Raw genomic sequence first — 72,089 nt, 5'->3', positions numbered from 1 at the left:
GACAGCAGAAAAACACCACTGAAAATGAATTTACAAAGGAGAGCAAACCTGGGAAATGCTCTGGAGGCTGGTGCAAAAGTATATACTGTGTAGCCAAAAGCTGATGCTTTCGCTCTGCTTAGGAATATTCATCTAAGACGATCCTTGGTGATTTAAAAGTCCAACAAATATGTCAAAATTATATGAATAACACAAAGTTTACCACCTTTCTTTGCTTTCAATTGGGTTTTAACCGGGTAGGAGAGTTTGAACTAGAACTTTAGGCGGACTGCCTTGCTTCATTGTTATATATGAACATTGTATTTGAGAAATGCAATGCCTAGGGAAGAGTTTACAAGCAACTGTGCAGTGATACTTCTCAGAATTGCACTCCAAGCTTCTTGTGGGATTTCCTCTTTTAGAAGTGCCATGTTTCGGTTTACTAGACCTTTTGAGTTTCTTTTCCATAAATTTCTCTAGATGCTTTTTGAACCCACATAGATTCTTGGCAGTCTCCCAGTGAAAGGAGTTCCTCACCTTAGCTATGCACTGTATAACAAGAATGCTCTATTTTTCTTTTAACTTGACATTTACAAGTTTTATCTGATAGTCCCTCAACTTTTCTAGAGGGTGAATAATCATTCCTCATATATCCTGACCACACCATTCTTATGATGGAACTTTACTAGGTCTCCATTAATCATTAAAGTAAATTTTTTTTTTTCCCATTTCAAGTCTGCCTGAGTTTGGTGGCTGTTACTGAGTTCTGTTTATATTTGTCATCCTTCTCCAAACCTTTCCCCATTCTGTTGTAGCTATTTGACCAGCTACATTGGTGTAAGTGTAGCTACTTTCATTTCAATAATTTATAAGTTTGGATTCCAGTCTCACAGTGAGAACGAAATGGACTGACCCTCATTCAGCTGAACTGAGCTTGTGTGGATCTATTGCAAACATCCAATAATACTGAAACTGAAGACAGGACCAGAACTAGGTGTTCTCCTTCCTGATGCGTGTGGGTAGTTTGGACTGAACTTTTCTCACTGGTCTGCTCAGAAGCACTTTTCTCTGCAGTGATGGTCATTTCGTTGTTTTCTATTATCAAAAGCAATCTTTAAAATAAATAAATAAATAAATAAATAAATAAATAAATAAATAAATAAATCCAAGGGCAAGATTTAGATCTAATGACCTGGAGTTTTGAGAAACCATAAGGTGAAAAATAGTAGTCAGCTGGAAATGACCACCCAAAAGAGTGATTAACAGGAAAGGCAGGAATTTAAATAATACTGGAGCAGCACTCTGCAGATGCTCACAATTTCAGCAGAATGGCTTACAGCAAGGGAAGTTCAGCATGTTCATGAGCCTTTGCAGGATTTGGGCTACATGGAGGATGCGTTTTCTCTTTCCCCAGAGCTATATAAATGATACATCTTGGATAAAATTCATCCCTGATGTACAAGTTAAAAATAGAGACTAGAAACAATTCTTCTAAGATCTAAACATTTGCATGGGATAAGGACTATTGAATATTAAAAATCTGTGAAGTAACATAAACCAGAGCTGGACAGACATTCTCAGAGGGCTCTGTAAAAACTTACAGAAACCTGAGGTTACAATCAGGCTAGGAATGGTTTTTAAAAATAACTTTCCCTGACTTCTTCAGGGTCCAGCAATTTTTAAGTATTAAAAAAATAGTGTCTGAATGGGCTCTCAAGCCATTAGAAAGAGAATTTCTCTCTAATTTTTGGTGTGAAAAGGATCCTCTCCTAAAATACTGTATTTGCATACAAAGTTTATTTTGCACGAGTTTGTTTATTTCTTCTGTCCTCGGGCTGCAGAGGGTGAATTCTGCTCCATGCTAATCTGCCTGGATGGCTAATGCCCAGTTGGTGTGTTAAGTGCTTAGGTTTATGGTGTTGTATAAAGTGCTAAATATGAATGAAATAAAACCATCACTACTACAGTTTGCATCAGGTTTATAGTGTTGTGTTCTCAAGATGTGCAACCAGTTTGTGTGTAGCAATTGAAGGTTATACACTTTAGATTAGAAGAAGTTCAAGCATGTGGTACAGGAAGAAACATCAAAGGTTAGACTGTTATTATTAGGACACTTCAAAGAAAGGAATTTCTGAAGGCTTTAAGTTTTATGGCAGGTGCATGAAGAGGTGCCAGGTCATCTCAGGGTGGTCAAGAGTAGACTACATTCAAACTAGATTGCATAGGACTCCTTTTATCTGTCAAAGACAGTTGGGATTCCGACTTAGAAAGAGTTTTAACAGTAATTTTGAATACTGGACATCAAGCCTCTCTAATTTCAGCTGCTCTCAGCATGGAAGCTTGCAGTCATGGTCTCTACCAGTGGGCACATCTGGGTAACAGAAGAGTGGTCCTCCTGGTCATGTCCCAGCCACAGAGCCTCTGGTGTGGTCTGCGGCCGTCGCCAGGTCAGGCAGGCTGAACGCTCGACAAAGCACTTTAGGTTTTGAAGCAGATATTTGCTTCAATGATTCTGGCAGTGTGGGGGAATGACCTCTGGCTCCTATTCGATGTCTATAATCAATTTGAAGACAAAAGTGTCACTCTGGTATTTCTTATTTAGGAAAAGTGTAAAACCAGATTAATTATATTTGTAGTTTAAATCAGCTAGGACAATAAATCCAACACCTTCTGATTAAAGCACGATCATATTCCCCTAATGGGATATTACATGAAGCTATATGGAGAATAATATTTTTACAATCAAATTAAGTGACAGTGATGGTTAATTTTAGCTTATTAGAGCAATATATGTTTAGAGCTTGGAAAGAAAACGTTTATTTTCTTAGCTTGTATGGACTTCTCTGTTCTGGAGACTTGTGTCCCAGCCCCACCTGCGCTCTGTTGTAACTCGTCAATTTAATACTGCTTAACAAGTATATTCTTCTTTGGAGCATCATCAGCCAAAATAATGACTTGTCTTAATAAATTGAAAGAAACCAAAATGAATTATATATAGCCAACAAAATAATACTCCCTGCAAACGAATGAAACAGGGTTTCTTTCTGCTAATGAATTAATACATTAAATAATAATAGTTAAAAACCATTTTACATTGCTTTGATCGCTCACTTACATGTCATTAGGTAGACTGAACATTTTAGTGTGAAAAGGCTGTGTTTACAAATTAGTCCAGAGAACGTTTCACACTGAAGATCAGCCCATATATTGTGTTTTATTTCAGCTGCACATGACACAACCTTAATATTAGAGCCAGATGATTAAAAGAACATTACCTGAGCCTTGAGAGTCACTGAATGAGCTATGCTAAATTGGTTGTTTTCTATTTTGTGATTAATTGTGCTTCTAAACCATATTTTAGTGTGCTTTGTTTTTCTGTCCCCAGTCATCCCGTATTATTAAAGAGAAATTCTGCATATCTCTCCTGGAGTCCAATTAAGGATTTGCATCATGACTAGATTTTTCACTTTAATTACTGTATATAAAGTAGGTTTTGACTTATTTCCATATTTATCAAACTATGCAGAAGCAGCAAAATTCATCAAATAAACAGATATCTGTGGCTATAATTGCAGCCTGCATTGAGCATGTAGGAAGAAAATATGAGGGTCCAAATTTCATTATGTTGAACATAATAAACATCTGAATAATTAAACTGTGTGTAAATCACACACTTGGCAGTAGTGAGAATAGAATACACTTTATTTCGATCAGAAAAAATACCATTTTTCTAAATATAGTAAAAAAATGTATGCTAAACATAATTCAATCAGCAGTGAGTAGAAAAACATGAATCAAAGCCTTAAATTTGAGGCTTGTTATCAGGTTAGTGAGGATTCCACATATATTTAGAAACATTTTTTCCTTAATAGTAAAATATGTTTGGCTCTCCCTTTTGCATGTGTATTGAGAACATTGCAAGCAAGCTAGGGGATGCAAACTCTCATATTGAAATGGCAAGTTCATTTAAGACATGCAGCCCACTTTGATAAAGTGTCTTAAATCAAATATTTGAAAATAGTATAATTGCTAAAGTAAAAGCTTTATCAAAATTAACTGTGAGGGTTAATTTTTTTTGCTAAAAGATCTTCTCTTAGGTCCCACTTAAAAGGAATAGTGAAACATTTCTTTAAAAAATATTTTCTAATTAGAAGCTTTTATTAATTTTCTCCATTTGCTATGAACTAGTACTGCAATTTACTTCCATTACACACATATTGAAGTACGGTATTTTTAGTTCCAGAAAAATGTAAAGGTAATTACATTTCATCTAGAATTTGTAAATTTGTTCCAAGCCAAAAATAAAATTTTGAGGACGACTCAAATTCAGTGTAACATTTGACTGATGTTAAAGTAAAAGATAGGAACATATAGAACATTCATGGTGATTTGCACTTAAAATAAAAATCAGTCCATAACCCAAGCCTGTTGTTCACCTCCTCTTGTAAACTGATGCAGTGTATATTGCACTCAAGAAAGCTTACATCTACTTACCTCAGAACAAAGCTGGATTTTTAATTGCTACTTTGATTATAATTTTTAGGTACATAAAATCTTATTAATTTGCTGGAAAACTTGTTGAAAAAGCATTTTGATATTTAGATTTTTTTTTTTTTAATGCTATTTATGGGAAGTGAAGAGCTATTCTGCTATAATTGCATCTTTTCGTAAACACTACACTTGTTTCTTGGAAACAAGAACTTGTTTTTTTTAAAATTTATTTGGTCTGCCCTACTGAGTATACAAATAGTAAGCAAGGAGGACAATGATGGCAACTCAGATAAAGAAGAGATACAGGACCTAAACAGTGTTTTAACAAGCAACAACAAATTAGATTTAAGCCTGTGCAAGCAAGAGAAAGCTAATAGAAAATAGATGCACATAAAGAATATGTATTGAATTTCATGCTAAATTTTAATCTACACCCATCAGCCAGTCCTATTTATGTGTGCTGTAAGATAAGCAGTAGATGAGCTGATTAAGCAAAGCATATCTATTCCTGAGTAGGGAAGATTGGAAACATGTGCCTCGGTGCAATTCCTAATTTGAGACCTATCTAACAACCTCCCTATACAACCACCATTCAGCAGGAAAGTCAAAAAGGACCTTGGGTGATGCTGAAATTCTAGATAAAAGCAAACGTAGTGCTCATTCTTAAATAAAGGAGGAATAATCATGCAATGAGTATCCATTAGCTTTAACATCACTTTCAAGTAAGGTACAGCAAAACCTTTCACAAGATGTAACATTACCATGAGCGGCTTAGGTGTGGTTAAGCTTAGTTTACTGAATTAGGGACCATTATCTGCTATTACATCTGTAGCTTACTGCTTGTGTGTGGCACTTAGCAAACAGCTGACATGACAGACTCTGGGGCAGGTGAGGGTGACAAGGAACGCAGGAAAGTCGGAATGATGAGGCCAGAACCTAAGGCATGCTCTTGAATTAAGGCTACTGCACCTATCTGTCAGGGTAGTAACTTCCTACAAGGTAGGTAAGTAGGATGACAAGCGAGTAAAGGATAAATATTGCTCCAGCATGATTTCCCATGGGATTACTTGTGTGTGTTCTAATCCTCCCTGGTTAGTCTTCTCTCCTAGGGTAGAAAGGCACTGGTTGGAGGTACCAATACAAATTCATTTTCTGGCTGGGAGGATTTCAAATAAACAATGGATTCTTTTACGTACAAAATTAAGAGGAAGAATGGAGGTGAGACGTCTGTTCATTACTAGGTGTATCTTTTCTGTTTAAGATTGAAGAATACCAAAAGCAATCAAGGGAGAAGTTTGCACTACTGCTTGATGTGTTTAACTCACCATACAGATGAATGAATGGATAAAAATGGGGGAAAAGAGAAAAAGAGGAAGGAAAGCAAGGATTTCAAAGTTGCAATAACCAATAATCATAAACACAGTGTCAGACTTTCAGGAAGCTGCTATCAACCTACTGCTATAAAAATATTAAGCCACCATAAAAGTTCCATGATATACAGCATAATAAAGTTGTGTCTTAACATTGTTGGGGACTGATGATCAATTATAAAGTCTCTTCCTAAATGTCAAATTGTTTTCTCTCTTACTGTAAGTTCAGGTTTCAATCAATAATCGAAGTCACTGAAAAGAGAACTGGTACTGGGCAGAGGTGAGAAAAGCCAGCTGCCCTGTATTGTTCACAGACATCACCAGTCAAAATATCTTGTGCTCACAGTTTTTGGGCTGAGACTGGCAATCTCAAGGGAATGTGGAAAGCGTGGTGTTTATGCCTGGGAATAAGAGAAGAATAAAGGAGTAGAGAGAGCAGAAAGAGCTCAGATAATACATCTGGGCTCAGCAAAGAAGGCAAACAGAAGAAAGGACAACATCCTCTTGCTTGAAGAGAAGCACATTATCTAGAAATGCATTCAGGTTTACAGGCTCTCTTTCATCTGTTTCAAGTCTCTTCTCCCACCACTATCCTCCCCAAGGGCTCACTTATGCACGGAAAGTATTGCATCGATGGCTGCGATACAGAGGAAATGGAGATCTAGGTCTCATATTTCTGAGACCTGGTTACAATTTGGTTCCAATGCACAAAGTGGCCAACTGTGTAGTGGAGTTTATTAGACTATCCAGGTGTTTCCTGTACTTCCAGAGAAGGATCAAAGTTTGTAGTTACAAGGGTGTATAGACTATCAGAGTGTATGAAATATATCACAAATGTATTCATTGAAACTCTGTCAGAGCTACTGTTGGAACTGTACTATTAGCCTTAGAGACTTCAACATCCATATGAGCATCAAACCAGATGAGGCAACATCTGTTTTCCTGGTAAGGCTGAGCTCCCTAGATTTTACCCAGCCACTTGACAAGAATTCACAGGGCAAGAAAAAGTATTTGATTTTCATTTGCATATGGTCTAGTTATCAGAAATACAAAGGGACCCTTTTTGTTTTGTTTGATCAATTTCAACTAAGTTTCAATGTGAGAACTATTCTTCCCTGCCTAATCTAAGCAGTATCTTCAAGGTCAGCTAGGAGTTATTATTGCTACTTTTCTTTTTTCCCTTCAGAGAAGTATAAACTTTATCTTCCTGGCTTACTGTTAGTGAAGACAACGAAATTCTCTGGGTTGTGGATAATATGGCAATCAATTGTATGCTGTTCTCTGTCCTTGAATATCAGCCTGTTCAGTGGTTGAAGTTCACAATCTCTGGCTTGGGAAAGTTAGCTGGCATTTTTTGACCTTTATATTTTTATTACTAGATGGCAAATACTGACTGATACTGGAAATGTTTTTTCCAGTTATGATGCAAGTAATTTTCAATCATTCCTGTACTAGGAAGATTCCTGAAAATGCAACTGTTTTTCAGAGTTAGGTGTTTAGGCACTAATGATATTTCAAATAGATTCCATCCACCTGCCCTTTCAGTAGACACCTATTTGTTTTTCTATTGTCAATTGTGATTTGAAGATGTTGTTTATGTTTTCTTACTGTAATGCTGCATTCTTATTGTATTTTAGGGTGTATTAAACAGCTCAGTTAGCTGATATGCTCAGATAAAGAACTGTTTGCATTATTAATTGCTATTCCTGATCGGCTTACATAATGTCATTTATTTCCAGCTATTCAAATATTTCAGTTGTGCTTCATACTACATCTATTTCTATTAAGAACTCAGCCTTTCAAAATGTGGCTTCTGATATTCACGATACTGTTGACCTTTTCTCCCCAGCAGTGGATTCTTTGGATTTTTAATCTGAAAATCACTTCATAAGTCAGGTAAACACTCATAGGTCAATACCTGACTTTTGCTGTCTTTGCCAGATAGTTCCTGTTCTAGTGACTTTGAACTTGATGGTTTTGAGACCCAGTGAACTGTAGCACATAGAAACAAAGCACTGACAGAATATAATGCCAATATCACTAGTGACTGAGGCTTAACAAAGAGTGCTTTTGATGGTAAAAAGCGCATATATTAATAAAATATTTTTTGCACAAAAATTACAGCCATTTATAATCTCTCACTCTTAGTGCACTACATTTTGATATTAATCATTATTCTGCTTGAGGCAATGAGACATGAAGCAAAATAAAGTGAACTGGACAGTACTGAAGAGCTGCTCTTGCTTTGCATAGAGTGATGCAAGGTACATTTAATGCTGTTTACACACAGAGCTGGTTTTTGCCTAGCATGGCTCAATCTTTGAATAGCATAAACCAAACAGGCTCCTCCAGGACTTTTGGTTTAAAAGCTGCAGTGAGGCAGGAGGGAGCCCTGTGGATGCAGCAGCACTCTGGCTGTGTTGGTGAAGGGCTGCTTTGTCCCTCAAAGCAGGGCTCTGCAGGGTTCTTCTCATTCACAGGATGTGGTACCTCAGAAACAACAGTACAGAAACTTGTGCTGCAGCTCTCCAAGTGCACACAGTCCTATCTGACTCTCAATTTTAGTTTGTTTGGTGGCTTTCCATGTGCTAACTTCTGATTATGCTCTTCATGTGTGACACATAAAATAAGACTGCCCACAGTTGCTGTACATTTACATGACTGCTTCTTGAGAACTTCCTCAGATTTTTGGTGGGAAAAGAGGCACAAACACATTAATGACTTTCCTATCAAGGGTGTCAGCCAAAGTTTCACTTCTCTCTGTAGCTTAATCTTTTATAGTACAGCACAGCAAGACTTTTTGGAAAGCTGGTGCTACACTCACTGTGTTAGCATTTTAGTGGAGAGAGACAAGGAGGTTTCTCCCAGTCAAGAGAACTGTAAGTCAGATAAACCTCTAAGTGGTTACTTTTGAAGACCATTGTCATGTCTTATGGCTCCATATTTCAAACTTGAATTAGTAATTTCCAAATCTTCATAGCAGTAAGTACATCTACATCTATCCACGTCCTGAGGCCCTTTCATAGCTTTGGTTACACTAAGGCTGTAGAAAAATGGACATTGCTGGAAATACATTTTCTTTAGGCTGAAATCCTTGCTAATGCTACCTTTTGTAATTCAGCTGGTATTTACATAAAATACATTATATTAATTATATTAATTCCTACAAAATGTAGTTAATAAACACATGCCACTTGCAAGTTTTTCCCTGGAGCTACTTACAGAAGACTTAAGCTGTTAGGAGTGAAGCAACGGGAATTGGGAAATTCTAAATGGAAACTCAGCCTTCCTTCTCTGGAGAATGGGGATAACATTGTGTTGACATTACTTATTTGAATATATGAAAGGTGCTTTGGGTATCTAAAGGCTTTTATAAACATTACAGTAAGGTTCTCATTACCTCTATTTATACAGTACCATGCTACAGGCAAATACTGTCACCACTTGATGTTAATTTCTTAATGGCATCAACTGTGTGATACCAGCTAGTAAACTAGCTAGTGAACTGTTACTTCCTCTGGCTTACAGTGATATAGGACATGGCAAAACAATTTAAAAAATGGTTGTACTATCAAAGACTGTCTCCTGAAATGCTGCAGGTCTTCTTTGATGTGAGTTCCTGAATGCAATGCTCTGAACACATAGGATTTTTTTTTTTTTTTCTGCATTCTTATGCTTAGATGTTGCTTCCCCTTGGCAGCTTGAATACACTGACATAGCTACGTAGCCAGTACTTACACATCTGCATTTTTCCTTGCACCACAGTATTTTTAATGCAAAGTTTTATCCCCAAGATATAATACCTTAGTGCTAGTAAATGCTAGATTACTGCCTAGGCACTAAGTGCCTTCTCTGATGTCCATCACTTCACTTGAACATGGATGATGACAGACTCAAAATTCTCCAGTGGTTTGCATTCCAGTCCTCTCTACCTGCCTTTTAAGTTCACCCTGGATAGCTCTATTACAGATAATAATGAACTGCATATTTCAATGATTAAGTTAATCTATTAAAGGTAATCTTGAATTCTGAGCTTTCCACTCCTGTTTGCCACGATAATCCTGCAAGCCTTGCACTTCCAAATGAACGACAGTGTACCTTGAAGTCACAGTGTTATAATATAAAAGCAACAGTTTTACAGCCACAACCTACAGCGGTATAAACAAAATGAGATTTGTCATCCTTCTGTGAGTTAGAACATACTATAAATAGAAAGTGTTCAAAAGGTGTTATTTAGTAGTTTGCATTATGCAGCTGTCTATTTAAATAATTTAATTTTGGCATCTAATCTAACTCCCAGTCTCCATCAGAGACAAATAAGAAACCATATGCGAAAGCATCTGTGAAAATCTTTCTTTTATTTATGACAACATTAAAAAGAGGCTCTGATGTCAGTTACTTAACAATAATAGAAGCTTCTTTGCACCTATAGTGCTGGATTACTTGGGCATATCCCTCTGTGGTATCTTATGCCTACTGCTGTTTGCTTCATTATATACAGATGCACAGCAGTGAAGACAGTAATAGTCTTTCTTAATTAAATAAAGCTAAATGTTAATTAGTCAGAAAAATTGATTTATTTTCAGCACATGAAAGTTTTCATTGTGTGCCTCTTCTTTTTAAAGAACAGGTTGGATATTCATTTAGGACTTAGCATTTTTTCCTTTATTTCTGCACTGTATTTGGACTCTTGTGGTGGGATCTAATCGTCATAGAAAAATTATAGGTCTACAGATGTTTTCAAGATGTTACTCTGTCAGTAGCAGATTATCCCCTGTAGCAAAATCTCATTAAAGTGCAATTTACAGAGCTCTGCTGATGTTGCCATCAACCAAAATTAAAGGCATTAATTTTTCAAAGTTCACAGAAGTCCTTACATAAATGATGTAGCAGTTTGCAAGAACAATTTACAGAAGTGTTATTTGCAGAATTAACCTACATTAACAGAACAAATGTTGTAAGGGTATCAGAAAGAATTGGGCAGTGAAATTGCAGCTGTTCGTGGTTTGTATTAGGTAGTGGGTACAAAGAACTGTTGAAACATAACAGCTCTTCTTCCATAATACAAAGTTGGGTAGGTAAGATGCAATCTGAACTCTGCCTGTGAAGAGTTAAGCTTATAATAGAGTGATCACCAGTTGGGCACACCCAGGGAGACCTTAAATTCTACTTTGAAACATCTGTACTTGATATCTCTTAAAATATTCCCATTTAGAGAATGAGTTTATGTAGCTCATGTTGTGAGTATGCCTCTTCAATACAGCACCAAATGCTTATCCAGGTATTTATTGTCATAGAAGGTTTATATTTTAACTGAACCTGAAACTTCCATGTTGAATAAACCAGGAAATTTCAGGCTATTAGCGTTTTATGGACTGGTATCTAAATAAACCTCAGCTAAATCAGTGGCAGGAGATAAATGACTCATTTTCAACACTTAGAGCATACATACATAAGGACCATATTTAGTAAGCAATCACCTGCCTTTTGCAGCCATCCCAAAATGCTGGCTAACACAGTTGGCACCAGGAAGCATCCACAGCCACAGTTATCTCATCCACTTTTGTACGTGCTATATTTCAGTATTCTGAAATTAACATTCAGCCCATGAGTAATCCCTTCCCTTCACCACAGAGCAATCGAGCATGTGCTTAGAGTTAAAAGTCACCATCTCTCCAGAACTGGAAGCCAACAGAAACATTTTAACTTCAGTACTTACAAGAAACACACTCCCCACTCACACATTGTTCTGGGTATTCATAGAAGTTTTTATACCACCAGAACAGGCTAATATAATTAAATCAACATTTTTACTATTTTTTATTTATTTTTATTTTTTATTTTTTTCTATTGCAAACAGATAGATGTTTAGACATGAGCCACTTAAGCTGGGACTGTATTAGGATGCTTTCAAGGGAAAGGCCAGTGATTGCCCTGTCCTATATTTACTTCTCTTTAGTATTCTGGGGAAATATTTGTCTTGAATGTTAATTTGGTTAAAGATTTAACAGAAATTTTGCCCAAAAGACATCTCTTTATCTGTCACTTGTTTCTGAAATTCTCCCATTTTGCCTTAATGAAAGATTCAGACCTTTCAGAGGCTGCTGTTTTGTCTTGAGCAGCCAGGTAATTCAGACTTCACCCCACATATTACCCAGGGCTTTGTCAGCTGTGAAATGTCAGACCTATCCCAATAGGCAGACATGAAAAACATAGTACCCTCCATCATCATATGGTTGATCTGTCTTCATTCTTCTCATCTGGTCAGATTTTCCAAGGTGCTTCACGCTTCTGTCGGGATTTTAAGTCTTCAATGATCTATATTTTCAGAAGGTATGTTGGATGCTGCTTGTTTTTCAGTATCTGACTACTGAATTTTAGAGCTTAAAATGGTAGACAAGTGCTCTTGGAAGATCTTGGCAAGTACTGAGAAGGCCCCCACGTTGTGCTGGCACTGCTGTGTTTGTGGCTCTGTCATGAATGAGATCTGGACTGGTGGAAAGAAACAAGAGTGGACATGGGAGCTGGGGGCACAGCATCAGCTCACTGAAGTAGCACCATTGCCAAATAGAAAACCACAACCCAGCAGATTGCTCATGAGTCTCACTTAGCCTTGGCAATTAAACAACATGGATATTTAAACTATCTTTAGCTGTGTCGCAGAGCACTTGTGTGTCTCCCCTGCTTGGTGCTGGGGGCTGTTATTCTACCTGTTAACCTCTCTGCAGCTGGTAGAAGAACTGATGAGCCCACCTTTGTTGGGTTAAACTTGCTGCAGCTGTGACTGATTTCTGGTCTTACCCCCTGCTGGGCTGTGGAATGGTCAACAGACACAGTGGCACCTGGTTTTGGTTGGCAAATTAGGGGTTGCTGGGGTGGGACCCTCTGTTAACGAACAGGGTCCCCAGCCAATGGAGTGACTTGGCCGAGGTAGATGAACAAATGAATGACCACAGGTCAGCTTTGACTTAGTCCCTAAAAATGGAGTTCCTGGAGCAAAGTCCTCAGTTAGGTTTTCATGTGGAGTAGAGGGTCTATGAGGAAGCCTACCTCCAAGGCTGGGATGCTGCCTAAGGAGACTTCTCACAATTGGGTGACCTGATCTTTGGTGAGTGACAATTCTAAATATATATACTTGAGTGAGCCTTGTCCCTACTGGTCAAGTGATTCCAGGTACCTGAGAGGAGAGACTTTCCCTTTATCTGAGTCAATGTGCACATGTGGGTTTATTATTGTTAAGACTAGTAAAAAAAAAAGCTTAGGAATCCTAAAGTACTTGTGTTGTAGTGTATTTCTGACTGACATCTGAATCTATGATGTTATTTTTTATTTTTTTTGGAGTGCTCAGTAGTGTTGATTGGAATAAATATTCATTCCTAGTAAACCCCTGTGTTTGTGGGTGCCTCTGTTACAAGCTGCTAGAGACAAAATAGGAAGGGCTAGATGGGCTTAAAACCTGAAAAGATATTGGCCGTCACTGTGCCTGTGGTGCAGCGGAGAGCTCAGCCTTGGGGACCAAGGCTGATGCAGGAGTCTTCACCACCTTTAGGTCCCAATAGGTCAGTGCAGTCAGAGCAAAGAGAGATATTATCTTGGCACAAATGTGGGGGAGAATTATATTTTGTTTAGGAGTCATGTATTTGTATCTTTTAGACCTGAGTTGCATGGCAGAAAGTTCCTGAGTTTGCAGCAGCTGTAAACTGGACATGCAGCTGGTTGGCATCTGCCATTGTGCTAAGGAGTACAGAACATGTCCTCAGAGGGCTTGAAGTCAGGGGACCTTGAGTTTTATGGCTACAAATGCATTGAACCAAATGAAGATGCAACAGTAGAAGTTAAATTGAACTATCTATTGCTATTTTGTACATGTTGTCTTATTTGTTGAAGCTACTAAAGAAATTTATTATCAAAAATGATTGCTATCACTATACCATGATGCAGGTACATAAATTACACTTGAGATATAGATTACTGCTTGTTTCTGTAGTATTGATTGATTCTACAATTAGAAGGGTGTTGTTTGATAATACAGGCCAGAAAACTCACCTACAACAATGCCTTTAAGTTTTTTATTTAATCAGAGTATATAATTTAAAAAAAAAAAAGAGTAGAATTGATCATGATCATTAGTAATCTGTTCTGGTGTTTGAATGCAACAGTAATGGTGTATTATAAGATTCTAAGTATCAGTAACTGCAGCTGAACATAGTTAAATAGTCCCAGCCATGCAAACAAGCAAATACTAAGCTATGCTTTGTTTCTTTTTGTAGTTTTAATGATGTAGTTACTGAAGGAAAGAATGCAATCCCTGATTTAAAATTTTTGTATACCTTTTCCCAAGAGCTGCTGTCTCAATTTCTGTTTGTGTCCATAAATTTAGTGTAATCTTGTTCAAACAAATGCGACAAGTTTTCTTCATATTCCAGCTGCCTCTGAGGGATTAGTATAAATCGTATTTGTTTTCAATAGGGATATTTTCACATAATTTGTAAAATTATGCAATGGAAGAATAGTTTGAAAGGGAATAATATTGTGAAACCCCATCTCTTTAGCATGTATTTGTGTTCTGCAAAACATTTCACCATCTAGTTCTGTTGCATAGAAAATGTATGATAAGTATTGGTTGTCATCGTTGTCTGCTCTCTTTCACATATATGACAATGTTTAGGCCTTAAAGAGTTAATACACAACTTCATTTTAACAACTAGCAAACAAGTGTTCCTGATTTGCAGAGAATAAAAAGTTTTTTCCATTCCTGTAAGCTGTTCCCCACGAAGCCTTACCTTTATGCTGCTTCTGCAGAATGGTGCTGTTCAGCTGACGTTCCGATACGCAAACCGCTTCTATTCTCTAAAGAGAAGCCACCTGGCAGCCTCCCAGGCGCTGCTTCCCCAGCAGCTGGCCCCTACTTCCATGGGCTCCCAACCTTGTGTGTGGCCAGCCTGAGCCTGGCTCCAAACCCAGGAGGGAGGGTGTGCAAAGGAGGCTGTACGAGATGCTCCCACAGGCAGGGGCCTCTAGCGCATTCAGCTCCTGCCCCCTGCGGCAGCACCCGTGGGAGGGCTGCCCTGGCTGGGGAGCAGAGGGATGCTGTGCCTGCAGCCTGCGTCGGCCCCGCTCCCACAGCTGCTCCGAGGCCTCCTCTGCTCCCTGTGGCATGGCCAAGAGGGTAGCCCTGCCTCCTTCCCACTATTGTCCCATGGTGGGAAACCTCCCCAGGGCTGGGCTTTGGCTGGCACGGTGACCTGGCTGGGTGCAGGAGCACATGGGAGGAATGCTCCCTGCTTTTGGTGCTCCAGTTAGCTGGACCCCTACAAAGCTGAAAGATGGCATTTAAAAGTAGTTGGAGATAATGTAGCTATCGCTGTCAAACTGCACAATACTTTCTGTTATGCTTCTGTAGAAAATGAACAGGAACCAATATAAATGTGTTCTATTAATATTTAATACACGTTTGGCAATGTAACCCTAGAATGTGTTTTTAAAAAAGATGGCACAGTGAGAAAAAGCGTGAATGTTTTCAAAAAAAACAGTACTCCTTGCGGCTTTGGGTAAATGCTTAAACTTAACTTCTGCATGACTTCTCAGTAAATGTGAGAACCATATGAATGTTTGTGCCTTATGGAAAGTCATGAAATCTAAAAGCATGAACCGCTGTTCACTATTAACAAGTAAAACTCCATTCTTTTTCTCTATAAGGTCCTGATTAATGGACAAAAACCTTCCTCCTTGTTTTTTCACATTCTCTTTGCAGTTCCTTAAATGTAAGACAGACAATAAATTATTTGCACAGGACCTACTACATACCATTCCTATTTGGAGCTTGACTGAGAGACAGAAACAAATATGGGTATTGTGAAAACCACATTGGGTACAGAGGCTGCACACGGATTGCCACTTATAGTCAACAGCTGGGAGTCATATGGGTCTTTATTAATCTGAATATTAACCGTTGCCATTTTGTTTCGTTTTTATGGGTTTGACAAAATGGTGGGAGAAAAGACACGAGGGATTCCTTGCTGATAAGTGCATAAGTAATTCCTTGCTGTTAAGGTGCGCTTTGTGCCTGTTTGCTTTCCCAGTTATAAAATGGTGTGCTACTTTCATTTTCTTTTTAACAGTCTGCCACTCAGGTAATTAGAGAGAGTTGAATTTAAAGCTGTACCAAAAATGGCAGTCCTAATGTGCAGTGCATTAGGAAAGGAGACAATAGGATGAAGCAGGCAAGAGAGTGGAGACAAGAGCTTCGTGCCTGGGCATTCCCTAATGAGAGGAAAATTCCTTGGGATTTTGAAGTAAGCACCACAGAAGAACAGTAATACCAGTGTTCACCTGTGCAAACCTTCCCACACATCAATCTTTAAATTATAACTGTGTCTTGTTATGGGAGGACATGGACAGTGCTGTGAGCAAGGATGGGACTGTGGTTAAAGTGAGTACTGGATGCAGAAAACTTGACCTCTAATTCCACCTTTGCCAGTTTCAATCAGTGATAACTCTCTTTTGGTGTGCCTCAGTTTCCCTCCTTGTAGAAAAATGTTGATTGTATGGCTAGGCACAGGGGACAGCTGAGATACACATTCCAGTAGCTAAAGCCTTATACATATTTTAAATAAGGTATAATCTGAGTGCATCATGTTATTACTAGGTTGAAGTCTTTGCTGGTGACTTAAACAAAATTCTCTGTGACCTCCCTGAGAAGAGCTGCAAAGGTCAAGGCTATTAGATTTGGACCATTATTACTCTCTAGGTCCGGGAATAAGGAAATAAATCACAGATAATGGGGAAAAAGTTTCACAGAGGTTTTTTTTACAAATGGAGAAGAAACTAAAAGTGGAGCACTTTCTTGTTACAAGGACACTTTACTGTTTGCAGCTGTTACTGAAAAGATGTGAATGCTGCAGAACCCTCCAAGTCACTGTTTTAAATGTGGTTGTTTTTTGTGACTATAGGCTCAGACATGATCTGCAAGTTTTAAATCCAAACAAAAGGTGATGAAAATAAAGAGGTGAAAGTGTTTTTTGGTTTCTATCATCTAGCTCTCTTGCCCTTCTTTTTATGTCATTGTTTAATAATTCAGCTAAATTGCTGGGAAAACAGACAGTGTTTAAATCAATGTAACAGCCTAGTGTGGACACAAGTGTGTTAGCTATGAAGATATTTATTTCAGGATAGCTTTAATGAAAACAGGCAGCAGTAGTATAAATAAACTCTATACCAACAATATTCTGCTTGTGATACAAGGTGGCAATGATTTTAACAGAACCATTTTTCTGATTGATTTACTTTGGTGCAGAGACTGTATAGAGACAAGGCCTGGGGGGCAGAATTTGACATGAGCAAAAAACATGTATTAGTATGTATCTTGACTGATTTTGCCAGCTTGATTCCAAAAGAATTGGGGAGAATGTTAAACAAGGAAGATATTTACCTTTTTAGACAAGTATGAAAGTTACTCAAGTTTATTTTTTAAAATATGTAATATGAAGTAATGTTTTGGTTAGTAGTGGTTCTGTGCTTTAAATTTCTGGTATGGAAATACTTTTTTTTTCCACTGTGAAAAGATTACAGGATTGGTTTTCCAAGTAGCTAACTTAGAAATATACTATTGTATTTATTCAATGGCCTATGTTGGAAGAAAAAATATTTTCAGTTTTGGGGGAGAAAGATTGGTAAGAATAAAATATTTTGCATAAAATAGTATTTAAGCTGGCTGGCTTGCTTGCTTGCTAAAGTTTGAGAACTTGTGTCACATATGTAGAATATAGTGCATTTCTCTTCTTATGCTTCTGGTTCCTGATTAGATTTTCAGTTTATCATATCAGAAGAATCTGAGAGTAAGGTTGTAAGTGAGGAATAAGAAACATTGCATTTCTTATTATGGATAAAATCCTGCCTCATCTATAATAAGGCAAAGGTTGGAATATACTATTACCATACACTACAGTTACTTGAGTTTTCCTTTCAAAGGGCATAAATACACCACAGTTTTTGCTGCTCAGTATTTTAAATTATATTACTAATGAAGTGAATACACAATAGTAAGCCACAGTTTAATGCAAACATACCAAATGACAGAATTAAGGTTGAATGTGTGTTGTTAACTCTGCCTGTCCTCATTTTTATATGCTTAACTCTGCAGCTTTAATGTTGCATTAACTTGTTCTTTACAGAGAACGTTTTACCCCAAGTATAAGAAAAACATTGATCTTTTATGTTGTCAGCCAGGGCAGATGCAAAGCCTTCCACTTCTTACTGAAAAATTAACCATTTCCCTCTGGAACACAAATGCCAGTATTACTGGCATAGTTTTATTTTTAAGGCTATGGCTTGTGGTCACCTGATTGAATTGTATATGTTTATTCAAATCTGACTGCTTACGTACCTTATTTCATAATGCCTTTGAAAATGTTCCAAGATGAATACAAGTTATACATTAAAAAATCTGTTGGTGTAGCTCAGAAAATGTGGATTCAATTACTACTAGAATTAAGAAAACCAGGAGCCTTTTCAATTAAAAAATATTTTTATTGCGTTTGTAGTAGTAAGATCATGTTACAGTGCAACAAATTCCTTTCCATTAGAACACGGAACTAAACCAGTAACTCTTGAAGTGATAGTGAGTGTTCCAATTAACATTATGTTAATTTAGTTTACTATCTGCATGTATTTACTAACCCAGTACATCTCAGAGGGCCTGTCCTAAAATAAGTGTTTAATCAGTTGAAAACAAACCTGAAGATCCTGTTTCATTTTCATGCCACCAGGATATGTTAGAGAAAGTTCCATGTGTTGATGGATCATTTGGGTTTTATTTATGGAAACGGTATTTGTGTGAGAGATAACAGGCTAAGAATAACCATTACCTCACCTCGTTTTTGTCTCCTTAAGGCTTCTAAAAATGTATCTGGGGTTGGAAAGCAGGCACACAGGCAATGTAAGGAGTCCACCCACTGATACAGTCTGTGTTAGTTACTAGTAATCCAATCCCTTGAGATCAGATGCTCCAGACACCAGCTCTTCTGTAGACAGGGGTTGTCTTAGAAGAGACAGATACAGGGACACGTGGCAGGCATATAATAGATATGTAATACCTTTAACAATATTAGATACTAGTTAATAATAATAAAATAATAGCTACATAAAGTGTGCCAGGAAAATGTCATGAAACAGAACAGGTCAACAAGTAAACCTAACAGCAGTTGCATTTTAACCATATCCAAGTAAGCCAATTATTCTTTTTTCTCATTGAGCACTGGGTTGTGTGTTTTTTTTTTTTTCATTGATGTGTCACTGCTTGTCTGGTATTTCCAGCCTGGCCCTGTGGACTGACTGGATGCACAAAAGCCAGTGTAGGAACATGACCACAAGCAGTGGATTGTGCAATTCCCAGTAATTGGAGGGATGGCAGACGTGGGGCGACTGTTTTGGGAACTGGTTGGGGTAAGGGAGTGGGTGGGAGGGAGAAGGGGGGAAGTGATGGGCATTTGATGAGTAGGGAAAGGAAAATCTGTATATCTGCCCAAACATTACAGCAGTTGACCCCCTTGCATAAGACCTATTTAGCATTTATAAGGACCTTGAAATCCTCCTCTTAGTGGGCATCCTACATTTCCCTGTAAACAAACGAAACACTGCTAGAGGAAAAGATGTTTTCATATCTTAATTCCTGCTTTTTCCCTCATGAACATCACTCTACTTCCACACTCAGGTTTTGAATTCCCCTGAAACACCCAAGATCTTAGCAGCACCCTGGACATGCTTGGGGCCAAAAAGAAGTCTTGCCTGCTGCAATGCCTCTGTTCAGGGAAAAATAAAAAGCAAACTTTCCTCAGGAATGCTGATGGAAACTTTAAAAATTGCTGAAGGTTTAGGAAGAAGTCTGCCTTTTTCCTGTTATATTTTTTTTTACTCCAAAACAAAGCCTGCTTAATTAGTAGTTCTTGTGTTTTTAATCAGAAAATTAAAAAGATTTGTAAGGAAGCAAACAGCTTGTGTTGAGTTTTTGTAGTTGAGCACATTAAACACTTAGGCAGCTTTATACAAATAGTCTGTATGGCAAGTCTGACTCTAGAGGGCAAGAAAGCAGAACTTGCAGATTATCTATCTCAGTCCTCTAGTTATTTATTAAATATAGGAAGATTTTTGTTTTCTGGAGACCTGTATTGCCAATTACACTGACCAGGTGCTAACAATGCTGTGGAGGGATGCAATATTTAGGCTTGCTCAAAACACACCTGCTTCATCTGCGCTTCAGACGTTCGTGCATCGCTTCAGGGAGTCTTTTATGTGTGAGAGAGGTAAAGACCAAACTGTGTAGCAGGCCAAGCATGGGCATAGGAAGGCCATTAAACCACATGGATTTCCTTTATGGAATCATTTCTCTCCCTTGAAGGGAAGGTTGGATGTTAACAGCTTCTGTTACCATTTCATAGGCAGCTGAAAGGTGATTTCCAGCCATCCTAGATAGAGGCAGAGGTGTTGAAGGTAATACAAATGTGGTGGTGAATATGTGTGCCAGTGTATGGGCACAAACAGGATCTAAATATTCCTTCGTATATAAATGTTTCCTAGTATGTATAGTGAAGACACATAAAGAGAAACTGAGACTTTCTCTGGGAGGGGAGTAGCATTCAAAAAGACAGGAATGATTGACTGATCTACTAACTAGTAAGAACTTTAGAAGCTGCTATAAATTATTAATATTTTTGTAACTATATGTGTGCATTACCTGGAAAAGATGGCTGGTTGAAGGATTTAATTTTTACCTATCTGCACAATTTTCTTGGTTTGTGGTCTCTGCCAGTAGTAACACTTCCACAGCTGCATTTGGCCTTGCTTTGACCAACATGAGCAAAAGCTCCACTGACTCCAACCAAAGAGATGTGAACTGTGCCCTTGCCTGTGTATGGCTTCTTATTTAGGAAAACACTTGATTAAAATCAGATTTATGCAAAGGGTTTCCCTGAGCTGGTACTGAAGAACTGAAGCCCAGACTTGATTTGCAGGACTAGGATGCAAGTGTACTGCTTTGAATTTATGAAACGTATGAATGTGAATCTCTAGTATTTTGGTAATCTCTTAGCCTGTGCCTGTAGTTTGGTCTTAATGTGCTTGTAAGATCTTCAGAACTTAGTAGATATAAATCTGAGGTGCTTTTTTGAGCCAAAAAAACTTTCTGATGAAGTGCTAGGGTAGAGCTCAGCTTCTGCTAAATTCAAAGGGAATTTTGCTAGTGTCTTACCTAAATCAGACATAGTACTTTAGGATAAAGATTTCACTCTTACCTTTTTTTAGATGTTATAATTAATATACATCTATATAGAGATGTCAAATAATTTAAAGGTCTCTTAAAAGAGAGAATAAACAAGGATAAATCCTCAGTGCAGTCACCCTTAGCAAGGTCCAATAGAAGAAAAGTGGTATAAAACATTGTTTGAAGGACTCTTCCAAGATCACTCTACACAGCATGTGCTTTTAGCCACCCAGTAAACTAAGACTAGGAGAGATGGGGGGGGAAAAAAGCGCCCTGGACTAGTATGGTTGAACATTTGAAGATCGGGAGATAACAGCCTGTGCATTTTAATTCAGTGAGTGATGACAAATTACATACTCCTGTGTAACTTTGCATGAAGCAGGATGGCTGCCTCACCCAGCCCCTGGGATGGGGGGTGTCTGGTGAAGTGCTGGTGGGGGGTTTCTCCCTGCGCTGCTCAGGGCATGTGCATGCTGTATGCCATTCAAAACCACCTCAGAGGACACAGTTCAATGCTTAATGGTCTCATAAGGAGAGTTGTTGAGCAGTTTTAATGACTTATACTGGCTCATAATGGTTTCTTCTGAAACAGCAAACAACTTATATTAACTTACTTCGAAAGTATTGAATCAGAACCAGAGGAAAAATATTAAGTTAAACCACCAGAACACATGTGCAATGTCAAAAGCTGGGCATACTGTTTTTATTTGCCTCTTTTTCATTTACTTAACTTTTTGGAAATGCTCTTTTGTTGCACCTTTACCACACACTTACATGGGTGTGTAAACAAGAACACCTTCCTAAACAAGAGAGCTCATTAAAAGTGAACAGTGTGTGTCTCTGGTGCTGCTTCAAAACAGGAGAATTGTCTTACTCAGGTTTTGAGGGTGTTAGCACAGCAAACCCTTTCCAGGGCATCATTAACATACCCTAAACTGTTATCCAAAACAGCATTCCCTACAGTGGCTCCCTGGGTCAGGGCCTAGAGGTATGCCCCTCCACATGAGCACTTCAAGAGACGTAGTCCCCTAGCTGGAGATCAAACAATGTTTTCCTCACATGGAGAATTAAATCAACACATGAGGGTGCCTTTATCAAACTGTGTTTGATAATGAAGGCTTCAAAAAGCAAAGTGGGTCAAAGTGTCAGTGTCTATCTTTTGGTCGGTTCAGGTTCTGTATTGCTATACAAATTATAGAGAGAGAGGCTCAGAATGAGAGATGTCTGTTATTTCCCTTGGGAACTATTTCATTATTGGCAAGAATTTCTGTATAGTTCCTTTCCCCCTCCTCCTGATTTCTTGTAATTTTTCCAAGTCATGTAACCTGAAACAGTTCTTGTTTTTCTATCTCTTTTTACACCAGTGTTTTCATTCTCTTCCCATAAACTGGTAGCAACAGATCTGTGGGCAACTCCTAAAAGAAAGTAGTATCTCTGATATTGATTTTTTTTTTTTTAATTAATAGAAAAAATGAATACAACTCTTCCAAACATTCTCTCACCATAAAGCTAATTGGGTCAAGTCTTACCATGATTTGAGTGTGTGTGCAATAAAAATAATAACATGAATGCCTGTTGCTGATTCAAAGTGACTTATGCAAACAATGGTGTTCATTATGCAAAAACTGGTGTCCATTATTGCATGGTACTGGATAGACCATGAAGCTGCTCTACAGAATGTAAAAAGGCATGTAAACAATCAGAAAAGGGAAACTGGAAATGAAGGGAAGTGAGCAAAGAATACCAGCTGATGAATAAAACATTCCCCAAAGTTCAGAAAAGTCAGCTGCTCTATGTTAAAGTGGTTGCCAGGCAACTCATCTTTTTAAAACAACTACTTCTGTAGCAGATAACTCATAAAAACATGAAATGGCAAAATTAACTGCTCTTGAACAATTTCTTCGATACATTAGGTACAAACAGGCTTTCATTCATCACCAGGCGTGCGTATCTTCTTGTTATAACTTTCTTCCTTGAACAAATACATGTGCTTTGTCCAAAGCGCTGAAATTTTAACTCTTTCTTTTCATCTTACTCCCCATGAGGGAACAGCTAGGAATCTCTGCCTTAAACCTGGGCATTGCTATAAATCTAATTTGGATGAAACGGGGGAGCTCATTCTCTATGCTGAAGAACAGGCACTCTTGTTTGGTGGGATCAGAGTGCTTGTGTGTAAAAGGAAGCTTGGTTGTAGTCCACCAAATGTTTTCTGTGAGACGGAGGCTACAGACAGAGGGAGAGGGTCCAGTAATAGAGCATCAAAAGAACTTCAGGAAAAAAGCAGGCAGGTCCTGGTGGTTCTTGCTGTGGAGAGAAGGATAAAGCAGGAACTGGAGGGGAAAACTGATCATGTGGAATAATTTATTTGGCTTTTTTCCTTGCCAATTTTTAACTGAACAAAGTTGCATTTTTTTACTATTGTGTTTGTTACTCATGATTGCTCAATGAGCACTTTAGTGAAATGCTGAACACAAAGGATGTTTGCAAGCTGATCATGATGTCTGCATTTTTCAGCACTTTGCTTCTTGCTATCTATCATTTGTAATTGATCACCCTACATAGTAAGATACTCTTTCTGCTTCTAGTTTTACAGATGAGAAAAGGAGAACTGAAAAAGTTTCCAAGGGCTTTCATAAGATTATTGTTTTCTGTTGAATGCAACAAAAAAACATCTTCACCAAACTAGAAAACAAATAATGAAACATCTGTTAACTACTTCTAAATCAAATCTGTGGTGTTTCAAAACCTGTTTGGCAATGCTCATAAATTTGTTTCTGGACTGTCAGCTCAGTTCTGCCTCTTGGAATGTGGCTGGGATAACCCACCTCTCTAACAGAACAAGCACAGGGTCATGGCTTCTTTCCTGGCTATGTGCTTACTGCCAGCAATGCCACAACAAGCAAAGGAAAAATCTTCAGCCTTTGAATTTGCCTTTGTCCTCCTGAGTTGCCTTCTAGTGGCAATTCACCCATAACCATTTTCCTCTGGACAAATTTGGTAAAATAACAGCAAAAAAATTAACCAAATGATGGAGGAAAAGAAAATTTTAGTAAAAGCTACTAACATATGAAACAAAAGAATGCTTTTTCAGATAAAAATTAACACTGTGTTGGGGCTTTGTGTTGGCAGCCCACAGCCAGTCCTTTTAAGTGCTGCTGTGGGGACATGTGGCTGAAATTAGGAGCACACCTTTCACTTTGCAGCTGGTGGCATGGCCAGGATGCCACACACCCAGTGCAGCACCTGTGGCACCAGCAGGAGCCCCTCAGCAGCAAGCCAGCCCCTGGCTTTCCATCAGAATGTATCTTTGTTATTCTACCTTGTTTACAGAGTACTTTTACTATAAATAAATTAGGAAAAGAGATCAGCATGAAAACTTGGTAATGTAATAATATATTTTTCATGCTGGTGTTAAAAATGTGATTTTCAAGGTCTGCTGGCCTTAGCCAGTCATACCATCCCATTGAATTAATGAAGGCACAGACAAATTTAAGCCCCACTTAGATCAGACTTTGTTAAACAAGCACTTCTCACTAGATTTTGTTTACTTCTTATCTGACTCTCTGAGCTTTATTTCCACTTCTGTGATCAAAATATCCTCCTGGGCTCTGCAGTCACACGAGGTGAAAGCTGTGACATTGTGACATTGGCACTCACCTCTGCCTAACTCCTGCCCGTAGCGCCACGGAGAGTGCCTGAGTGCCTTGTTGCTGGCACAAAGGCTACAGCTGCTTCTCCAAAAATTAGCACTTTGCAGCCACCATTTCCTTCTTCCTGTGTATTATAAATATGTATCTACCTGTATAACTAATGTACATAATCACTTAGATTGCCTGGTACAGATACTTATTTTTGTTTGTCGTAAATATGTTCCAAGGCTTCAAAATACAAATAGTTAATGAGTCTATTTAGGTATTTAAAATAGACAAGGTCTGAAACTTTGGAGTAGGAGGTGGTGTTGTGGGAGCTGCAGCCCATTACCCAATTCCTTGGGTCAGGCCAATAGCAGCTGTAAAAATCAATAAGGCTTACAAAGATGAAATAAACTTTAAAAAAGAAACATTGACAGATGATATTCCACAAAGCCACTTTTGATGAGGCTGAGCCTGCTCGTACCGAAGCTGGTGGAAGTTTTATTGTCTAACAGCCTTGGTCCAGCATCAGGAATTTGCAGGATTCTTGGGGCAAAGTTTTCCAAAGTCTAGACTCCTGGTGAGACCAAAATGAGTCCAGGTACCACAGTGCTGAAGCACACTGAGACAGTGTGTCTGACTCTCACTCCATCCTGCACTTCATTGATGGTTTTGATGACGCAGAGACCAGGGATTTTTTTTTTAAATTATTTTTTTTTTTTAGGACTTTTCAGGGTATTAAACTAAACACAAACCTTGCTGGCCTTGCAAGATGTGCAGGTTTTAATATCACAGACCTGAGGGATCATTATATAACCATGATGGGTTAAACTTTTAATATACATAGAAAACAATCTAAATAGTATTCTAAATGCTGGGAATTACCTAAGTCTTGTGATACCCTCACAAATCTTCTTTCTTTTTTCTTTTTCTGTATTCTATTCTTTCTTATTCTGTATTCTATAACTATCTGATTAAGTCATATCATATTTAGCTGCAAAGATAGATGTAATCTGTGCTTTTTTGAGGCCCAAAGGAACGATTCACTATAAAACATTTAGTATTGGAAGACGTATTAGTGTAGAAAGAATCAGAACCAATGTAGCAGGAAAAGTTTGGGGAAAAGGAAAAAGTAGTGTACTTAAATCTGGTTAAGCATGATTTTTTTCTTTGAGTAAATGACTTTGTACAAGTCTGCTGACTTTTAAGATTTTCTTTCATATATTAAAAATGGTTGAGTACTCTTGCCAAGCCCAAGTGTTCAAGAATGTGTCAAGCTCCTGAACAAAGATGAGCATAATAAATAAAAAGAGAATCTGAGAAAATATTTTTCAGACTTTTCTAATGCACTGTCTCCTTTAATCTGCTTTAATTTTCCTGCTTACTGGATTTTTCTCTGCAGTCAGAAGGTTTAGGAATTGAGAAACTGAGTCTTTGCATAATCATGTGATTCCAAGAGGAGCACATTTAGGAAAAATGACCAAATATCATGGGCAGTTGACAAGCATGCCAAGACTGACAGGCACAAGAGTGTGCTGTCAGTTTCTGGGTATGGACTTCCAGTTCTGGTCAAAGATATGAACATAAATACACTGTTCTGTTATTATGGAGTAGTATTTAGAATCACAGAATTTATCTCATTCCCTTGAAGAAATATTATACTCAACTTACACCTTGGAAGTGTCTTCAAACCATTTGCTGTCATACAGTTTGCAACATCTTTTATTGCCTCTGTAATTTACAGCAAAGTCATTTAAAATATATACCTTGATTAGATCTACATTAGACTTGTATTTTTTACGTCAAATTATGTTAAAATGGAAATAATGATTAATTTTGCTATGGGAAATTTCATCAAGTTATAATAATTTCAGTCTTATCTCTTTGAGCTGCATGTTTCTCCTATTGCTTTAAAACTAATTTAGGCCACATTATATACAAAATTAAATCTTACTTTTATAGCTACACCCTTGGGGTTCAATGAAAAGGCTTTATGAGCTAGAAATTAAAAGTACTGGTTGAAAATACTATTACATTATACAGGCTATTATTAAGGCAATTTACAAAGTTGGTATTAAAACTATGCACATTTTTCATTGTTAGCACCCATATATTCAGCAAGCCCATGGGACTATTTGGTATATAATCTGGCAAATAAAATCAGCTGAAAGGTAAAGAGTAAGTCCACAGCATTTCTTGATAGGGAAAATTGCACTATAACATTTACAAAGCTGATTTAGCCCAAGATTGCTATGAATTTAGGAGATACACACCACATTTGTTACACATAAAAATAGATTTGAAACTCCATATTCCACACATATTGGAAGTCACAAAGAAATATGATTTTTTTTTTTCTTGTAAAGAAAAATATTCCATAAAATCCAATTTGGCATAAGTGTCATTTTGCGTCTTAACTGCCTAATTTCTCTTCAGAGTTGATTTTTGGCTCCTATGTATGTATTTCCACAACTTGGAGGCTAGATAATTGTTTCTTTCCACTTGGACCCTAGGTAACATAATGCATGGTTCAGTAGTGTGATACTTCTGAACAGGGATGTAAAAAAATATAACATGATTATGGGAAGTATAAGAAAATAAATGCTTGTTTAACTTCAAGGACACTAAAAGAACAGAGACCACTAAGAAGCAGGGTAAAATACTAAACATTTGCCCTAGATGACAATGCTGAGCATGAACCAAATAAGCATGAGGTTGGTCTTTAACATTACACATTTACACATGATACATTAGAGCATCCTAGCTCTTCTGTCAGGATGGGACATGCTTGCCTGTATTTAAAACAGAAAGGGGGAAAGTATCTTTTCCCCTTCTCCAGGGGTAAATGATTACAACAGCAGAAATTTTTTGTCAGGAAAGATGCTACCAGGACTGTCTCATTGCAATGGGAGCATTGGGAAGGGAGGGAAGGAGAGACTCTGCTGCCTTGCTTGCTGCTCTGTGGCTGCAGGAGCCATGCTGGAAAGGCCAGACTGGTGTAGCTGGGATTCAGTTTTCCCATCTACTTCCACTCCAATTTTCCAGCAAGCTGCATAGCATTGTCACACTGCTAGTGAAATCAGAGGACAAGAAAGTATGTTCTTCCCTGGGGTTCCAGGACTAGGCTCTAGCTAGCATCTGAAAGCAACTTGAGGTGACCAGGCCTTCTGGGGTTTAATTATTTTGCCACAAGGTTTATGCTTGTGATTTATTTGGAGCATTGTTTCATGCAGGGGAATCTAAGAAAACAAAGGACTTTTCACAAGGGCTGATCCTTGAGGTGGCAGCTTTTAACCAGGCATAGGAAAAGGTCAGGATGCTCATGTTGGCACTGCAGGTTCAGTGAGTGGGCAGCTGGGATAATAATTAGAAAGTGCTCCATAGTCTGGGAAAGCAGCAAAAATCTTCTTGCCCTTATCTCTTTTTGGAAAGCTTGTGGCTCAAGAGCTGTCTGGGGAGGAAGAGCTCATGTAAATAAGCTGCCTGGTCATGGGCATGCAGCTTTCAGGGGATGCTGTGAGAATGCTAGAAGACAGTGATCCTTTCTTTGGACACGCACCAGCCAGCCTCTGCAGCAAAATTATGGATTAGGTGTCAAAGGCAACTGGCACACTGTACAATCGAGCCAATAATCTGTGGTGTGTTACCAAACAAAGGAAATTTTGGCCGTTGCTTTTGTGTTGGGACAGAGAATTCTATGTGGGAGTGCTGCTGAGCTGGTGTGTGTCACAGGTCTGCACTGAGGGGTTGTAGGTACACTTGAAAATGTCTGATTACGTGAGTGATAAAGAGCCCTTTAAATTAAACAACCCAAGTTTTAGCAAGTTCATGTTTTCGTCATGTTACAGGAACCACTTGTCAAGGAATGTAATTTTAGTTGCCTAACCAAAACTCTTTTAGTCCCCCAGCTTAATTTAAGTTGCAGACTACAAGGATATGATTTACAGAAATTAAAGCAGCCCAATAAAAAAGGAATAAGTGTGATACTGTATTTAATTTAAGTCTCCCTTATTCTCTCACTGTCCCTTAAAGAAGGTTCTTTAACTCTGACAGCAGAATGCAAACATTACTATTAGATATTTATATTTTATGGCCTTGGAAATGGTGATATATAATTAACTTGATTATGGATAAAGTAATTCAATTTTATATTGCTTACACTAGTTTATTAAATACTGTAAAAAAGAATAGATTGAGTGCAAAGGCAAATGGAAGCAATTATTTGTACTAGGAAAACTATCAAGCATGTTTAATGTGTTAGTATAGAGAAAGCAAAAAAAAACCCCACATGTAATACATCAACACACAGATTACATATAAAAGCCTTTTTATACTGAACAAATGGAGCTTGATTTTTTTTTTAGTATTTTAGAAGTATTCAAACTTAAAATACTATAAATTTATAAATAATGCATTTTATTTTTGTTGTTATTGTTGTTATGGCCTGAAAATCAAATGCCTACATTAGACATCTGAATGAAATATAACCTCCTTCAAGAATGGGTAATTAAAAAAAAATTAAATCTTTATAAACAGTGGAATTTTTTTTTTTTAATGTTTAAAAAGAAGAAAACAAGTTTAGGGAGGATAAGAGAATTTACAGGACACATCCAACCACAGTACAATCCTGGAAACCCTTATACACATGTAACTTCCCCTGGGAGTTCACTCAAATGGGGTTCCTTGCTCAAGCAATGTCCCTAGACACTGATGACAGGAATTTGTTTTACTTAAAACTGATGTAGTAGCTGTTGTACAAATAAAGTACGGACTTGATCTTACTTGATTTCTTACTAAATGATACTTTCTCAGAAAGACTGATGGAAGTTCATGTGGAAAGATGCAGGGATCTCTTTGTGGATGCTTCTGAATGATAAGAGATCTACTAATCTAATTTTTCTCTTATCAAATAGTCTCTCATAGCCTTATATGGAACTAAATCTTTAATCACTTTCCCACTGATTGTTAGCAAAAATACGTCAAGTCCTTAAATCTTTCAGAATTTTGCAGAAATACAAAATATTATATGTGCCAACTAAAACTGTATTGGATGGGTTTAGGTTTTGATGTTTTTCAGTGAAGTTTCTATGTTCTGTCCCTCCCTACTTCCTTTAACTTTTTTTATTTTATGCTAAGGAAACCAATATGATGAATCATGATAGTCAGAAGTTACCCTCATAATTGCACCTACTCAATTACAGGTTGAATTTTTATTCACAATAATGAACACAGTATTTATAGAATTTTGTACGGAACATAGAGAGGACACCATTATCAGTTTGAAAAAGCTAAGGGCAAAAATTTCTGCAATCCTCAGGAGTTACTTCCTGATGTCTTTCAAAGGTGAATTGAGCTGCTAAACGCTGAGATTTTCCTATGTGAAAGAATGATAAAAATATAGAAAAAAGTATTTCAAACAAATGTTCTGCAGTATCTGTTGCAAAGTTCTTGTTAAAACAAGATGCTCCTTGCTGGAATATCACCCAGTTCCAAATGAAGATTCATTTCAAAGACACCATTTTTGTCAGTATGTTTTATTGCCATAGTATACTACATTTGACATCCATAAACATCAAACTGAGACGCTTCGGCCAAGACATGTAACCTTTCTCCTTTTTCAAAGCCTCAGTCTTAAAATTCTGAATTTTGCTGAACTGATTTGTTACCGTTGAAGCTTGTCTGACACTCGCCTCTTGAATTGATGGGAATACTATTAACATTGAACCATTTCCTGGGGTGCAGGCATGTATTTTGGAAATTTAATTGCAGCGAGCTGTTTACAAGAAACAATACCTACTTACTGCTTACATCTTACCAAGCAGATATAAAGAACAGAACCTTAAGTGCCCATGTTAATTCCATACACAAAAGCAAGAACAGTTTAACTTTCTCTTACCGTGTTTCATAACAGTTTTGCTTATACAAATGTGATTTAAATTGATTACTGCAATAAAAGCACTCCTTTGCCATTAAAATCCTCTAATTAATAATGCATTTGGTAATGATTACTTTTGTAGTTATTATTTAATGCAAGCAAAAAATGAACGTAATTTTCAAACATGGCCAAGTAGAATTTCTGAAGTCCTTGTTATTTATGATTCTGTTTTCTGAAGGTCAGATGACTTTTTTAATTCACTTTAATAATTCACAAGGTGTGCTAAATGTTTACTTCATGTCTGAATGGCAACCAATCTTTTCTTAATTAAATATTCCTCCTGACATTGTTTTAACATATCGGTGAATTCAAATCAGATAGTAAAATGTTAAGGAAATCAAATTTGTAGTCACTCTCTACTTTGAATATCCACTTCTCTAGTTTCTTCCCACCTGCTGTCATGTGTTAATTTTTTTAAAGCATCATCTATTTGCAAAAAAAAAGAAATTGGTATTGTCTTATGTTGTTTCATCCTTAAAGTGAAACCATTTGCAAGAAAATTATGGGTCCCTAGTGCTGAACTTCTTTGCATATTAATTTTGTTAGCCTTACCTCCTGTGGTCTTTAGTTCTGGAAGGCCTATTAGATAATACACAAGATAAATTTTCCCTTGTATCTTGCAGCTAGTCAGGGGGAAAAAAACATCCTTTTTTCTTAAAACTTAAAAATTGGAATATTAGCCATGCATATTTTCCCTCTATTTTATTAGTAAAGATTAATTTAATGAAGCACAATAACCTAGTCAATACTGGTTATATTTGTTTCCAGTTCTTGAGAATTTTAAGTTTATGCTAATATGTGGGTCTCAGAAGGTAATCTAAGAAATGGATCCTGTGCAAATTCTGTCAAATGATGGTGTCAGAATGGACATTGGTGGAAATTGTGTGTTATGTTTTATCTGAAACTTAGAAGCCAAGAGTGGTGGAAAGGGAAGAGTTAGACACAAGTGTCAGGTACTTTGTAGGGCTGCAAAGCAGATTCACATGGATATGGTTTGTCTTCAGTTAGATCAGATGACTGCAGACACTTAGAACAACAGAAAGGTGCCTGGGGCTCACATAAGAGTTTGAGCACACAAGACTCCTACTTTCAGCCTGTGGCAGTGAGTATTTTGGTACCTGCAACTGGAGCTCCCAAATTCCTTTGGAAATCTACATCAGCATTAAGAATACATAGCAGCTGACTTTCAGCATGTTTCTCTGTGACTGATGAATGAACTTGTGGTTTCTGAAAAGAAGGGCCTGGTGGTGTTCTCTGCAACTTAGAAATACCTGAATTACAGGTCAAATTTCTTCAGCTACTTGAACTTGTTTGCTGTTTATATCCAAGTATCATCAGCTTCTTCTCATAACAAAAGAAATGTGTGGAAAGCCCTTGCTTCTTGACAGACAACTTTTTTTTGTTAGGATTTCCCCCAAACACCCTCTGCTTTTAGAACAATAGAAATTGTTAACATTTCTCAAAACTTTATAGCTGATCAGAGACCAGTCAATTTGTTCCAAGCTTTCCAGCTCATACTCTGAAAACAAAGTAAGACCATCTTTAGCCTAAATGACATAATTATTTATTGACACTCTCTATTGTTTAAAATGGTACACCAAGACACAATCCTAAACAAAACCATAGTAACCTTTTAGACTTTAAAAATGTAGTGGGGAAAAAAAGGCATTTTCCTAATTATTGACATCACTAATTTACAACTGCATTGGTATTTAATTATCAAACATTTCCTTGCTGTTATCAGACATTTCTAAATATTTATTTTGTAATGAAAATCCTTAAGACATTCTAAAGGCATTTTTTCTTTTGGGTTTTGTTTCATTAAAAAGTTTTTAAATCACAAACCTTGTGAGGACATTCTGTGCTCCTGAGAACTGGTAAGCTGTTATTGCTGATTCTTGCATTACCTGGGAGGCTTTCTGGGGGGGGGTGTGTGGAAAAAATCCACTTTGTTTTTTCCCCTAGATCAGACAGGCAGGGAGAGACAGCACCCCTCACAGTGTGTCAAAAGTGAGAATCCACACCAAAACCACCAAACTTGTCTTGGTGATTTTCTTCAAAGAAAAGAAACTAAAAAAAGTAAAAACTTACCCTCTTTGTTATGAGTTTGTTAGCTTTGAGACAAATGGAGTGATTTAGACAGTGTGGTACCTGCCAGTGTCAAAATACAATGGATGTTTTTAATTTAAAGATGAGATTATCAGTATTAGCCAATTAGATATGCAGAACCATTTAAGATGCTCCAGACAATAGTCTGAAAGCATGCGCAAGGATTTTTTTCCCCTCTGTTACTACTTGGTCATGGGATAAGTAATGAAAATAAATACACAAGCCATCAATAAGTAATCACAGATGAGATCTACTGTTTCCTCAGGCAAATCTTTTGACCTTTCAATATTTCTGTTGTCCTACTCCTTGCATATTTGTTCTGTTTAGACTGTGGGGTGTCTGGAGAAAGACTAGTTTACCATGTCTGCGGAGGACCCAAAGCAGTTCTGAGATCTCAGTTTTGTATGAAGCCCCTAGGCACCACCAGGCTGCTGATACAACCACTGATATTTCAGCCTACTGAAATGTCTGCTTTATTGCTAGAAACAGGATCTATCAGTACAAAAGTGTTCTTGGCCTTTGTGTTATGAAAGTGTTTGCCTCCCATGTGCAGAGACCTGATCATTGCAGGGGTCGTTTGCCATATCTTCCAATTTCTGCTACTGCTTTCACATATGGTTTGTAGGAAGCAAGGAGGAGAAGATGGATTTTACTGCAGAGTCTGTTAGAGGAGAAGTGACATCATCAAGAGATGGAAAGGCGAGAGCAATGAGGTTCCCTGCAGGGCCAGAAAGAGTAAAGAGAATGGCATGGTAGTATATTTGGGGAAGCAGGATGCAAAGAAGAATGAACAGAAGGAGAGAGTAATAGAGACAACAGGAAGAAGAGTAAAGAATGAGCAATGAGACAATATGATTAGAGCTTTTTTCCACCAGGGAGAAACATTTGCAATGAAAACAATTAAAATCTGTTAGACTCTCCTAATAATGTTTTTCTGCGCACGTAATCGTGGCGGCTGCCAAAGGGATGGGGAAGAAACAGCAGGTGGGATGTTTCTGGGTGTAAACCAAGAAGTGGGACTTGAGGTTTGCAAATGAGTCTGGATGTTTGTTATCTTCTGATTGGACAGAAGTAATTAGCATGCAATGGCAGAAAAGGTGGTCTGAATGGATGGCAGAGGATGGAAAATATTCAGTGACCTAATATAAACTGTTCCTACTGAGTAACAGTTTTCATCCATGCTGAATTTACAGATACTTGCTTCTATACTGAGAGACAATGTATTCAACGCATATAGAGTCAAAATACTGCTCTCCACTAACTGCAAGCCTACTACAATTTCTCACTTAAAAGAGGAAAATACAAGGAAATTCTGTGAAACTTCAAGTAGAATAAACTATCTGGTAAATGCTGGTGTTTAAATATGATGATAATTTCTGTTCAATTTTCATCACAGTCTTCTGAAATGCACTGTAAATGTGGTGTGACAGTGGTCTTGTGAAAAGTTATCACACTGTACTCTGAGCATGTGAAGGACTTAATGCCATCTGATTGTGATTGCACCATGATTAAAACCCAACACCACCCAGTGTCTTTTACTGGTTCCACCCTGACCAGTCCGTGCTGATGAGCCAGAAAGTGACTTCAGTGCTCTTGCTGATGAAATTGCAATGCCAAATGGTCTCCATGTAAACATAGCCTTGTAACACATTTGTTTGAATAAGGGCAGGTAGAGATGCTGAATATGCCTTCATGAATGGAGCACACAATCATTAATGTTCCATTTTTGTGAGGCTACCAAGGCAGTGCTTAAAGTCTTTGAGTGCTTTTATTTGTTGGAAAAAAAAGTCCTGAACTTGAAGAAATGATGTAGAAGATTTCAGTTGTATTCCACTTCTTTCCTTTTCATATTTGGTAGTTTCAAATTTCATACTAGAGAAGTGTGTGCTTTTTTTAATACTGCTTTATGTTCCGTCTTCCAGCAATTAGTTTCTAGGTTTTATTTTTCCATTTTATACAAGCTCTTGTTACTGCTTTACATTTTCATCTATCAGCACTATTATCTGTTTCTGTGAAAACTTTAAGTTCTTCAGTGATGATTTTTTCAGGTCATAAATAAAGAAATAGTCTTCCAAAAAGAGGTTGTGATTCTTCACTCAACTTTCAAATGTGTCTTGTTTTAACAAAGCCTTATCTTTATCCCTTCAGTAGTTTGTCTCTGTCACACTGTTTGCTAATCATACAGTCTAGCATTGAATATTGTATCAATATTTCCCTAGATCTTATATTAGTTTGGGCCAAAATTGTTCCTGTTGACTCACTGTTACTTCTTCCAAGCTTTCTGTCAGTTTTATTGCCATGACTGCTATTCTGCAGTTTGGCAATTTTATTTTTTTTTTTTAATGAATTAACACATTTTAGATCTTAGAGTTTTCACTGTTTTGATATGGCTTATTCTTCCACAGGATAGACAAGAAGATATCAAAAAAGTAAACACTTTCGCCTGAATCTGATCCTGGCCTTCAACTTCTTGAAACTTCTGTTATTTCTGTTCTCACCATAGGTGTTGTCAGCTTTCTTCAAGCTATTAGTGCTTCTAAAGTTTGAAAAGGAATCTTTTTTTTTTTTACTGCTTCCTCCCAAATAGTTTGATAAAAGTTCTTTTGTCACTTTCAGACATTCCAGCTTCCTGATTTAATAATTTTGCTGATTTTGATTTTCTTCTATAATTCCTGTTTCCTTAGGAAATGTAAATCTGTTGCAGCATCTGTTAGCCATCCTTGTTTATTAATGATTAGGCATGAATGTAATTATAAATTCTTTAATAATTTACCTTTACCACCTCTGAAAGGCCCATAACTGATCTCTTGTTTAAACATTTCAGATCTTTGTCTTGTGTTATTTTCATATATCATTCTCAATGTGTTGACCACATTGTCGATTCAAGCAAAATCTCATCCTGAGCCCTTGCCAGGAATTTATCTCTGAAAGTGTTATCTCTTCTAATTGGACATTTGGGAGAGAACAGATTGCTGGAAGCTCTAGCCCTATGGCTCCTTAATTCATAGCTGCCTGGCCCTTGACTAAATTAAAGCTGCATGGAGCTGCCTGATTTAAGAACTCGGAGTATTAAGAGCAGGAAAGGATGAGATACAGTGGAGCTATGCACTGCTATGCTGTTTATACACTCAATTTTGATCAGGCTCTAAACACTAACATTCACTTTTCTCTTTGGCTACTTTTTGCCAAATTAATGCTATTGAAGGAACTCTGAGCACAGAAGGATCGCCAGCCATTTAGGGGCTATTTTGACTGAATATGTAGTGGAAAATAGGATTAGCAGACCAGAAATCTAGTCCTCTTCAGGAGGTGAACAGATGTGCTCTTCCAGCTTCAGCTGTGCTGGTGGAAGATATTAGTAACTGCAGCCTGTCTCTGGGTGGTTATCAGGAATCCCCAGTCCTTTCAGTTCTGCTGGTAGCACTACTCATACAAGCCTCCTCACGCCTGTTTTATTTTACTTTTTTTTTCTTCTTTTTTTTTCAAAATGCACTAGATTAGCAGAGACTTACTGTTTATCTAAACTAACCTGGCCTCTTTGAACTGATTAAGTTGGCGAGTGCTCACACAGCCCGCTCTGCCAGCAGATCAGTAGGGGCAGCAAAGAGCAATGGGCAGCAATCCGTCTCCCTGACACGGCCGCTGCAAAATACAGGCCTGGCTAGACCCCAAATTCTGCTAGATACACATTTTATCTCCTTCTTATCCCCATGGTAATTCCAGTTCCATTTACTCTTCTAATTTCTGCACTTTAGCCTAGTCTGCTTTTGGCAGCAGCACTTTGTTTATTTCAAAAGCTTTCATTCTCCTAACGGCTGCATGGAGTAATGATCTGGTGAGCAAGAAAGAAGGGGGGGGTTTGTAACCACACATTCACTCTGGTTGTCTTCATTTAGTGAAATTTTATTATTTACTACTTCTAAAGTCCTCTGTGATTAATGACCAGAATCTGCTATGTCACACTGCTTTGTATTCTGCACCAAAAAAACCCCCACAAACAAAACACCTACTTGCTCAAAAAAATATATACAGACTTTGCCAGACTGTGCTTCTGGCTTGCATGAAAGAAAACACAGATGTACTGGACACACTGTGGAAGAGATCTTCTGCTGGAACAAAAACATACCAAAAAATTACTTTGCACAGGTTGGAGATCTGCTGTTTCCTTAGCAGATAAGGTTTTTTTCCTTTTTTTGCACTACAGACTGGAAAAGGCAAGTCAGTGTTTTGGCTTCAGACTAGTCTATATGTCTCAAGCAAAACGCTCTTTTTTCCCCTGATTGAAAATGTATTACAATATTCTTAATTTTCAGTTTTCCCTTTTTTGACCAATACATTACATTTTAAGTTGATTTTTTGTTGTTTGGGAATTTTCAGCCACGAGAAAAAAAACACAAAAAACCAGGAAAAGTAATCAATTTTTAAAATTTCTTCAAGGATTTCAGAAAACATGTAGACTTCATGTTTTTTCAGAAAGAAATCTGCAAGAGAATGAAAATATTGCCCTAGAAGAGGGAGCCAAGTCCAGATGCACATGATGGCCTTAAAAGTCAAGGAAATTGAGGGCAGCTGAAGAGAAAGGTGCAGTGGGATTTATTGGCATAAAAAAAGTCACAGGCTTAGAAAATTTTGGCCTGACTACTATTTACTGTGTGTTTAATCACAGAGGCTTTGGAGAGAGCCAAATCTGTATGGAGAAAGAAGTAATGCTTTTTTAAATTATTTTTTAATGGGTGAGAAGCTAGGTAAGGGGAGGGGGAGCTGGCAAATCAAACCAGATTCCCTCCCTGGAAGTGTTCAAGGCCAGGTTGGATGGGGTTTTCAGCAATCTGGTCTAGTGGGAGGTGTCCCTGCCCATGCAGGGGGGTTGGCTCTAGATGATTTTTATGCTCCCTTCCAACCCAAACTATTCTGCTATTTTGGTGAAGGGGGTGAAGCAGAAGAACCCAAAACGCATTTTGGATCAACGTGTTAAGGCCAAACATTTGACTGAGACACGTCTTTTTCTGTAGGGACCGCTCTGCCCTGCGTGCACACGCCTGTCCGAAGGACGCCGTTGGGCAGGGATCGACACTTTAAGGTTATTAAAGCTAAACCAGCCAGACGCAGACAAAACCACAGCTAGTTCCTGCGCAGGCCGGGGCGGCCCCGCGGGCAGCTCCGCGCCCGGGAGCGGGGACGTTGCGCAGGGGCGGAGCCGGCGGCCGCGGGAGGGGGTGGGATGCGCCGCTGCGGAGAGAGGCTGGGGTCGGAGATGGGGGTTGGGGTCTCTCGTAGCTTGTAGCTCCTGCTTGAGAGGAAACCTATTTATATTTAAGCCGGGGAAGGGGTGAAGGCAGAGGGGTTATGCCCCTGTGGTCATACGTGAAGCCTGTTGTGGAGCTCGGGGGGGCAGGAATAAAATAGACCAGGTGGGTGCTGCGGAGGGGGTCCCTTGTGTCTCATTTCCATGCAGTACCGGGGGTTCAGGGCCGGGTGCTGCTCTTTTAATTGCACGGTTTGCCTCCCCTATAGCTGGGTGAGATGTGGCTGTGTGAAAGTTGTTGTGTAACTTACCCCACGTCTGATCTCATGTTGCAGAAATCTTTGCTGTTTTGGTTAGCTTTCTGGGCCTGGTTTTAGAATAAAGTCCAAGTTTATAAAGTCCCCATTCCTGTAGTATTTTGCAAAACAGATTTAAATGAATGACAGGTCTGATGAGCACATTTCAGAGCTGTCTGTGTTGCAAATGGAAAGCTTTTCTAGTAGCCAGCATTCTACCTTGTCCCTTGTTTTCAATGTTTTGATAGTGTTACATAGGACTGATGGGGTTTGATGTAGATGAACACACACATGGGTGGCCTGATTCTCTTTTTTCTTGTTTTTTTTTTTGGATGCTTTGGGACTGTGGCAAAGATGGCAGGGCTCTGAGGAGCATCCTTTGTTGTCTCAGACTGGCCACCACGTCTCTTCTATTGGTATGCCTTCAGACTTTCCCAAGGAGAAAAAAATGTTGGTCATGCACCATTTCTATTTTAAATTGCAAGGAAAGAGAGTTACTAATTTAATATAAGCATCAGAGCACGTCTCTCTTGCTTTGATTGTTCTGACCTCTGCATATTTCTGTTGTCTAGAGGATTACTTAGATAATCTAAGAAAGCGAGTTGTTCTATTAACAGAACAGGTTGTTTCCCTTACGGGCAGTGATATTTTATCTATCTTTTTTATACAAAGGTCAGGCTGATCTAGGAGCAATATGGGAAATTCTAAACACAGCCCTAGTTATCACAGGTAAAATAAAATGCAGTTACAAAAGTAAGGGGCTACAAGTAAAAAAGAATCAGATTGTCACAATGGGTGAAGGAGTTGGTGGAAACCTTTGGAGAAGACTGGGTTTTTATCACAACAAAGAGTTGACTCTGAGATCATTACTGCACTTGTTGATGTCACCAGCACCTCTCAGTGCTTCGAGTGGATACCAAACAGCTTTAAACAGTTCAGGACACAAACCTAAAGGAACAAACTGCACTTAAAATACAAGTAGTTCTGAGGAAGAGTTGGGAAAAACTTCGTTCATATAAAGTACCTGGTGTTCCCCTCTGTATTTTGTTGGTTTGGAGCTAGTTTTTAATCCTCTGTTTCTCTTAGTTGTTTGAGCAACTCACAAAAAAACCCCAACAACAACAACAACAAAAACAACAAACAAAACACCTTAGTGGGAAAAAGCAAACCTTGACAAAGGGCAGAATTTCTCCAAAAATTGCTGAGCTTCTCTGGGTGTATGCATTTCCACTGATGTAAAGAAGGCTGCTTATGGCAACGTAATTGGGTAGACATTTCCTAAAGTTTTGCTAGGACTGGAACTTTTTTTTTCTCTTCCCTCTTTTAACTTTGTATGATGGACTGCGGAATCACATCAGTGGGATGACAACAATTGCACCAGTAAATTCTGGTAGTCTGACTTTCCTTGAACTGGAGGAGATGGTGTGTAACCTTTCAATGACTCTTTAGAGATTTTTTTTTTTTAACTTAATATAATGACACACAGGCATGTTGAGGTCTATTCCTGGTTCTAAGCAAAAGACATAAGCATTTAGATTTATGAATAGCATAATCTTGAAGATTTAAGTATTTTCCTATAATTGGCAAAATACTTACTTTTTTTTTTTAATTGTAACATAATGTTAGGACTCTGTTGTAAGGACTGAGGAGGATGCGTGGTAGGGTCTTGCAGCAACAAGAGATGTCTTTTTTTATAAGCATCTTGTTTTTGGAGTGGAGTATTGTGAGTACGTTATATGTCAAATGAAAGTTTTATTCAGCAAACCACCTCAGCATGAACTTGAGGCTACTTTGTCATTTCTCATTTCTAAATGATTTACTGCAATAGAAGTAACATGTCATAACTCCTGCTTGTTTTTGCTGACCAGAGCTGGGCTGGTGGGGGATTGGGTGAGAACAGAGAAGCATTTTTCTAAGCAGTTGTACTCTTGACTTCCCCAAAAGCACTGCTGTTTGGGACACATTGTCATCGGTGGGAGGAATTTTCTAGTGCTTGTTGACTTCTGTAGGGAGATTTTTAGAAACAAAATGTTTGGGCGTTGGATTCTTACTGTTTCAACTTGCAGTTCTCAACTGTCTCTCTCATCTTTCAACATAAAAGCAGAAACCGTTTTGCAATTCAGATCAAATGCAAAAAGTTAAATTAGAGGCATTAGTGAGCTTTAGGTTGAGGATGAAAATCCTTCTCCAGAAAATCTGAATCTATCAGCTTCTACAGCCACAAATCCTTTATTTTACACATTCTGTTCTAGTGATTGTATCTTACACAGATCCAGACCTATCAAAACTTTAATAAAAGAGGGTTCTTCACATCAAGACTTTAAAAAATCTAGTCTGAGAGTTGGAGATGTATGGATCACATGGATCATACAGTCTTTTCCATAGCTTGTGACCCTGTCATCCTGAATCATCCCTTGTACTGCTGATGCATTTGAAGTGCACAGGGTCACTGGTAATTAAGACAGCTTTATAAAAGTCTTAGCAGTTGCAGCTGTAGGATGAAGAGGACCTGGAGTTCAGATTTTGTTAACCATGTTGAATTCCCATGGAAAAAGAAATCCTAACATTTGCACAGACACTGTCTTTTGGGTTCATGAGTTATGCAAAGTTGGATTAGGTCACTATTTGGATGAATGACCTCCAACAAAAATGGCAGATCCTGCTGGAATCATTGCTGATGACATAGTGGCCAGGACTTCCTCTCAGAGGCATTGCTGAGCAGTGGCCCAGGTGCCTTTACGCTTTTTGGGTTGATGGCAGTGATGTTTTTTAAGTGGCATCTCTCAGTTGAAACATTTGTATAACACTGATATGTAAGGCATGGATCAAGGACAGCAGCCTGCAAAATCCTTTTTGATCTGTATGAGAATGACAGGCACTGCATGATAGCTGCAGTCCAGGTGGGAAAGGTCAGCATTGCACTTTAAGCTAACCAAAAAGGCATAATGGTCTGCAGGACAGCATGATGTAGGTGTTACAGAGACACTGAATGGGGAAATAAACCAGTTCATAACGCTATCTGAAGCACACAAACTCTGGAACTTACCCTGCATGCCTTCAGATGTATTCTGACTGCTTGCTCAATGCTTATCCCGGATGCTTTCTTAACCTAGAAATCAGAGAAGAAAAACATAACAGGGAGATACACGCTAGCATCTGGCACATGCAGCTGGATATGCCAGTCTTGATAACTGCCACATATCACAGCTTCTGCATGACATGTTACAGTGACTTATAGGATGAATTTCTCTTGCTGAAGGAGACTTGCACAATATGAGACAAAATTGTATTTACACCCACATTTACAATCCAACCAGTGTCAAGCCATCTTTACTTGGAGATGAATATCATGACACAGGGCAAGCAAAAGCATGAAGGTAATGAAAAATATTTTTCAAGGAAGTGCATAATTACAAAACGTCTTTCACTCGTTTATCAGAACAGCCTTTGCACATTGCAGGCCATTGTCAATCCTGACAGAGGCGGGAACGAGTGAGAGATTCTCTTTCAGGTTGTGCTTGTGACAAAGTGTGTCCTTGGATTAAGTTTTCACTGGGTGAGTGGCGTGTTCCTTCACTGAACCAACTTTGTAGTAGAGGTAGACATTAGGAGGCTGGGCTGAAGTATTTGGGTCCTGCTGGTTTTGACCTACCCAAAGCAAGTTCCATTTCTGGAATAACCATTAAGCAGTTGGTTGACAGATGCACTTCTCTAGCAACAAATACTATAGAATTCACTATAGAACTGAATGCACCAAGGTTGGAGAGACAATATATGCTACTGGAATGCACTACAGTAAGGAGTGTCACAAACCTGAGTTTCAACAAGACTGCTTAAAACACTGGTGTGAGAACAGCAACATCCCAGTGCTTACTGGGAAAATGGAAATCTCGTGATTGTGAGTATTACTGTGCAGTGGATTAAACATGAGGCTGTACATACATGTTGCAAAGAAGTGGACCAATTTTCCTAGGTTCATGGCCATTGCTCTAACCACTTGATTATACTGAGTTTACATTATTGTAGCAGCTATAAAAATCATGGGAGATTTTCCCCTGATTCTCCTGACCTTTGTGTCACACCCATTAAAGTATGGGTCACATAGTCAGTGACTTCTCTCAACTTCGTGTCGTAGGTACATTCTTGCTCAATTACTTTATCCTGTGTAATGGAGGCTTTATCCTATCCTACTTTATCTCTGTAATGGAGACAGCAATTAGAGAAATAATCTGCATGTGTGACTGCACATCTTGCCCGCTCTTTTTGTGTTATAGTAGAAGAAAAAGTGATAGCAATCAGGCTGAGTTCCCTCCTCTTTCCTGCCCACACCCATGGCTTTCTGGAAGCAGGGCTGTAGGCTGGGATCCTGTAGCCTGCAGTACCTTTGCACTGAGCAGCTGGGAACAGCTATAGCATAGCTCAGTTTAGAAAATCTTTGCTGGCCCATGAGGGTGTCTGCATCAGGCAAGCCTGATATAAAGATCTTTTTCATTTTGGAAATGACAGATTTGACTGTTGGCAAATATTCCCCAATATTTGCACAGGCATTTTGGTTCTGCATATGCACGTACATCTCCAGTGGCTCAAACAGGGCACTGCAGGTTGGCACTTGTAGGTTGGCACTCACTGGCATTGCAGCAGTGCCTTGTACAGCTCTGGAGACCTGGCCAAGCACTGCAGCACTGCCCTTGGAACACAGCTGTGGCAGGGCAAGCTCCACAGGAGGGATGCTGTCTGCCCCCACCTCCCCTTGGGCAGGCTGTTATGGTTTTCCTACACTCTTCTTCTGGCATTGTTACTCTAGAAGTTGGATTCTTTGACTTGCTATTTAGAGGTTCTAGGATAACTGTTTCACAGTGCAGTTTAGCACAGTGAACGCTGCTAGAACAGTGATACGTATTTGTTGTCATAGCCAACTGGCATCCACTTTAAGGACCTTTCCCTCTGACTGTTTAAATTAGAGTCTGCATTGTCTTGTGTGATAATGCTCACAGAGCAGTAAGACTGCGAGCTTTCCATGAAATGTCTTGTAGCTGGTGATCTTTTAAGTATTTCTTGGCTTGTCTTCTGGTCTGAACATCTGTGCTCTGTCCGTCTTTGTGTTGTGTTCATTGCTATTGGACATTTTGCTTGAGGCAAGATCAAGTCTAGTGTTTTCCATTTCCCATCCTAATCGTGGTATTGTATTGCTACTGCATATGCTCTTAATCAGCTTTTGCAGTCCCTCCTGGAATGTGTATATAAAATTTGTGAAATATTCTGGGATCCTTCGGAATGAGAGCAGAAAAAAAAGATTAGGAGGGAAAGGAATTTTTTTAAATCAGTAAAACCTTTTCAGTATTCTCTATATTATGTTTTAATCTAGATCAAGTAGTATCTAGATGGCTTCCAGATTTGTAGTGACTGGTGCCTGGGAGGGAACCCACAAAATCCAAGCAAAACCATCCCCCTCTGTACTCTCCCTCCATACCTAAATTCTGGAATTTCTGTTAGGGTTTCTTAGAGTCAAGGAGAGCTTCTCTGAAGCATCAGATGAATCATCTCTGGGGCAATACCTGCCTAGAACAAGTGCAAATGCCAAAAAGGACTTTTAATTTTATTATTTAAAAATATTTTCTAGTTGCTTTCATGATGTCCTTTTTCGTTCTCCCAGTGAACTAGCACATCTAAGACACTGAGAATATTGTTTTATATTTGCATATAGACTTCAATATTCCTTAACATCAGGTTAAATGCAATCAGAAAACTTAACTGTAAACACGAATGCTTTGTCTGGCTCCCACAACCCCTGTGGCATTCAACGGTAGTGACTACTGCAGGGTCTGCAGCAGTGGTGAAATGGCCGTATTTTTTGGTTTTAACAAAGTCACACTTGACCTTTGGCCTCCTGTCTTGCTCTTGGTCCCAAGTGTGGGGTCATCTCACAGCAACCACCTGCCCTGCAATGTTTCTTCCACAACATATCAATTGCTCTGGCAAAGCAATTGCATACGTTTAAAAGGTTTGCAGGCATATTGTTCCCATATGCGAGTTTCCTTGCAATGAGATATTCAGTTGTCACTGCTGGGGAACACGGTGCCCCTTTAACCTTCAACCCAAGGCTTGGGAGGCTGTGTCTGGAACTGAAAATTTTTCCAAAACATTGCAGCCAGTACTAAATGTTATCTCTCGAACAGATATTTTTTTGTATTTTTTTCTAAAGTCTGTGGCTTATGCCACTAGTCAAGCCTGCCTTGCCTACTGGGTTTTTGTGGTCATGGCTGATTTTCATAAAAGAGTTAAATGTAGTTGAAAAATAATTCCTACCCATTTGCATTTCAGTGAACAAAAGAAAGGAGAATGATCTTTGCAGCATCTTATTGAAGTGAGAAATGCAGCATCAGAGAGAATTAAATGTTGCTGATCTGCTAGAAACGTGACCACAACAATCGAGCTCTGTATTCACAGAGAGAAAGTTGTTGGCATTGGAAAGTGAAATGCTATCCAGGGGGAGTGCTACTGGAGCCTTAACTGTTTTTTCCCTCCTGCTTTCGTTGTCACAGATGTTAGTCACATAGCATAATGCACTACTGGAAGGCATTCAGCTATTATGGTGATGAGGGCAGTATAAGAACCTATATAGAATAGAGTAACTGTAAGCAATGATGTCCTATGAGGATGAATTCAGGGAAGAGGATGCCTAAGGGCTATACAAGCTAGTGGGTGGTTTCACTAGCCTGGGAAACAGAAATAAAGCTCCAACCTTCAGTCCTTTTAAAGGATTTTTTTTCCTTGCCATTCTTTTTTACTGTCACTGAACAATCAGGAAAACAGAAAGCAGATCAGGTTGAAAATTTTCTAGGGGCTTTCCACACACCCACTGACAGGAGCAAGTGGGAACATCTTTTCCCCAGGTGTCCTCTGGCATTGCTTCTGTGTTTCTCTTCTGCCTTGAGCAATCCTATGGGGACTTAGGACATATTAACCTGCTATAGCCTATGCTGCCTCTATCTTGCACAAATCACTTGTTAAGGATAAAAAATTACTATATTATGCTACTGACCTAGTGATAGCCTGTTGAAAGACTAATTTTCTTCCCCACTCTCAAAAAATATTTGGGTTCTCCTGCCCCATGAATCTTCAGAGCCAAAGAGGTCCGAACAGGTGCTTTATCTCAGAAGGTTAGATGTGCCACAATGGTGAGCTGCAGTGGCAGTGACTGCTCCATGGTACAGGGTCAGATTCCAGGTGCCTAATTAGAGCAATGGGAGGTACTAAACGCAGAGCTGGCCTGAAAATGTGGCTACTGCAGTTTGGACACTAAGCACATGCAACTCCTCCTGAAATCAGTATGTGGCAAAGGCCTCTCAGCACTGGAAATGGGAATGTGATTAATCTCTGAAGTCCAACTTTACAGAGTGGCTGCAGAGATATGTCTACCTTGGAACTTAAATCACTGCAACTTAACTACATTTAAGGCTGATGGCAAGAAACAAGTATAGCTAATTCTGGTCATTGGGTAATTCCAGGTGGCTGTAGGTAATTGGAGGCAATTACACTGATATGAAGTGAATCCTCCTTATGCTGTCTAAAATCAAGGACTTGCTTATGGGGAGCAACTACAGTAACGGGTAACTTTTCAACTTCATGAATGCATTCAGTGAACTATCTTACAAGAATAATAGGGCCAAGAATAGGATTATGAGGTCTGAACCCCATTCCCTTCCAACCATCAGGCATATCTGCAATTTAAGGTTTAGACTGAAGATACCTGAAAAATGTACTGTGGCTATTTAAAAATAGATGGCTAATAATTTTGTTTTATCATAGAAATATTGTTAAAACTGTCTTTTTTGGTGCTGAAACCACTACATTTAAAAAAAATCTAATTATAATTTTAAGCAGGAAATGCAGAAATTGGATACGTTAGAATATATGTTTGAAAGACATTGCATCTTATCCACTGTGTATAAACAGAAATTATAGGCAAGATACAAAAATAGATTATATTCTCTAGCTATATTTCACAGTCTTGCAAGAATAGTATGGGTAGTAGGTAAACCTTCTTTAGATTGATTAATACATAGCAGGTGCTTAATTTATACATTTTCGTTAACACAGAAGAAGAAATGTTCTACATTTGTGATAGTCCCATACCATGGAACTTGAGGGAGATTTTTAAGTTCATGAATATGTTAAATGTTTCCTTCTTTGCTATTGTACTAATAAGCATGAAAATGCACCATGTTGGATCTTCAATGGCTGACATTCATTCAGCCAAGTCTACTGCTTGCTCACTAAATTATGTATGTACATTAAAATATCATTTGTTGAACCTACACAAAATAGATGCACTCTGCAGTGCATGTGATGCTGAAAAAAGGCAATTATATTTAAATATGTCTGTTTCACCTGAATATCTGTCTCAATGGCCACATCCTCACTAAACATAATTTGATTTCAATGAATTTGGGAGAATCTAGTCCCCAAGACTTTAGTACTGTAGGGTAGTCGATTGTATTTACTGTTCTGGGCTGGCAGTTGCACCTTTTGGGGATGAATATTAATTCTCCTCTTAGCATAAGCATGTTTAGAATATTCTCTTTGTTCCATTGCCCAGATGTGTCTCATGTCATCAGCAGATGAGCTGAACAGCAGTGGTTTGACATGCTCGGCGGCTGATTAGGAGCACTGGTTTGAGTAGGCTGTGATGAAGCAATTCACATGGATGCAGTGGAGCTGTTTTTGAGTTGTGCTGTGGTGTTAAGCAGGAGTAATGAAGAGCTGGCAAACAGAAAGCTTTTGTGTGTTTCTGGGTGCATGTGTCCAAAGGGCTGTGCTCACATTGTCAAGCTGGAATATGCTTTGGGGAGAGCATCAAGTATGTGCAGGATATCTTGATGGCACAAAAAAGGAGCCTTTACATGTAGAAGTGTGTCCTTTGACCATTGAAAATGCTCTTGTGATGGGGAGAAAAAAGTGGGAGATGTTTCCTGATTATGATTAGGATAAGTTAGATGCAAATTCCCAGATGACAGTCACACTGTATCCACAGTGTCACTAAGTGAGAGGAGAAAAAAAAACCTAAAAACCTCCAGCTGGTGTTTTCTTAACCAGCTTCCCTGAAGTGGAGAGAAGGAAAAAAGATGTAGGAGCAACAGATGGTTAAAAGTGTCCAGTGGCATCCCACAGTTTGTGTATCCTTGTATCTACAACCTGGGATTGGGTCCTCTGACCACTGCTGCTTGTCTGCCTTAATAAGAGAGAAGCCCTGAAAGGGAACAAAGCTTGTTCATAAAACTGTGTGTGAAATGGGTGATTAGGCATGAGACAGTTATGATCATTTGTCCTAGGCGCCATGTTGATCACTTTATTGTCTCAAATTGTCTTAATGTATTTATCTCTTCTGTCTCCCCACCAAGAGGCTTTTCATTCCTCATGCTGTAATGAACCAATACAGAGGAGCAACCAGGCAAAGAACCGTTATTTTTAGTTGGTGGCCTATGTTTCCAGTAACAATCACTGACATAAGTGAGCCCAATTTTGTGCCTGTAATTACAAGTGGGCCCAACTGTTTGAACTTGCAATTGCACCCATTTAGAAGCTTTGCAATTGGGCAGTTAGTCTTCTAAATGGGGACAATTGCAAGCTACAAATAACTACTCCAGTGTTTAATTGCTGATGTAAAATGATTCCTACAACATTGGAGGTCAGGTAGAAGCCCAGCTAAAAACCAAAACAAAACAGAGCCTATTTGGGCAGCACAGAGGAGGCATGAACTTTCCTGGTCAGTAAATCTGCCAGTGAACTACAAATGGTTGCAAAAATTGAAAGTCATGTGTATTTGCCAGGAAAGAAAAACAAGGCCCGGGGCGCAGAGCGCTGTGCAGCAGCAGCAGCAGTGTGGTGCAGCCAGCTCGCTCTCTCACAGCAGACAGGTAGACATGCTGACTGGAACCCATCCAAAACACAGCTACTGGTATTTCAGCCACTGGCATGATGTTTGAAAAACAGTTCCAAAAAGGTCACATTCCAGCCAACAGCATACTAGCAAAGCTTAAAGACCAAATAAATTTGGCTTATGTTCTACAAGGGAAGCCTTTATGTCACAGTCAAATTTGATACATAACCAGGTTTTATGCTTCAAAGGAGAGATAGACTACTCTTTTCAAACCTTGCTGTAAGGCTTTCACCATTTTTCTGAAGACAGATGAACAATATTATCAGATTGGCAGCTGCTTTTTTTTTTTTTAAAAGGTATTATGAGAGGTCTTAATTACAGAACCAAATAACATTTCTGACTTGCATTTAGAAATACATATGTATTTGAGTACAGGTTTATAATGGTTGAACTTGTTCCTTACGTAATTCCCACTCCTCTCATTTTTATCACATAACCAACTTGCCAGGAAGAATGACAGGTTTCAGTCATTGAGCTTAATTTTAAAGTATTTTCTACTGTGAATGAAAGAGGTTTGTTTTTATTTAATTTCAAACTGGGAAGGTTTCAGTGCAAGCTGAAGAGAGGAAACAAACCAAACCCCTCAAATATGTTTGCATTTTTAAGCAGACTTGTTTTGATTATGTTCACACTCTAAATATTTGCTTTCTCTGAATAGTCTTACAGGCAGATGAGCTTTTTGGCAGGGGTGGTTGTGGAAACAGTGAATTTTAAACACATTTGGAAATATTTGTAAAGAGTACATTTTTGTCAAATATGATACTGTCAGTTGAGAGAGTTCTGCAAGTTTTTGAGAACAGTGGGAATATGCTGTATGAATTTCTTAGAAGTATTAAATGTTAGCAGCAGTTGTCTGTCAGATGAAGGACAGAGCAGTGAGAGGTGGTTGTAATGATTCTCTAAATAGCTCCTAATAAGAAATGAATTGCTGGGAATTTAAAGCTTCTTCTATGAACAATTCATATATAGAAAAAAACCTACTTGGTTATATAAATTGCTGTATCAATTATGCTTAAGCTGATAGTGCGACTGCCAAAGATAGAATCCTGCCTGACACACTAAGTTATTCCAGAATGCCTTGCCTTACAGTGAAATAATTTAAATTTTTCTTAGCAGAAAGCTAGTTAAAGCCTGAGGCTAATGCCAGTCCTGTGCAGAGTAAGGAAAGAGTGCACCTTTGTAATCCCACTGAGGATGAGAGAGTTGGGGCAATTTCAGAGAGGATTTTGGTCCACTGCTGTGCAGAACAGAAGAAATGGGAGAAAATTGCTGTCTTGCAGAAACTGGATATTTGTGTGTCTTTTGGCTTGATGCACATCAGTTCCTCTTCTTACAACTACGCACGTGGTTAAACAGTTTGCCAGGTCAGTCTAGAATATGCTGCCCCTGGGAGGACAAAGTCTTTCCGAGAACTGAATCCTACTGCAGATGAGGTTATGGCCTTCAGATATACTTTCTAGTCTTGGCTGAGCTTGTTCTGGAAATACATATATACACACACTATATATATATATAGAATTATATTTACATACTTGTATTTACATGCATACGTATGCACACTATGTATATATCATATGATGTTTATATATATATTTAATTTTTATATATTTGACTTTGTATTCTGGCCTCCTCACTGGGCTGCAGGGAGAGGAAAGGCACCTCCACCAGAGAGCCTGATGTCCTCCCTGGCCCACAGCTTGTGGCTCTAGGATGCTGATGGGGCAGTGGGGAGGTTGTCCTAACTGGAAGGTTGTCTTCCTGGTTTGTGATAATGTTACTGTTTACTGTTGGCTGCTGTGTACTTCAGATTGCTCTACTTGGGAATACCTGGGGAACACATGCTTGCTTGCAATGCATTATGGTTTAATTAAGCTGATTTCAGTTGAATTGTTTTGTATGCTTTATAGTAAACATGGAATAAGCAAGGGGTTTATTTTATTTATTCCTAAAGAAAGGACTGAAAGGAAGTGGTACAATGCAGAAGCATTATAGAGTATCCTCTGGGGCCATTGTTTATTGACCCACTTTTTAGCTAAACACCATACACATTTTCATGCTGCATCACAGATATGATTCTGCCTGTCAAACTGAAGGGGATTTTGGCCAACATCTTAAATGAGAGAAGCATTCGACCCTACATCAACATTCCTCAAATCCTGATGAAGGTGAAATAGTTGCCGTTTGTGCAGTGTGTAATACAATAATGAACTCTAATTCTTTAAATATATTCTTTCATATGCAGTTTTATATCTAGCTTCCTTTTCTTTCCCTTTTTTTTTCAAACTGTTACAGAAGTTTGCCTGAATAATGTGCAGTCTGCTTTTCTTAGGTAAACATTTTCCAGACAGTGTTCATTAATGGCTATAAAGCCAATCCCAGGGCAAGCTTATCTTTCATGTTTCCCCTCCCCTTATGTCCACATTTCTGAAAGCATTGATGCTGGAACCAATATGAACTATTCCAGCTGTCTCCAAAATTAGTACTGAGAAAAATAAACTGTTCTTCAAAGTAATAATTTTATACAGCTAAATAAATAAATATTGTCAACTCTGGGTAAAACATACAAGCAAAATTACATCAAAATCACTTCATAAGATGGATTGTGTGAATGCATTTCAGTTCCTCTCTCATCATTCTCCTTTATATTTTTAGACAGTCTTTATGTGAATACAATGACTCCAATATCAAACATTTTAAATGACGCTTGAAATATCAGTCACTTGACTTTGATGTCACACACAATTAAATTCAACCCATCTTCTCTCAGTTAATAACAGCAATCTCACCAAGTCTAGTGCCTAATTAATACAAGCTATTTGTCACATAGAGGTGACACATGTATATCAGAAAGCTTGAAATATTGTTTTGTGCTGCAGTATTGCTAGCCAGCCCTGCTATATAGAAACTGTCTTATGTATGATTGTCTTTAAAGATTTCAAAAGGCCTCAGAGTTTGGTGTGCTCAAGCTGGGACTCGACAGTGCATAGAAGGCACTACTGATGTGTTGGCTCCCTTTAGGCTGCTAAATAGTGAGGTATTTAGAAAGAGACGTGGCTAGAATTGAAAGGTTCATACCTGATCATTTAGGTGATCGGCAGAATGATGAATTCACAGTGCCAGTGGTAATTTGCTTAACCTGCAGTTTTTAAGCTATGTGATAGAATACACAATCATACATTTTCTTCTTGTTGCATAAGCACTTTTTCCTACTATTTGTGCTCAGCACTTTTTAACCAGTTTCAACCAGGGTTGCTGTTGCCAAACAAATGAGCTTCTGTGCCTCGTGTTAATTATCATTATGTAATAAATAACTGTGTAATAAGGCAGGCCTAATCCTGCCATCCTCACTTGAGCAAAGCTTCTGTCAGTGTTTTGCCTGTATTAAGGCAGCAGCCTTGGGACCAAACACTGCTTACATCGCTAGTAGCAGTAAATTAAGGATAATTTGTTATGGAACTCTTGTCGTGAATAAAACACAACAGATAAACCCATAAAGTAAGAAAAGGCAGGAAACATTAATTTTATATGGATTAGTAACCATAGTAATGTCAATGGATTTCCAGTGCTTTGTGTTTTGCAGCACGTGTGTGAAGTTTTTCCTGGATTTTTATTGTATGTGGTTTTGCTTCTTTTAGATACTAGCAGTAAGATGTTTGTGAAGGAGAAAAACCACTCGCAGCACTTTTGGGCTTTCTTTCACCCATAAGTGAGCAAGGGAAGTGCCACCACAGCAGCTCATCTCTCAGCTGTGAGAAGGAATACCACTGAAAGCTAGGAGACATTTGATGCAAAATTAAAGCCACTGCAGTCTCTGGAGTCCTCTGTTCACAGCCAGTGTTGCTCCTATGCTGGTGGGCATGATGATGGTCTGACTTCATGTTACTTTCCTCTCTGGTTTGCCTACTAAGTGAGTGGTGTTTCTTAACTATAAGCCATCAAAATCTTTCAACAGAGTTGGGGTTAGGTCTGTTGGGTTGAAGACTTTTCTCCCCTCCAGTCTACCCTTCACTAGTCCTCTGTTAAGTACCCTCAAGAGTGTGAAGCACAGGGAAACCTAAAATAATCTCATGGTCTGGCCACTGCAACACTGACACAAATTCTTTCTACCCTTCTGTGTGATATTTTAGGGGACAGAATCACATATGTGTATGTTCAGTGAGGAATTGGAATGGGAGATACCTTTATGGCAAAAGAATTGTATTTTTCCTTTGCTGCTTTAAGAAAATGTGAAAGGTTAATTTCACATCTTGTTAAACATATATATATTCACTTTTAGTCCATCAAAAGATGAACTGGGTCAGAGTGAAACGGAGCAGTAAGCCAGACCTATGTGTGGAAGAGTAAAGAGTGCCCCAATCCCTGTACTGTTTGAGGGAGAAAGGTGTTATTTAATCTCGGTGACAATATTTCAAGTTAGTCTGTAATACATTTGTGGTAGGAGGTTTTTTCTCAGCTGTAGTATCTGCAAACACAAGTCACACTTACTGGAAGGAAAAATTTAATTGAAAACAATGACCATGAAAGGATTTAAGAGTTGTGGTGGATAAGTACCTGAATGTGAGCTCCTAAGGGATGCTCTGGTTAAGAAGATTAATGTGGTAGTAGATGGTGGTAGTAGTAGTAGCATGTTGATCCCATTATGCCAGACACATCATAAAGAGCCATAAGAGGTTTACAACCAATGCTTAAACTGAGCAGCAGGCAGGGCATACAAGCTCAGTATGTTCTGTGAGATGGAGTGGTTGGACACTGAAGCTGGGCAGTTTAAGATTGGAAATCAGATGCATGTGTTTGACAGTGAAACTATTCAACTACTTGAACAGCGTATTCAGTGTTACAGTGAATTCTCTATCACTTGGCAGTTCTACATCAAGTCTGGAAGACTTTTAAAAGGGTAAGTTTTGGTACCCTTAGTGTTGCAGCCTTTGTGTAGTAATTGCTAAATGAAAATTTATGTTGGTATTGTTTAGGAGGTCAAGTTAAAAAAAATCAAAAAGAGTCTTTCTGATCTTTGAAGGATTAGTCTCAGACAGTCAAGGGTGTTCTTTGTATCACTGGTTTTTCTATCTGTTACCAAATCCATAGACCATCTTCCCTTAGACACATCTGTGAAAACATACTGTTCTTACATTTACTGCTGGTAGCAGTCCAGTCCCTGAATTAGAAATCTCTCAAAGATGAAAGGAAATGAGAAGAACTATTGATAATTTAATGATGTACTCTTAAAAGTAGAACTAGCTTGGGGATTTTGAAAATATTCTTGTATATAGTGTAGGATGTGGGAAAACTGCAAAGCATGTTAAGTCTGGGAATGAAATGTCAGGCTGCACAGAGCAGCCCCAGATCAAAACTGGTTTGTAATGTAGAAGCCATGTCAGCAATGTGTCATATCTTGCGGAGTGCTATCATTCTCACTTAGAAGCCATAGAGGTAGTGACAGGTGGCTCTCTTCTCATGAAGTTTAGCAAGGTTTATCTTTTACTTTTGTCTACTGTCCTCCAATTATGCTTCAGTTACCTAATAAACAAAAAGTGTTGTCCCTGATCTGTCAGCTACTTCCTGCTGCAAAGCTCCCAGGGCTGAGGTGCTGGAGCTGAGCCAGGAGCCACCCTGGCAGGCACCCAGCCCCCCGGCCAGCTGGCTGCTGCTGCAGCCCCTGCTGTGGCTCCTCACGGGTGGAGAGGATGTTGGCCTTTCACAAAAGCTCCAAAGACTCTTGGAGCAGCCATTTGTATCTCCAAAGCAGTGCAATAAGGCAGTAACTTGGATAGAGGTGAGCACCAGTCTATACCATCTGCACTTGTGGAGAGCTGCGTGTTGTCTGTCCCAGAACTGGATGGCGTGGGAGCAGTTAGTGAGGCTGTGTTGTTATTCGTACAAGGTGCTAATTGTGCCCAGTGCTGTGCAGATGCTCGTTCTGAATGTTGTTCTTTTGCCACGTTGTTCTAGAGCAAAACCTCACATTTTTCCTGCAAAACCAAAACAAAATAGAGGGTGTTCTTGTGTCTTCAGACTTGGCAGATGTGAGTATCTAGCCTGGCATGCTCTCCAGTGTGATAGAACTAGGAAGCACAGATCAGGCCACCCTTTCTCACTGTGCATCCGTTAGCAGGGTGAGGGGAGCAGAGAGGGTCAGCTCCCCCATGCTCTCCCCAGGCCCTGCTGCAGCCTGGCACCCTGCCCTAGGCTGTGAGAACCTGCCCAAAAACTGCCGTGTTCATTCAGTCCTGCAAGGCTGCTCATGTCCTTCTAACTTTGTGTGTAATTGTCCAGCATCAGTCAGGAGGAAAAAAAAAAAATCAAGGTGAGTGGGTCAGGATGCAGCTGCCTGAGGCTGTGCTGTGTGTTGGTTGGCATGGGCACTGTGTGTTGGTCCCACATCCATCAGAGTGATGTTGAGTGTGCACAGTCACTGTAGGAATGGGCTTGATTTTGGCTGGAAGTGTTGATGAGCTGTTTCATGTGGCTCTGAGGACTGCAGTTCTTAAAGGGGACGTGGTGTGACCTGCTCACAGTGTATTGGCCTGCAAAACCATTCTGTCATTTATGAAACGTGAGAACTTCTACCCAAGCCACCTCAGACAGGTCTCGTTTTGATCCTTTTAAAGGTATAAATGGGCTTTATTAATCAGAGTGCTAATAAGCCATGCATCCCAGTAGCAAATGCAGTGTGCCTGAGGAAAACATGCAAGAGCTGCCTCCTTCCACAAGCTGACACTCTAAATTAATCTGTGAATGAATTTAGAGCTCAGTGCTAGCAGATTTGGGCAGCAGTTGGGCTAATGACATATACCTAAAAATCACTAGACTCGGAGCTAGCGGGGGTAATGGAGTATCTTGAAAACAGGGTGGTGAAGCATGCTGGCAGTAAGCAAAAACAGTGAGTCCTGCAGAGGCCATTACAAAAGCTCAGTATTTGCCAATTATTACTACATATGTAACACAGCTATCCCCTTCACTTCCCAAAGTGAGATGAATGTGGTGAACTCAGGTGCTGTTGTAGGCTATCAGACGCATTTTAATTCTGTCTGGATGTGTCTGGTGTGGAGATGGGTTGGGAAGTCCTTGAGTTCAGGGCCCTATCCTACTTGCAGAGGGTTTTATCTCACTGTTTGGAAACCAAGCCCATCCCTTTGCTCTGTAATAGAGGACCATCCTCCCAGCAGTTACTGCTGAAATTTCAAAGGTGGTCCTGGCTGAGCGGTGAGGGATCTTCCATAGCTTTTTTTACTCTCCTGGCTGTTGTCTTGGTGTCCTTTGGCTGGGTCTGGTGTTGGTGGTCCCATATCTTGGTGATACATAAATGCTTGGAGAGAGCCTGGAGCTCTGCAGAAATAGGGCTGGCTACTGGCCATATACAAATGTACTTGGTGTCTGATTTGTTCCTCTGTGAAATGAAAGTAACATGAATTTCACTTCTGTGCCTTTATGAGCCATTTTAAAGGTGAAGGATATTTTCTTTCCAGTGTTTCCATGTATTAGATTAGGAAAGTAGTCAAAATTAAACACGCCACAGTGGGTAGATGCTTTGTTTGTAGCCAAATGGGTATCCATAAAGTGATGAATTAATGAAATGAAGTAGTGAGGATCATCACATTGTATTGCCAGAACAATGGGAGATTCATAAAATGATCTGCTTGTAAATAATTTGTGATATCTGCTATGTGATGCTACTAAATGACTCTTTCTATAATAAACACTATTTTCTTTTAGAGGAAGAAAGTAGAAAGTTGGACTGTATTTGGGCAGATACTGCTGCCAAAGAATATTAAATTACTGAATATTATTTACAAAAAAAATTTATTTCTTAGCATGTTTAACTGTTTTATAGTATTTATGGAAAACACCACAGTATTTTTAATTATAAATATAAAAATCTTACAATATCTCTAGCATTATTTTGACTGGTTTACAGTATGGTGAATGCAGAATGGCTGGGCAGGTTTTTAAGTTGGAATTCTTCATGTAAATATCTGACATGAAAATCTTAGTGTGATATATATTATTTTTAATGTGTCCCACGTGTAAAAAAATTAAGCAAGTGGTTTTAGATTTCCTAAAGTACAGTACTGGAAGTAGATTTGTTATAAAAGTGAAGTAATTTTTTTAAATTATTTATTTCTAAGGTAAACTGGGGATCTTTGAAGTAACATGACAGAGTTCCCTTTATGTTTTTCAGCCGAAAGAATGCTTTCTTGAAACTAATCCCTTTTTAAAATGCATTGATTTGAATGAAAATGTTGTGGTGTAAATAACTCATACTGAGGACAGGGGAATATTTCAAAAAAGCTAGAGAAAGCATAATCCCAGAGTGTCCTATTGTTTAGAGAATTTGCTTAACATTGCAGTGCTGGGGATCAGTAGAATAAAGTTATCGCTCTTCAGGTGAATACATCACCATTTGGTAATGAACCATTTTGGAATGATGATGAAGTTGATGTCTCTGTTAGAGAATGAAAAGAAATTCCAAAATCTCACAATCTGTGCTCTTTAGTTATCCTTACTGTTAAATTAGTATCAATCAAATGAAAATGAAAAGAGCCTGTTTCTCATAATGTTCTACTCCTGCTGAATTCAGAGGGTGCAGAATAAATGCTTATTTAGGGGGTCTTAAAATATAATGAAGTGACAGCATAAAAGATGGTTTTCTCTCTTGTTGAAGTTTAAGGGAAATAGGGAAACCTGGCCAATACTGGAGTTTACTGCAAGTGGAGTCAGTGTTATTCCAGCAGTGTGTGTGTGTGAGCCTACCCACAGCTCATTAAAGGATCAGGGCCTGGCTTAGGAAACTAAATCCTTATCTTAGCAATGTTATGTGCAGTACTTCAAGTCAGAATTTTGTTTCTTGGCTGATAAAACAAAGCTTGGATCCAGCTACCTAGGGTTTGGTTCTGCATTTCTTGCACATCAAGGAATTTGGCTTTACAGGGAATTTTCAGCTTTGAAAGAAATCCTGGATTAAGCTCCTGACTGATTAAAATTTAAGTGCTGTCAGATTTCTACATATAAAGTAAAAATAAAATAAAAATTAACATTTAAAAAAATAATACCTACAGTCTCCAGGACCTGAGGCAGACTTGGTGCATTGTAATGGAAATTTCAGTCCCATGTGTCACAGTAACTGCAGAATAGCAACTTTTTTAAATAGCCATAATGACACTGTTGCTGGTGGTGAAGGGAAAATATCACAAAAGATTTCTTTCCTTAACATGTCTAATAAAGCTTAAGAATAGGTAGCCAAGTAATATCTTGTTAATTTTGTATGTGTTTGAAGATTGTTGATGGCTACTTGAAAAGAAAGAGAAAAAAGTGTTTGCTTTAGCATCTGAGTCTGGCACATCCTGATGGCAGACTCAAATTTTGGCCAAACAAAACAAAACTGCAAGCCTTGTCGAATGAATTCCATGTTTTTAAAATCTTTGTGACCCAAGAAACAACTTGGAACTGACACTCCAATTTCCAACAGATAAAAGTTTTTTGGATCAAATACTGATGATATTGCTCATGTAGTAAAATGGGTGATTCTGGATCTTTATTTTTTTTTGTTTGCATTTTTTTGGATAGCATGAGAATGTTTTGAATATGAGAGCACAATGTCTCCATTATTCAAATAATCTTAGGATTTGGTGTAATTCTGTTCATAGTTCAATACAGGAAATTATTGCATTATCGTGAGGCCTAGGTTTATTTAATTATTCATTTATTTAGGATTTTTTTTTCCTCTCCCATAAATTCAATTTCATTTATTGGAGGTTTTTTTAAACTTAATGCATAAGAAAGTTTAAAGATCAAACAGTGTGTGCTTTTCTGAATGTTTAAGATAACTGAGCAGTGATCTTCAGTATGGATAGATTTAAGAAAACATTTTAAAAAAATCGCTTTACATTTGTAATGTACTTAATAGTTCACATTTAAACCATCTAAAACAAGGTAAAGATTTTGATGCATTGTGCTAAAATTAGAAAAAAAAAAAAGACAAGGTTTTAAGATGTTATAAAAGGTATGAAATGTTGACACAGGCATTCTTAGTTTATTTACCCTTTTTGATTTGGTAGTATAAAAATATCAGTATTAGTGCACTAAGTAAGTCCATACTAGAACTCTGAGAAAGCAATCAAATCATGTAAGGCTCATAGTAGAAAGCAAAACGTTTTTGAATAATAAAAAACTTGCAGTATTTATGATTTTGAGAAGTCCTTTTTGCAGGTTACAGAACAAATGAAGTCATATATTGCCTCTTCTGATTTTGATGGTAACAAAAGCAACCATTTCAGAAATATAGTGGTGTTAGAGCAATCAAAGAGACTGCTTTCTTACCATAATGTTAGCATCATCTCAGCATGTGGTGCCAGAAAGGTTCTCTTTCTGCAGCATACCACTAATCCTGCATTGTCTTTATTATCTTTATTTTCTGAAACTTGCCCATGCTGATCATTCACATACAGCAAAGATTAAGGGTGGAACACTGAGGTCTTCAAATACTGATAAACTACATTAATATTAGGATACCTTATAAACTCCTTAACTTACTATGAATTCCAGGTTGCAGTCACCCAGCAATGCATGTTAGTATATAGATGTACAGTAATACAAAATAAATAGGAGCGTAAAATATCACTTGGGAAGAGGAAATGATTTATAGCTCTGCAGTAACAAGAAAATTTCGTCTCTGGAATAAATGTTTATGAATATCTTTTATAAAAGCAGATTTTACAAGTACCCATCACCCTTTTTGGATGTAAGAAAAATACGTGCCTGAAATATGTGTCTGTACTTAGAGCCTGTAAAAATGAATTGCAGATATAAACCAGAATGGTTGATTGGCACAAGAAGTTACTAGGATGTAGACTTGTGATTTGTGCTTTAAATTAATTTTAGACAAGCGAGGACACAAACTCTGGCTGCAGTGAATCTTTGTTACTGCAAAAGCTCCCACAAAATTTTTGTCTTCTGCAGTATCTCGCCTTACAGATCTAGCTGTAAAAAAGTCTGTTCTGAAATGTAGTATATAACCTGGAAGTAATAGAAACTAAGTAGTTAGTAGTGAGTGGCTTTGCAAAAATTGAAGATGAAAAAGGCTGAGGATCCAATTACGTCATCTTTACATTGAGTGCTTTCTCATATGAGTATTTCTGTTGAAGTCATTTCACATACCTCCCAAAATGACTCTTTCAAAATAATTACAAAATCATTTTCAACAGTGAATAAATATGTAAAGGCTCACCAGTGATTTTAAGGGTTGAAAAAAAAGAGCCCTTTGTGTTAGATAATTTCATTGCTCTATGTTCAGAAGTGATTAACTCCCCAATGAGATCTGATTGCTTTTTGTATTCAGACTGAAAAAAGAAATGTAAAATGAGCAAAAATATTGTATTTTGAGTGCCGACTATGGGGCAAATTTAACGTATGCTTTTTGGGACATCACAATGATTTGCTGCTCACCATATTTACCACACATGTGCAACACAGTAGCCTGCCAAAATGCACACAATAGTTACATGATGGGTCACTGAAAAAATAGATTTCAAACAGACTATCTAAATATTTAATTCACATACAGATATTGGACCTCTTCTAAGACACTGTGGTCTATTAAGGAATGAATAATACATGTTTTATTAGAAACACACACTGCCTAGGGACCCAGTTCCTTCTTCCCTTCATGTAAATGAGAGCAAGCCTTGACTTAAGATGCAGATCTAGAACCCATTACATGACAGGTAGGAGGGCACTGGAAGACCTCTCTTCTCAGGTGGAAGGAGGATGCAGGCTTATCCTACAATGAGATGAGTGGACATGAATATAATTACTGTCCTCTTGTCCTCCTAATGCCTCTCACTGTGCAGGAGGCAAACAGAGGGGAATGTTTGAAAGTTTGCTTGGGTCTGCCCTCCATGTGTGACTGTTCAAATCCCACCTATGCCCTTCTGCTGCAGAAAAAGACTGTTTTGTAGCTTCAAGACCTTCTGGCCCGGCATGGAAACAGGGCAGGATTACTGTGTAACCATGGATTTTCTGTAGCTGAGCAGCTAGTGACAGCTGAAAGAAGTTCTTACCAAATGCACTGTATTAAGAAAATGGAAATCTATTCAGAGAGACATTGTGTCATAGTCTTCTGGTAAATAACTGTTTCACAAGTCATCTACGTGATTAATGGGGCATTGGAGCAGGTCCTTCCAGACCCTGTTACTTTCACAATCAAGTCGTGCCTTTCCAAGTGGACAGCTCAACTCAAGGAACTGACTCCATTCTTGCCCCTAGCTGGACCAAGTGTGGCCCTTCTCAGGGGAGATGGTTGGGGCATGGCACTGTTCTGCCCATGCAAATCAATGCCTTTGTAGTTTTTATGGAACTGTGGGATTGTTTGTGGTCAGCCTTTGGAAATACACAGGGAGGTCCTGGGCTGTCATGGGGACTCTACTGGTCCTCTCTGTCTGTATTGGCATTGCAGGAAACACAGCTATGAGTTCTAATGTATGTGTGCCTGGGCAGCTCATTATGGTGACACTGGTTCTCTTACTGAGCAGAGTGGTTAATTTGTTCCTTTAATTGTATCCCAAGGTAGAAAATTGCCCTAACTTTGGCAGGGTTGGGCAGTGGCCATTACCAGATGAGCAAGGATTGATTCTGGGCTACGATGTCTTGATTCTTGCCATATTTCATTGTTTTTTTAAAGAAATAGGAGCCCCTGCTGCCTCCCATGCCTGCTACCATCTTGGTTTGCTGGCATGTGCTCTTAAACTCTAACACAAATGCATGGACTAAATTAAGAGGTCCCCAAATGGTTTTGCTTGGGTACCACCACTAACCATTGGCTCCCAGCTTTATGCCAGGGATGAACCCTGTTATTCATCTCTGTATTCCTACTGCATGTTCTTTCCATTCAGAGCTATGACCTCAAGCCTTCTATTCCATTTTGTGTCCTCCAGAAGTGCTAGGTCCATCCATCTTCAGTGATGACCATCATGGCCCTTTGAGCTCCCACACAGCCCAGGGTAGGGGTTGAAATGCTCTGCTGTCCTCTCCACGTACAGCAACTGCTGCTAGAGATAATGGGTATGGCAGGAAAGCACTCAAAGCACAGTGGACCCTATTATTATAGCCTGACATGATATCTACATATGCAACGGGCTTAAGAACTGGATTTCTTTCTGGATTTCTAATTTTCTTATTCTTTAAGAATATTCTAACAGTTGTTTTTAGGAAAAAAGGAAAATGAGTCTGAATTTATGAAACAGAACACAATCCTTACTATTAATTCTTAACTGAATGTATCGAATACTAAGTTAGGACAAGGTAGCATAAAACCACTGATTGTCAGGTGTTTGTATTTGATTTACATGATATCAGTAAAAAGCAGCAAAGAATATCTGCATTTTATGTAATAAAATTTAAAATACAAAGTCCAGTTTGAAGGTAAAAAAAACTATTTAAAATGTGATTAGATGTGGGAAAAAAGGCTATTAGATTTGTCATAATAACTGTGTCTTTGATATATATGGTGAAGGCAAGACTGTTGACACTAGAGAGACTGAAATTAATACTTGTCTATTAGTCCAAGGCCAGAAGTTTTTGCCTCAAACCATAATAATTGATTCACTAGTGCATTTGTCTAATGGCCCTGCATTATTCTGTAGTGTGCCAGAATGGATGTTGCACTCAGTCTCCCTGTGTCTTGGTGTACATTGTAATTCTGATAGTATTTACAGCAATGTAAAATAGGAAAAACTGCTGAAGTCAGTTGGTGGCATTTGAATAAAATGGGTGAAAATCATAATCAGTTCTGTGGGGCTCATGGGATTTAGGACAGAGATTTTCAGCCATGAGAGAAGCTTTTGTTCATCTCCAAAATACCTCCTTGAATATTTTGACTATCTATTTCTTATTTCAGAATTACAGTTTTTAGGAGTGAAGTAGAAGAGTTAGCAGGGTGAATCTCCAGAAAATTCCAAGTGATTTGTTAGAGAACATTTTATTAGGACTAACTGATCACTGATGAAATTATCTGTGGGTATTAAAAGCGACACTTGACATATTTTTATTTGCTGCATTCGTGTATTGAGTTCATTGATAACCAAACACTACTAGTAGGCAGAGGTATAAGAACTTTGCCTAGTGAGGTGCATAAATCTATGTTTGAATGGACTTCCTGGATAATAATTGACTACACAGGAATTACAAAAAATGTGTAGTTTGCTTTGGAGGGAAAGAAATGCATTTAGAATAGTTTGGCTATTTCAGTGTTGACAAAGACTTTTACTGTTTAGAAGATAAACAGTAAATTTAATTTGCATAATTAACTTAATCTTTTTAGATTTTAATGTAGTGTGTCACGAGTTCCCAGGCTTGTAAATGAGGTTTTACTAGTAAAACTCTTATTACTAGGACATATACCATTTCCTCCTAGCATCAGTACAGAGTGACAATCTTTGGTTCCTTTGTCTCAGGGCCAGCAGAAATGTTACTGTTTTTTCTTCTCTTGAGGGTTGCTTTAAAAATGGTAATAAAAAAATCCAACTCCTATGTAACGGTTGAAAGTCTATCACTTTGCAGAAAAATAGATTGTACTTCTAAGGACCTTCTGCCATAAGGACTCTGTTGTAAAGATGCCTGCCTTTAAAATGCAACTTTTTTTGTTGGATGAACAGCCTAATGTTCCATGCATTGTACTAGTAGTAGCATTTTATGCAACATTGAAAGACTCAATTAATTTGCATAATTCCATGAGTATTACCATGACTTTAAGGTAGGTTAGCTTGCTCAGGAGTCTTACATGCCCAATATATATGTTTGCCATTTTGACAAATTAATCATTTCTGAGAACAATTAATTATACTTATGACAAACTGAACCTTATACCCATGGGTCTTAAATTTTTATAGCAGAAATCTAATATTAATGTGTATAAGATCAGTGATTTAGTGAGTACCTTAACAGTCAACAATGCCTAAGGCTGAACAAAATTAATATTTTGTTTCCCATCTGGAGACTTCAGTGAAATTAATGAGGAAGGGTGCCTTTTGTAATACATAATAGAAATAAATTTACAATATTTAACCCGGGGATTCTACTGACATCAGCATTTAGATATTTGGTCTGTTTCCCAGTCTGGTGGATGAGCCATGCTGTCTGCTTTATTACTGTAAATATCAATACTTGTAATCCTGGCTGTATAAGGGATTTACATTTTTGCTGTTGCTGGCAAAGGTAGACAATCGGATTCATTTTCTTGTATGATTAAATTCCTAATCTTAGAATGGAACATTTGTTTCTGCTAAGGTATTATTTGGATACATAAAATATTTGATCTGTCTACAAATGAAAAAAATCTGACAGCATCTACAACTTCAGTGCTAGAAACCAAATAAAACCTGGTGGGGGAAAATGAATGATGGGCCATCAACATGCAGAATTATATATATTAAAAGCAGCTGTGATCATATAACTACAAGCTGAAGTTCCTGTGTCTGTAAGATCTGGAAATTGACCCCCTGTACTGCAAAGGAAACAGACAGAATTGAAGCTTATCACTTGGACCATTTAGAAGCATCTAGTGCTTGAGGGGTTGCATTTTTTATTTTTTTTTTTTCCTGCTAGTAAACACTCCACCTCTTGCCACTTTGACTTTGGTGCACAGATCATCACCAAAATGAACCCTACCAGCACGAACACTTTCATTCACCCCTTCCTGTGCTGTTTATTTTGGGATTATTAGTTATATTTTTTAATGACTTCAGGTTTTTCGAGAGCAACTTTTACTAAAGGCAGTGGCAAACTTCCAGTTGACTTCCCTGGTACAGGATCATACCCCTGTATTTGAACATCTGTTAAAGGTCTGAATGGAATGGTTTTCTTAGCTAAAATATCATCTGACAATTCCTGTGAATTTTTTGTAATACACTCCATCTGAAACACATTGCAAACCAGGTTTTAGTTGCTAAAAATACTTGTGTAATAAACAGTTGATCTGCAAAAATAAAAGGGAGATAAGATGTTACCCGTGTGGTATGTATATACACTCTTTGATTAGGTTTTCTTTTTAGCAGGAATTGCAGATGAAATGTAAAAATAGCATAAAACTCAGCTACACAGGGCAATTCAATTTTTACTTAAATGGGAACAAACAACCAAATGTTGTGATGTGTGGTTTCCTGCGATTAATTTTAACACTTTAAATATCTATGTCTAGTGAAAAAGAACTTCTGTTAAGAGATGTTGCATGCCACCTACTGTACTTTATAGTAAACCCCAGTGTTTTTCGGTCTTGACAATTCAACAATGGTGGCATTAGTAATAAGACTTAATAAAAAGGATTATGTGCCTAAATAATCTTACTTAATTGTGTAATAGGTCTGATATAATGTGTGTATATAGCAATACACTAATCTATGCGTGTGGGGGACTGAGATTGAGACAGTATAATGTGGTATATTTTACAGTTTGAAATTACCAGTTAGTCCAAACTATTATTCCAGTAATTAACATGTTTTTTGGACCAAAAGAAAAACATTGAGAAAATACCACTCAGATAACTAAATCTAATGTTTTGTGATGGGGGGTGAGGGGGAAGTGGTTTTGAAGTCCCTATAAAAACAAACTCAATGCATCACATTCTGTATAAATCTGCATTATTAATTCACTGTAAAATAGATCCAGTTGGAGTACTTTTTTTTTTTCATTAAATTAGTCCTTTGATGTTCTTTAATGCTTCGATTTAGCCTCTAATTTGTCAGAGCACAAATGCACCAGCAGCTGTTGAAAATAACACTTTTGCAGTAGTGTTGCTGGCCAATAAAATCCCAACAAGTCATCTTCCTATCTGGCTGCACAAAATAACACTGAAAAAGTAGTCATCTCTTTGAAGTATCACTCCAATTATAGGTTTTAACCCCACAGGTCACAGTTTGATTATTTACACAATGCTAGTGTAATTCTGTCTCAATTCTAGGCTTTCTGTACTTCCAAAGCATTCAGCAGCTCCAGTGGAGGAAATTTCAGACGGCTGCTATGATGGCATTGACCTGTGTTTGATAGGGTTAGACAGCATTTGGCTGATCACTGTACGTTTTGTGCATTATTTAACTTTCTGTAACATTACTTAATAGTGAAAAGAAAGATATTTGGTTCATGTTTCATCTCTTTTGAAATTCATTTAAATCCATTTCTTCCATGATATTGTATTTATCATATGTAATGTAAACTTATGGTCTGCTGGTCAAAAGTGCATTATTTGACCAAAAAGAAGAAGAAGGAAAAAAAAAGGAAAGATTTGCTAGCCTTACATTGTAAGTTTAGTCACATGTCTCTCTATGCTGGGGTTAAATGCCAGTGTTGATGCTTGACAGTAAAAATGGGCAAATCCACCATGCTGGTTAAATCGTCTAATTTTATTACATTAGAGATTTCTTGGCAAATGCATCTGCCAGCAGGAAAGATAAATGCTGCCTTTGCACCGAGGCAACAAGCTCTGTTGTTTTTCACTCTTTTGATAATATTCTTCTCTGTATTTGCATCCAAAAGAATGTGGAAGAAAACAGTTTTTTAATTGTTTACTGCACTGACAACCAATAATCAGATTCATTTCATGTTATTGGGAAATGTAAGAAAATCACCTGTCCAATGAAAACTGAGGATTTATTTCTAATTCTTGCTTTTCCATTAGACCCTCTACTTACTTTTGGAAGAAAGTTTATTAGTTTGCTGAAGGAAGTCTTCTAGTTTAGCTCAATCTATTCTATCCTGCAGTTTCCATTAACTGCCACGGAGTCATTTCTTTAGTTGTTGCTAAACACTCAAAGACCCAGTTTGCTTCCTCTCAGTCCAAAGGATCTGATGATATTAGTCTGAGCAGAAAATTTAATGCAGAACAAGCAGCTTATTTGCCACTTGTGATTTTATTCCTAGCAAGTGTGATGGTGCAAGTTTGCCCTTTCAATTCTTTCTTTGCTTTGCAGTATCCTTCTTATTCCTATTGTTGCTGCACTTGTTGCATCACATCCTAAATCTAGCAATGAAAATATTATAGTCCGTGCTTTTGTGTGTTTGCACAGAGTTCACCACAAAAAGTACCCAGTGTGGATCCTTTAATAAACACATAATAAATAATTGTAGTCAAAATAGTTCCTTTTCACCTGATCTTTAGCATTACAAGAACACAGTATAATTTGAAAGGCTCTAGGTTTTCCAGAGCTGCAAATAATTTAAGTAGTTAGAGAAAAGAAGATGGTAGTTTGAAAACAGGTTGGCTTGTATATGTTTTTTTTTCAGTTTTACTTAGGAACAACACAGAGCAGCCACATTACTTTAAAACTGATGTAGTAAAATGGCCCTGAATAATACATCGTAGCTCTGACCAGAAATGTTTGCTTACTCACATAAAGTAATTTGCCTCTTAGCACAGCTGGGTTTCCTTTTCCGAGTGTTTTATTTTTTATGAAGTAAAGAGAAAACATTATTTTTGTAAATCAATGTTTTAATCTAATTGATGACAAGTCAATGGCCTAGAATAGCAATGGTTACTTCAAAACACCTCTCAATTTGCACATTTTAGGGCCTACTAAGCTAGGGAACTGAAGCATGAGGCAAATGAAAAAATATGAAGTTCATAATCTATGGAGACCTGCATGTGTACAGCCATAAAAGCCACAACTGCCAGCTCAGGTGGAAAAATGTTGAAGTGAGAAATGTATTCAATAAATAGAAAACACAGCATGGAGCTGAAAAGTGTGCATGAGAAACTGGTTAGGAGATTCGAATAATGGAAAAGGAAACAGATGGAGCATGAGTGTACATTAAACAGTAGTGTTCATAGCTTGTGACATAAAGTATTCCTCTGGGAGTCTAATTCTTAACTATCTTGAAATTCATTCAATTTAAAATATCATGGTCTTGTTATCATCTCATTTTCTTGAAATTTCATTGAAAATATTATTGTGATGGACTGCACTTTGTACTTGGAAATATATGCCAACAAAACAAAGCGGGGTATGAAAGGACTCAGACATTGGTTTGACAGAGTACATCACTATTCTCATTTGTCTCCTGGAATCTGCTTCAGTAAAAGGTGACTTAGACCTTGGTGTGCACCTAGGGGTCTGTGTCCTCCTTCACGTACATCTCCTTGCAGCAGGACTCCCCTGGGGATGACACTTGGTGGCATTTGTCACCTCCTGCAGTGAGCAGTGGCCCAGGGAGGGAGAGGAGGAGCCTCTGCCCTAGGTGGATGCTGCTTTGCCCAGAGCTTTGTTTGGGAAGCACTCTGGGAACCACAAGCATGCTGTGGTATGCCAGGAGGGATGAAAGACTCCCGAGTGCTCTCTTTGTAAGGCTGACCTGAAGGCATTGCTAGATTTTTCTTGGTTGCTTGAATTCTCTGGGAGAGAAGGGTGGAGGGAGGCAGCTCCTGACTTTGCCAGACAAGGGTTATTACTTTTCTGGTGTTTCAGCTTCCCTAGCTGACAGCAGGCATGGTGAAAAATTCCTAAAGGAACTAGGCAAAGGAAGTTACCCTGCTTGGGAGTGTGCTGTTGGGGAGCTGGGGAAAGGCCTGAGTGTGGAAAGTACAATGGAGAAATGAACTCCATCAGACCAAAGTGAAGGGGTGCCTGCAGACAGGAGCTGCCCAATCACAAGCAGTACATGGCAGGGAAAAGAGCAAACTTGTACAATGAGCTAGTGAGAGGGCTTGGGGAAATACTGAGCATCAAGCTTAATGATTTCTAGAAAACAGAAAACTGTGTCCTTACCACATGGTGTATCCTCTGCAGTGTGAGGTATGTGGAGGGGGCAACTGTGATAGCCAGGGAAGGCAGTGGGGCACAGTGACCCCTGCCCACCCATGATCTCTCTCCTGAGATAGCCAACGGAGATCCCCCTGATCTACTCACCCTGTAGCTGCTGGTCAAGCGTGGGAAGGACTCTCAAGTTACTGCAACACTTTAACTCTCGATCTCTGTACCTTCTACATCTAAAGTGGGAGCCGGTGTGGGATAGCAGACTCTGCACTTCTGAGTGGAAAGTGACCTCAACTTCCCCTAAGCCACACAAAGGCTGTAGACCACAGTTGGGTGGTTTCTGTGGGTTATCCTGGGAAAGGCTTGCAATCTGTGGGGGCTGAGAGGTAATTTAAGCAGCCACATTCCAGAATAGTGCTTGTGAAACATGCACCTCATAATTTTGTGTTTAAGAGGTGCCACAGATTGCATAGAAAGTTATTAAATGATTTTAGGGACCTTAAAAATACTTTTGTTTTTTTCATCTCTCCCCCATCTGCAAAGCAGGTGTCCAGCATTACAAGCCAACTGAGGGAAAGAAACGTTACTCTCCATAAAATGTTATGAATAGACTACGGTTCTACAAAAGCGAGTTCTGTGCATAAAGCAATATAAAGATGTAATATCTCAGGTTCTTTCAGGGGTAGGAGCATTGCTACTGTCATTTCTTTGTACTAACATCGTGGCTAGGACCCTTAGTTGTGCTCCAGGGTTTGCTTGCTGGGTGCTGGGTTTAACCTGTGTAAACAGACCCTGCAAAGGGTGGACTATGGTGTGTCCTTTTGGCAGAATTTTGAAGCATTTGTGACCAGCTCCTACTGCAAGGGATAATGCTGGATGTAAACACAGCTCTGGAAGGAGCAACAGACTTCTAGGTTTACTAGTTGTAGAAAAAGGTGAATTTTTTTTTTTTACCCCCCCCCGACAGGCTTTGAGGGCTGCACTAAGTAGCTGTGGAGTAAGTGCAGATGAAGTGGGACGTGAAATTACAACTTGTTACTGAATTGCACAGGTGTGTGTATAAGCCAGGTATGTGTGTGCATTTTCTTTCTATATGCTGCTTGAGTTTCTGTTTTCCTTAAACCAGTAATGGAGATATTTCTACATTTGAGCATTAAATATTTCTGAGCCATATCAGGTATTAAACCACTGGTATCTTACCTACTGGCTATAAAGTATTTTATTATTCTGACAGTGCTGTTCTTATGTGAACAGTGTATTAGTCTTTCATGAAAGGAAATTCTATGATTCTAATTTTTTTTTGCTGGCCTCAAATGCTGTGCATGCACTGGGAACAAGATTTGGCCCGTGATCTTTACTTGAAAATGTGTACACCTGGGAAGAGTGCAGGATGTCAGCTTTCCACAGCCTAATTAAAGTGTACTGTAGTGCAGGACTTGGCAAGGAACAAACATTTACAGGAAGGTTGTACTGTGAGAATACTGCATACTCTGCATGAAGAAGCAAAAGTTGGCCTGCATCACTCTGATTTGCTCTGCAGTTGATTATTAAGATGCAAATAAATGAGAATGAATTGTATTCTGACAGTCGGAGACAGTAATTTTAATTTCTTATATATAAGCAAGTTTAAATGCTGATGGATTTTATTCTTGGGAAACAAAAGATCAGCTTGCAAAATGGGATAATAAACATTTTGTACCACTCTTTAGGTCTGTGTATCCAAATTCCTTTTGTATAATAAAAGGTACTTTTTGCACGTTTAAGCAGAGCATTAACTGATGAACGTGAGCATTAACACTAGAGCTGAAGGCAAGGTCTTCTAGTTGCTTCAGTCCTACTGTGAAAACAACTAAAGCCTCTTCTAAAATACAGACTGTCCATTGTGCTGCACTGAGAGCATGTGAACAAATTTAATATGGTTCCTGCTTTTGTCTACAAGATGGTAAGCTAATTCTTACTGTTAGGCTTACTTGGCTTTTTGTCCCCTGTATAAAGACTTTGGCTATATAAGCAGTGATTGCAAATGCAGAGTGTTGAGGCTTTCTTGCTCTTTAGGCAGAAGTACCCTTTTGATTAGTGCTTCTTTCCCCCCAGAGCAAAGATTTGTCTCACTATGGTGACTTTTTGTGGTGTATAGCCCTGGTTTCTGTGCTTCTCCTGCCCCAAAACAGGACAGCAGGCAGCCCTTCATCGCTCAGGATACATTGTTTTGGAAAGGTCATTCTTCCAACTGGGCAGAGAATGTTCAGCTTTCCTTTGCTGGGGGAGGATCAGGCACTCCAAGATCTGCCTGAGTCCCTGCCTCACTTCGGGTCTGTTGCTTCCTTTACTTCAATGAATGCAGGGGCATCTAAATAGTGATGCATGTTGTTCCTGTCATCTAAAAAACCTCTGTGGATTACTCGCAGTCAAAAAATTAATTCGTGTCTGTAATGCTGTTTCTCCTGCATATTTTGCTCTGAGTGATGTTGGTCACTCATCTGTGGCTCTGTCTTGTTATTGCTAGCCTGAGTCTCATTTCCTTGGTGACTCTCAGTGACTGCCTCCTTTACAGGATCCAAAGTGTTCCCTTCACCCATATGCACTTGTTTAGGCATACAGATCGAACAGAGGGCAACTCAGCCAGTTTCTACTGCCTGGATGAGCAGGAAACAGGGTGAGGGCACAAAACATCTTAAAGGTTTCTGGACAAGGAGGCTGTTTTGCCTGTGCAGTGGTGTGAGTTCTTGTATTGGTTAGGCAGGTTTGGGGGTGTCCCAGTGAATCCAGGGCAGTTGTCCATCATCTGTTCAAATGGGCTGCATCAGTAGTGCCTGACACTGAATGCCTGTCCGTAAAACCCCAGGCTTTCAGCTCTGGGGAGTTTTTCCTCTCTCTCTCCTGTGGCAAGCACTTAGCTGGCATTCTTTCTCATGTGTTGCCTCTCACTTTTATTGGTAATTAATAATTTAATTAAAACTCGTATTTTTGATTCTCCTGCTGCTAGTGGCCAGATTCAGAGTAAAATCTCCTGTGATACCAAGTTAAGGCTTATATATATAAGATATATGTTTCAGTGCTACTCCAATACTGTTTTAACAGTTATAAGAATGCTGTTGTTAAATAGAAAAAAAATTGATCTTATTAATTTCTAAAAATTATCTAGTGATATTCCTAATTAACTTTGCATTATTTTCATTATGCACTAGAAATTAAAGTAGGCTGAATCTTCTGTTGTAAAGGGCAATTAGATTTTTTCCTAGTACTGAGAAATTAAAGCAGTGTCTATGGGAAAAATATATTGTAGAAGCAGTGATACTTTCAAAATGTTCTTAAAATCCCTGTTGAGGAGAGAAAGACACAGTCTTGTGGTCAATTCTAGGTCTTGATCCTCTGTTCACAGTTTTAAAGAGGAAAGCTTCCACTTGTTATAACAGTGCTTCAGTAGGCAAATATATAGCTCATTATGGACAAAGATGGGAATTTCAGATATGGAAGATTCAACTGACAGTATTTTAGACATGTCCCTTCTAATCAACACTGTTTTTTATCCCAACTATCTTTTCCCAGTTTATGCATTATGACAAATATTTTTCTCTAAATAAGATTAGGAAACAGCAGCTTTGAATGGGGTCACGTCTTACATATGAAAAAGAACACTTGTTTACAAGATGGACTACCTTTGACTTGAAATACTAGTGTGTTGTTTCTATATTTAAGTGTAGGTTATGATGCTAGGTTTAACTCCCCACTCATTTTTAATTTGTCATATGTACCATGATCCTAAGAGATATATGAAGTTATATTAAGTTAATTGTGTGACTGATATCTAAATATTTGATTTTTGTTATCCTTACTGCTATATCCGTCAGAGCAATAAATTGTTCCCTATTCTGTATAGGACCTAACCACATACTTTTGTACATAATCAAATTGGGTCCACTCAAAAGACCTTTGGCTTTTGAAGTAGTGTCAGTATTTTCCATGAGACCATGTGGAAGGCCAGGCATTACATGATGTGAACACCATGGGAGACTATTCATGTACTAAAGGGGCTGAAATTAGTAAATGCACATTTTCAAATAACCCTGAGAGCACTTTCTTGTTTCATCCAGAAGATTATT

The sequence above is a fragment of the Apus apus genome, chromosome 8 (assembly GCF_020740795.1).
Source record: "Apus apus isolate bApuApu2 chromosome 8, bApuApu2.pri.cur, whole genome shotgun sequence".
NCBI lineage: Eukaryota > Metazoa > Chordata > Aves > Apodiformes > Apodidae > Apus > Apus apus.
Note: the sequence above shows the minus strand (reverse complement) of the source record.